The sequence below is a fragment of the Eleutherodactylus coqui genome, chromosome 7 (assembly GCF_035609145.1).
Source record: "Eleutherodactylus coqui strain aEleCoq1 chromosome 7, aEleCoq1.hap1, whole genome shotgun sequence".
NCBI lineage: Eukaryota > Metazoa > Chordata > Amphibia > Anura > Eleutherodactylidae > Eleutherodactylus > Eleutherodactylus coqui.
In genome coordinates, this window is record NC_089843.1 from 108,573,389 (window position 1) to 108,645,477 (window position 72,089).

At 43.3% G+C, this 72,089-nt stretch overlaps 1 protein-coding gene across 2 annotated transcripts; it reads right to left on the reverse strand.

Moving 5' to 3' along the window:
• Window positions 1-27,266: 27,266 nt before the first annotated feature.
• LOC136573376 (T-cell ecto-ADP-ribosyltransferase 2-like) lies at window positions 27,267-46,439 on the reverse strand. 2 transcript variants are annotated; one of them, XM_066574672.1, is made up of 4 exons: window positions 46,331-46,439; window positions 42,917-42,998; window positions 38,319-39,007; window positions 27,267-27,825 (listed from the first exon to the last, which is right to left on the reverse strand). In XM_066574672.1, the coding sequence occupies exons 2-4, from the start codon at window positions 42,980-42,982 to the stop codon at window positions 27,819-27,821; spliced, it is 762 nt and encodes a 253-aa protein (XP_066430769.1). In that variant the 5' UTR covers window positions 42,983-42,998; window positions 46,331-46,439; the 3' UTR covers window positions 27,267-27,818. The 2 variants fall into 2 exon arrangements, with proteins under 2 accessions (XP_066430769.1, XP_066430770.1); XM_066574673.1 differs by having other exon boundaries at window positions 27,267-27,884.
• Between the last annotated feature and the right edge of the window lie 25,650 nt (window positions 46,440-72,089).

A 72,089-nucleotide genomic window follows, 5' to 3' on the forward strand; every position in this document is an offset into this window, starting at 1 on the left:
GGAGGCATGCTTATGTTTAATATTATGTTTTAACATATATGATGATGATCTGCTTGTCACATTATCAAAATGGAAAAAATGTCTTCTGCAAGCAAATAGAGAAAGGGTAGATGTAATGTGTCTGGTGTTTCTGCAGCATCGGCCTGACAAATGTATGGCTTCGAGGTAAAAAAACTGGAAAGTGAAAATGTTTAAAAACAATGTCATGAAGGGTTTGCTTTCCTTTTATCTTGCCTACAATATGACTCACTGTATTATGTGACATTCGAGGAAGAACCCCTGGCTACTACAAAGTCACTTCACTTGGCATTAACCTTTCTTTTGCAAGTTAAGCAGAGCAGCAGGCCTTGGAGAAGAATGAGGCCTCTCCAGAAATGCAACACTACAGAACTCCTCCTGCATCACAACAGTCTTGCTGCCTATCACCATTACTTTGGTAGTGCCTCCGATCAAGGGGCCTCTTCTAGAAGTCTACATTCATGAATGGGTGTGAGTGAGGGCTGGCCTCTGATTGGTCAGGCTGTGACCAATCAGAGGCATCTTATTCAGCAGGCGGGGATTTTAAATCCCCGGCTGCTGAATACTACTCACAGCTGTTCAGAGCAGTTCAGGAGAACTGCAGCCTGCCGCGCTGAACTCCGTCTGCCGGCACCAGGTGAGTATATATATATTTTTTATTTTTACACATTTCTGGATGAATTGCAGGGAAGGGCTTATATATTTAACCCCTTTCCGACAATTCATCCCGCGATCGCTGGCAGCCCATTGCATTCAGTGGAGTCGGCTGTATTGACGGCTCCATTGAATTCAATGGGCTAACATCGTTCTTCTCTGCCACAGCTGTTACAGCTGTGGCAGAGGAGAACGATCGTTATGCTGACAGTGCGGGGGGGGAGGGGTCTCACTCTTGCCGCTATTGTGGCTTAATAGTGGGACCTGTGAACTTGAGATGCAGCCCAACACGTAGCCCCTCGCCTGCCCTATCCGTTGCTGTGTCGTTCCCATCATTTTCTTGAATTGCCAAGATTTTCACACATGAAAACCTTAGCGAGCATCGGCGAAATACAAAAATGTTCCGGTCGCCCATTGTCTTCAATGGGGTTCGGTATTCGAAACGAACACCCGAACATCGCGGAAAGTTCGTTTCGAATAACGCGAACCCGAACATTTTGGTGTTCGCTCATCTTTAATTCTTACTTTACAGCATTTTTTCCACACCTGCCTAAAACCTTTGCACAGTACTGTACATATATAATGAGGAATCAAAAATGAATAAGCAATGTCATTTAGAGAGGGCCCTGCATATGAGGGAATGCAGTGCACATTATATATAATAGGTTTAGGATGGCAGTTTCATAGAATAGTAGAGTTGGAAGGGACCTCCAGGGTCATCGGGTCCGGCCCCCTGCTCAGTGCAGGATTCACTAAATCATCTCAGACAGAAGTCTGTCCAGCTTTTGCTTGAAGACTTCCATTGAAGGAGAACTCACCACCTCCAATAGTATCTTGTTCCACTCATTGATTACCTCACTGTCAAAAAGATTTTCCTAATATCTAATCTGTATCTCCTCTCTTTCAGTTTCATCCCATTGCTTCTAGTCTTTCTTTGTGCAAATGAGAATAGGGCTGATCCCTCTGCACTGTGACAACCCTTGAGATATTTGCAGACAGCTATTAAGTCTGCTCTCAGCCTTTTTTTTGCAAGCTAAACATTTCAAGATCCTTTAACAGTTCCTCATAGGACATGATTTGCAGACCGCTAACCATCCTGGTAGCTCTTCTCTGAAAATGCTCCGGTTGGTCAATGTCTTTTCTAAATTGGGGTGCCCAGAACTGGACACAGTATTCCAGATGAGGTTCAACCAAGGAAGAGTAGAAGGGGATAATTACCTCTTTTGATCTAGACTCTATGCTTCTCTTAAAGGGGTTGTCTCGCGAAAGCAAGTGGGGTTAAGCACTTCTGTATGGCCATATTAATGCACTTTGTAATATACATCGTGCATTAAATATGAGCCATACAGAAGTTATTCACTTACCTGCTCCGTTGCTGGCGTCCCCGTTGCCATGGCTCCGTCTAACTTCGGTGTCTTCTTGCTTTTTTAGACGCGCTTGCGCAGATCTATCTTCTCCATTCGGCTCGTCTCGGCATCACCGGCATTTTGGCTCCGCCCCCTTGTACATGTCATCGCGAAGCTCCGCCCCCATCACATGTGCCGATTCCAGCCTCTGATTGGCTGGAATCGGCACATGTGACGGGGGCGGAGCTTCGCGATGACACGTACAAGGGGGCGGAGCCAAAATGCCGGTGATGCCGAGACGAGCCGAATGGAGAAGATAGATCTGCGCAAGCGCGTCTAAAAAAGCAAGAAGACACCGAAGTTAGACGGAACCATGGCAACGGGGACGCCAGCAACGGAGCAGGTAAGTGAATAACTTCTGTATGGCTCATATTTAATGCACGATGTATATTACAAAGTGCATTAATATGGCCATACAGAAGTACTTAACCCCACTTGCTGCCGCGAGACAACCCCTTTAATATATCCCAGAGTTGTGTTTGTCTTTTTGGCTGCTTCATCACATTGTTGACTCATGTTCAGTCTGTGATCTATTAGTATACATTTTTCCAGGGGACCAACCCCTTATGATGGCAAGGAGAAGATAACTAAAGCTACATGAAACCATAACCAGGCATTATCTGTGCCAAGACGAATATAAAGTGCAGAGTGATATGACAAGTGTAGCAAATTGAGGATATAGCAGAGTTGAGATATCTATAATCAAGTGAAGTTACAGTTGGGGCGTGCAGTATGGTTGTAGTCAAAATAAAATTATGTCAGAGGCCCCCTTGAGGAATGACGCATTCATAATGCTGGGAATGGTAGGAGCTAGTCTAACAGTCTAAGGCAGTGAGTTGTATAGAATGGTGGCAGCATCTTTGCCAATTTAATTGTGAAAGTATTGGAGTAATGTATAATGCAATTTATACCAGAACTTATGGAAAAATTTGCGACTTTTCTATATTGTATGCCATCCTTGCCAATTTGTATAAATTGGATGAATCTTGGCAGGAGATAGCTGGCCCAAGATGTGACATATATAATAAGAGGCTTGCACCTCTTATTACATTTAGTGCATCTCCACCATTACGTAAGACTAGCATGTAAAACGCTAGTCTTAGGGCTTGTTCCCACTAGCACTAGAGATTTCTGTTCTTATTTTCTGTTTTTGCGCAGAGAAACAGAAGTCAAACGGAATTAAACATTTTAGTTTTGTTCCCTATTGAATTCAATGCGTTTTTTACAAAAAATGAAATATTTCTGTATATTTCTGTTTAATCACTCAGCTGCACTATTTGTTCCATTTGGAAAACAGAAGTGAAAGGGAATGAAATTAAACGTAAATAAAAAGAAATATCTCAGTTTTTGTAAAAACAAACCCCATTGAAATCAAAGGGAAACAAAACAGAAACTTTTAATTCTGTTTGATTTTCATTTCTCTGCTGCAAAAACGGAACAGAGGAATGGAAATCTCTAGCGGTATTGGAACAAGCCCTTAGATAAATGTGCCCTGATGTGTTTTGCAGTGCAATCACTATATCTTTGTTCATTCATAATTACTCATTTCTTTAAGCTCTCCTACAATATTATTCTAAAATGCAGTTCAGTAACTAATATTCAGTAAAGTTTTCCAGTTTTCCCCTGTTTGTCTGTTTCTCCTCCATATTGAATGACTTTATAGCTCATATTCATCACTGTGTTTGTCGCAATGTGTCCACATGTTGTTGGATCAATAAAATTTGCAAAGTAAACAAAAACATGTGGCACATTAAAATAAAGTTGAATGTTTTTGATTCTTTCTTCTATTTGTTAAATGCAATTTGCTAATTGTATCTCAGTTTTTTTCCACATGATCCTTGAGGGTTCTTTAAGCATATGAAGTTCATAGAAAATAATGTGTTTAGCCAGATTATGCTTTTCTTCTGCAGGCAAGTAATTTAATTATATGTCTTCCAAATGAGGAACAAGTTGTTATTTTACCGGGAAACAGATGAAGCGTATATTTAATTTTTACTGTTATTTGGAAGTGAAGTCTGGAGATAGAATTGATACAGCGCTTACCTAATATAAAACAATTATTAGAATACCCTTATCAGTATTTGTGACAATACAAATACATCTATGCAGATATTGTATGTTTTTAGACTAATGTTGTCTTGTTTGTTAACGGTAACTTTTTCCCATACATAGGGCTTAGTCACATGGGCGCATCTGGGCGCCGATGCGCTCGTCTTCCTGCATGAAGAAGACGTCACACTGCAGGTGCGGACGACTCTCTGCAGCGCTGGAAGAAAGAACACATGACCGGCAATGGAGCCGGTCATGTGTTCTTTCTCCGCACCTGCAGTGTGGCCATCTTATCCTGCAGGAAGATGGGCGCATCGGCACCCGGATGCACCCGTGTGACTAAGCGCTTATGCAGGAAGACCGGCGCATCGGCATTCGGATGCACCCGTGTGACTAAGCCCATAGATTCAATTGCATGCTATGCAAATCTCAGATAAGAGAGAATTTGTTTTTTGTCACCATCTAAATAGTTTTTAGGTTCCAATAGGTGAAGTTCTTCAATTGTTATCAAAGAAGCACTGTCAAAAGTATGCATCACCTACTGGTTCAGAAATTTGGAATACACAACAGTACTTATGGTGGTTCAAGGTTTCCTTAGGCAGGCTAGGACTGGCCTATAGAGAAACAGGTTAATCGCCCATTAGCCCTGAGCCGGGAGTAGACCCCCCAGTTTTATACAAGTTTCACAGAGTACAGTACACTTGCTACACTACAGTACAAACAGAGAGGCAAAATAAAGTAGATCAACAAGACCTATATACTTAGCGGAATATTTGACCATAGATACATACAAAAAGCATATATCAAATCATAATGTAATATACAGACTGTGTCCCAGCCTTATGGCAATAGGAGTGCTGCTTCTGTGCATATACTTGTCCTAATATGCAGCCCAATGATGTGCCAAGTTTCATTTGTTTAAACTGTGTTAAAGTTGAGTGCATATGTGTTTCTGTGATTCTGGTCAGCAGCCCCTGCAATGGGAATGTGATGCTGAAGGGACACACCCCTATAAGGCCAACCTGCCTGTCTGCAGACCCAGTATGAGAAGGAAGCAGGATGTGACGACAGAGAGCAGCAGCCATCTTTGCAGAGAGAGAACCAAGTGTCCGTGCTGCATTGAGAGTGTGTGGAGATCTTAGAGGACCCAAATGTAAAGTTAGGGTCAGTTAGGGATAGTTTTGGGACTATTGTTCTTTCAGTGTCCGTGCTGTGGAGGTGGACATAGTAAACGTGGAATATATTGTGAAAGCTAACTTGAATTGTTCCAACTATACTGTGTATTTTGCTTGTCCTTATTCCTGTTCTTTTACCATTAACTTGCCTTTATTAACCTGTAGTAAATACATTTTTCTTAACTTGACCACCCCGTGTGCATCCTTTCTGGTTGCGGAGAGCAAACCACCTGCCTTGCTCTCGGTTCACAATAAAAAGAGTCAAATGTAAGCCCAATTACAAATGACCGCAGAAAAAAACCGAAACCAAAATAAATTGTCCCTGAGTCGGGAGTTGGCCCCCAGCCCCACACAAGTAGCACACAGAACAGAACATTTGTTGTACTACAGTACATACAGATAGGCAACATACAGCATCTCAGCCAGCCTATGTTTCCATATAATAGACTTGCTAGAATATCCATGTATAACGATGAGGTGCAGGCTGTCCAGCACCCTATCTTCTTGGACCCCACCTTCTGAGTGTGCCAGTGAGAGCCCCCATCACTGATTAGCTTGCTGCATGAGCCCATATTCCTATCTCACAGAGCTGATAGGACAAATAGTCCCAGACAAGGGGCAGGCATGAAAAAATAGTGTGTTCTCCCTCCTATTAGGAAACTAAAATAATTTAATTTTCAAGTTCCTGACATCCCTTTACTCTGCATAGAAAACTATAACTCCCAGCATGCCATGACAGTTGCAAAGCTTCAGGACCTGCTGGGAGTTGTGGTTTTCACCACAGATTGCTTTCCACAGGGAACCGTCTTCAGGGCACAGCTGTGGCAGAGGAGCGCAATGCTTTTCCATTGCTTTCAATGGGGCCGATGCTGCTGCACACCATTGAAAGCAATAGGATGAAGGCAACCCCTGCAGCAATGATTTTTTTGGGGGGGTGAGGGCTTGAAATATAAGCCCTACCATGAAAATCATCCCTGGCTGTAGAAAAAAAAAGTTCACTCACCTAGAAGGCCTGTCTGAATCTTTTCCCTGATCTCCGGCAGTCTTCTTTTGTATTTTGGTGGCCGGGGATTGAAAAATCCCCGCCTCCAGAAAGCGCTGCTTTTGATTGGCTGAGCGCTGTGACCAGCTGAGTGCTGCATCGGATTGCTCACAGAGCTAAGCCAATCAGAGGCAGCACTTTCTGGAGATGGGGATTTTTCAATCCCTGGCCACCAGAATACAGGAGAAGACTACTGGGGGTGGGGGGAGAAGAACCGGACAGCACTTCTAGGTGAGTTAACATTTTTTTTCCCTACAGCTAGGAATGATTTTTGGGGTAGGGCTTATATTTCAAGCCCCTTTCCCCCACTGCCCAAAAAAATATTACTGCAGGGGTTGCCTTCATCCCATTGCTTTTCATGGGGCGGCAGCAGTGCCAGCCCCATTCAAAGCAATGGGATGGCATCACGCTCCTCTGCCACAGCTGTCACAGTTGTGGCAGGGAAACACGATCTACTCCATATGTCTTCTCCCAGTGGCGGCCCTATTGACAAGAAAATGAAACCCCTGGATGTGACCGCATCCAGGGGTTTCACGTCCAAGGAATCCTCTGCTACAACTGTTACAGGACAGCAGCGGATACTGATCGCCCTATTATGTGCGATTTTGTTTTTGCTTTGGTCATGTGATTTTTAACACATGCGATGTTTTTATTGTTTATATGCATGCACTGAATAATCACTCGTGTGACTTCACCCTTAGGGCGCCCACCCACTGGCGATTTTTTTTCCCTGCGAAATTCGCAGTATTTTTTTCTCTGCAGGGGTCTATGGGACTTGTAATGTTAAAATCGCGATCGCGCAAAATCGCGATTTCGCGGTAAATTGCGATTTTGCGCGATCGCGATTTTAACATTACAAGTCCCATAGACCCCTGCAGAGAAAAAAATGCTGCGAATTTCGCAGGGAAAAAAATCGCCAGTGGGTGGGCGCCCTTAGCGTGAAGTCAAGAAAATCATACTGACATTTGGTTTTATTGCAAATCAGCACAGTTTTCAGATTAATTGTTAATGGGCCTGTGGTTTTGTTGCTAACTGCTCTTCATCTGCAAAAAAACCCACAGCCATTAAAAATTAATTTGAAAACCATGTTATTTTGCGATACATATGATCTCACAGGATTTGCCATAAATGCTACCTTTGGTATTCACACCTATTAGATAAATGGGAGTCCATCAAGTCCCACTTACCACCTTTTCCATATATTTCAGTGGAGAGTAGGCCACAGATAAACACAGCCACCTTTATGCTGAAGTATATGGAAAACACGGCAGACAGGAATTTGAGAATGTTGATCAGGTTATATGTGCATATATCTGTACAGCGGACCACCAGAATAAATTTTATTGGTGGGCCTTAGGAACCTTAGTCTGACACTGTCTGCAGGTCCCCCATATTAGCTCCTTTTGCAACAACCAAGGGCATATTTCTCATAAAGGCTGCATATCCAGATGATGTAGGACCATCAGAAGAAGGAACCCAACTCAGGCTAGCTGAATGTCCCCAGTATATAGGGGCTATAGGAACCTGTTATCACTCTTTTCACAATAACATTAACTTTAAAGGAGCACTAACTTTTCAGACTACTTATGCAGACAACTCTACTAGCTTGTGTTAGGTTCCTCATTTCTGTAATATACTTGCAGTAAAAATGTTGTTGCTTTACCACTGTAAATCATGTTTGAAGTAACTGCCACCAGGGGTTTCCCTTCCAGCTTCTCTGCAATTCGATCTTTGTTGTTAGGTACAAAGCTTCTATATTAACAAGGGCACAGGCATTTCCATAGCAAAATAGGGAGAGGCTATCTTCACAGGTGGTCCCTGTGCATTCAGGCTGACAGATCTGCAGCCACTGTGATAATGATCACCACAGTCTCTGCCTCTCCTGTTGCTACAGCATGTAGCTGTGTATACACACAACACACACACATTATAGTGGGTTTATTGACCATTTGGCTAGAATGTCTCTGAATGCCTGATTGTCTTGGGAAGTCAGAGGGGTGGGTATTCAGATAATGCCTGTACCAGAGACAGAGCAATGCAGCATGGGAAGTGAGGACAAGGAAATTAGGACAGTGAACTACAAAATGCTAGGCTTGTAACATGCCCCCTACCTGATAGTGAATAGCAAATAACAGAACAACAGAAAAAAGACCACCGGAACTTAGAGACATGAAACAGGGTGCAAATCGCAGAAAATGAGTGAGGTGAAGAGAACCTGGTATATTGTAAAAAACTTGTTGAAAGCTCAGGTACACTTTAACTACCACAAGGAAAGGGAAATAGCCAGGGTCATGCTACCCTCTTCTACAAGAGTAAAGGAATGAAGGGTCAACAAATTGTAAGTCCTCCTGTCCCAAGATGCTGGGTATGATGACATGAAGCAGCACCAATATGCAATTTACTATGAGGCTTTCTCTGCTCTATGTATGCCAATGGCTTCAATAATTTGCAAATGTAGAATATAGGCTGAGCTAAATTTTGACACCAATGCACTGAAACCACTTCCCAATGCATCCTGGATGTGTTTTGGAAAAAACCTTCTTATGCCTCGTTCACACCCTTTTATGTTAGCAAAAAATGGAATTTATCTTCAGAAATGCATATTATTACAATATGTATGGTACCTTTGAATATATTGCTTATATAGTGCATACAAATTTTGCAGCTATCGTTACTGTTCACATCAGACCATGGGGCTCACAATCTAATTTCTCTATCTCAGAGACACACACACTGCAGAAATTTCAGAGGTACCCAATTAACCTATCAGTATGTTTGGCAGCTTCTTCTGTATCTTCCATGTGATTTCACACTTAACGTCTGCAGTGTTATAAATTGGTAGAAAAAAAGAGCTTTCGGCTGCAGAAAGTGTAAATCCAGGTCATGACCATTTTTTTTATCAACTAAGTAAATTCATTCAACTGTAAAACCAGTCTGGATTCCGAGGAAATTCTTTCCTCTGAGACCCAGAATATCTTGTGTTTCTCCAAAAACCAGAGAAGCAGGATTATATGTATTACATAGATTACAGGCCTAAGTAGTTGACAAAAGCAAGATTTGTTAGAATTCAAAGCAAACTCTCTGTAAAATAAGAATGATACCGCAGGTCTACGGACAACTTTAACCCAGATAATCTTTAATAAAATAATGTATTTCCACATAAGCATGTAAGCTGTCTCTTTGTCTTATAGCATTGGCGAATACTTAAGGGATTTATTGCTATCCTGTCTGTCATTGCTACAAAGCAGCTATCTCTCTCACTTACGCTCACATGTACAAATAGCACTGTACTAGTTTATTGGCAAAGAGCAGGCACTCAACAGATGCAGTATCCAAAACTGTAGAATTTCGGATTGTTTTAAGTAATGTATTAATCTTATGGTCTTTATGGTTAATCTTTTTTAACATTTTTCACTCTCATCCCACAAATATATATACTACAGCACTTGTCATGTAAGCCACATCTCTCTTCATCTGGTCCAGTGTCAGAGCTACAGAACAGCCAAAACTACAGTGCTGCTTACAGAAGCATTGGAGAAGTTGCAGAAGGAAGAATGAAGCTCCAAAAAACAACGCTGAGATATAAGCCTTTCAAGGTTTGCGGAAAGCTAGTAGTCCAGCTCCAGAAAACCCCATCAATCACCAACAGAAGTGGCAACCAACCATACATTATCCCTGCAGGACAGGAGAATTGTAGTATTACATGATCATTTTCTTAAAGTGCTCCCAGTCCTATTTAGTTCTACTGGACAAGGGACTGGCAGCAGAAAAATACTGGTCCCAAATTAACAGCAAATACCTTGTTAAGTATGTGCGAAAACATGTTTCCATGGCTTATCATTGCATCCTCCACTGGATATATTGGGCAAGGCAATGATGGTCATGGTTTATTCAGAACGACTAAGACTAGATATGATCAGGACTTAAAAGGAATATTTCCCACAAGAGATTAAACATTTGTAGCAGATCCACAGAACCCAACTGTAGGAGCTGCAACGATTTGGAGAATGGGGGTCCCAAAGTATTTTTCTGCCTTCCATTCTGCTGGTGCATCTCTACAATATATATGAGAGGTAGTGATAGGAGAGCAGGATCTACTCCTATCTGTGTGCAGTGTATGGGAAATATTCATAGTAGTTAGTTTCCACCCCAGTCATTTGTTTTCAACTCAGTGGTGACAACCAACATGGCTGCACTTCCAGTTTTGGCCACAACACATAAAAACAGCCATAACTATAAATAAAAGAAATACTATATAATAATCAAACTTTAGTCTCTGCTCCTCTTTTTGTATGACTTTCTACTTGACTGGGGGCAGCCACATTGGTGATATACACTTTCTTCCTCTATTCAGTAACTAAGGGTACTTTTACACTCTCCGACAGTAACTGTCAGCCCATTCAAACACGGGACCCAACAGGGCACTTGAACGAGAAATGCTTACTTTTCAGGGGTTGCTCTCTTTTCAACTTACCTAAAAATTGAGTGACTGTTGGCCCACGTAAATAGGCAGTCATTCATCTATGAATGACTGCTTGTTTCCTCTGAATGGATGTGAACAGCTGTTAGAGATCTCTGGCATGCTCTGCTCTATTCAGTGAGTGATTGTTACTTTTGGTCAAAAGAGTAGCAATAATCACTATGACAATTGTCAAGCACTTAAGTGCTGGCCAGTCATCCCGTGTAAAAGTAAACTTATCTGTTTTAGTAGTGTTGCTATCCTGACTTACTAAAGCCTCTAGCCGTGCAACAGAACTGTCATCATAACACCCTTACTCAGCTCCAGTCTACACAGCAAAGCTAACAAATGGGTTCATTATATCAGCTTATTATGTGTGCTCCAGTGATCAGTATGGAAAACAGTCCCATAAAAAAACCAAACTTTTATATAAAAACTGCAATATTCTTCTCTGTTATTGAAAGCTATGACTCTCCTCTGGTTCCCATTTGAGTTTAGTTATCTTCCAAAAGCACAAGTAGTACCAATCATTTTAACTAGCTGCACTATTTTGCCGCTGGCGTCACTTCGCACCAAGGCTTCCATTTAATCTTTTTGTTTTGTATTATTTTTTAAATAAAGCCTCAGACGGTATGCGTTATTCTTATATGAGAACACACAGCAAGATCTGAGTTGTGACAAATAATCTTGTGCTTCTTGTCTTCACACGGCTGTCTACACTCTCATTACAGAGCAAAAATAAGTCAGAGAAGCAGAAATGTAATTACTTGTGTGAAACTGATTCATAATACTCTGTAAAACTAGGCCATGAGAATGTGTTGACTCAATGCATTTCAGCAGTTAGACTGTGTCAAGAAAACAAGTATAGCACAATAAAGCCACATAGGATGCTATTGATTTACCACCTAGGAGAAATGAAACTTCGTTGTGACATTAAGCTGTAAGACGTAATAGTCAAATGAAGAGGAAATGTCGTCTGTGAAATGATAATAAAAGGTAAACATTTTAAACGGCAATTGAATTTACGTCTAACAAGAGGGTAAATTATGACCCACTAAGTGTTTTTCTTCCTTCATTATATGCATTAAAGAGCAAACTATTTTCCTTAAGAGAGATGGAGAACTTTGATGCCATTTTTCTTGAGCACATAACGTTTATGGCTTTGATTAATTGCTCTCATGGGGACCATTTTCCAGGCCGCCCAGGCAGAAACATGGTGCTACTTCAGTATGGGGATCAGTGACAAGTTAAGGTGAGTCACAGCACAGACAATAGGCTCCCTTGCTTTTATTATGAATGGAAACTGCTGTTCCAAGGAATTAATCACTGTTGTTAGCATGTGGATAACTCATTAAAGCAAAAGAATGGCTCGGGTCAGTCAGTCAAAAACAAAAATTTTTTCATGCTTGCCCCTTCACCTGATTGCTTGTCATACTCTGAACATATCCTCTATGTATTCCAGCCACTTCCATGCAGTGCAGCCCCCTGTCAACCACCATCTTGAGAGTCAGATGTTTTACTTTCAGTTTTACATCTATACCATGATGCAAGGAACCCAGCATTAGCTATGGCTATACAAATCTACCTGCAGGGGGGCAGTTTATCATTACCTTCTGTATTCACCTAAATAAGAAACAGTCAGGAGGATGAGCTGTGATCTCCTTTATTATACCAGTGTGACAGGAGCTGTGTGATCATGATCAGTAACTGTGATAGGAGTGAAAATCTTCCCCCTCAACACAGTTGCTGGGATAGATCCATGCAACAGCATCACGCATGTTGTGAAATTGCCTGAAAAATAGATTCATAGCCCAAAGTAGATCTGAGCCAGTCAGAATTGATATCACATGATCATCTAAGGAAAAAGAGGCTGGTAGATTTAGGCAGAAAGAAATAACTAATCAAAGTGACACCAGTTTACTGATGTATACAGGGAGCATGGCTATAATAATGAATTAATAACAAATCACCAGAGTGGCCCTTTAAGCTTACATTTCCCTTATAAAATATTTTACATATAATACTGACAACAGAAAGAGACTATAGATCATACAGCAGCATCTTTGTATTAGATGTGGATAATAATTCATTGTGCTTTCAAAAAACTAGAGAAGAATGAAAAACCTTAGACCACTCACTTAAAAAAAAATGATGCGTCAGTAGGCCAGCCAACGAAGAAGATTTAAGGTAAGTTTACAGGCAGCAGATTTATATGGATGCGGTTTTCAGAAATTCATGCACGTGCAGCGGAAACAACTGTATTTCAGCAGTTCTCCTAGAAATGCTTGTGTTTTAGATAAAACCAAAGAGAGAATATTCATAGAAAACAAATAGACATGGAATCGGACAAAAATATCTTTTATATTCCTTTTTCCTCTCAATATTTCAATCAATATTTGAAGAACAATCAAACCCTTTTTGGAAAAAAAGGCCTGTTCTACAGAGTGATTATGTAAAGTAATGTACTTCATTTGCAACCCTCTTTCATCTGTAGAAAAGTTTAGTGTAAAAAATATCCTAAGTCTCAGTTTCAACCATAATGATTAGTATTGAGTGAACTTCTCCAAAAAGTTCGGTGAGTTTGCCAAATTTCGGCGGAAAGCTTGGTTTGGTCTGAGTTAGTTCGAACCAAACTAGAACTTCACCAGTACCTCTAGAACCAGTGTATAACACCTTCTAAGAACCTTAAAAGCCCTGTATAACAGTCGTAGGTCATCTAGGAGTGTACTTTTGAGCTGTTTTTAAGGCAAAGGGATTGATGAAGAAGAAGAGGAAGAATAAGGAGAGGAAGAAGTGGAAGAAAAAGAAAAAGAGGAGGAAAAGGAATAAGAACTGTTTGCAATCCATTATAGGCTATCCCGAGGTCATGTGACCTTTCTCCTTTTAGTCATGTGACAGGTGCCATTTTAGTGGTTTTGGCTGACACAAACTGCCCAAGGTTCGGGTTTGAGCTGAACCAAACTTTCAGCAAAGATCAACCTGCAGCATACAGTAGGTCATCTCAGGTATATGCAGGTTACAATATGAACGCTACATGGAGACTAAAAGATTGTTTTCCCGAACATTGTAGAAACATAAAAAGGATAAAAGAAAGGCATGCGGTGGCCTAACTCATTGCCTTCAAACGTCACAGAAACAATGCAGGGATGCTTCTCTACATAAGCTGGTCATGCACTTGAAATTTTGGATGGTTAGGTAATTGTTGGGTAGTGTATTTGAGAAGTTATTTATGCTGCATTAAAGGTCTACATCCCATCAATGGAAGCCCAGACCAGACTAAAACAAAAATACACAGGGCAAGAGGTTACACCCAACAATTTGGTCCATTTGGCAGCCATCCTAGGACTGGACAAGCCCACAATGCAGACTTACAATTAGCAATTCAGGACAGATACACTCCAATCTTACAGCCAATTGCTTATGGCTGCTTTACTGTGGTCAGTCTTATACTCACTTACACTACTGTACTCATTGCCATCACATCACAACATCCATCAGGCGCACAAAGCAGGCCTGATTATAATCTTGGACTACATCCTTGATGCAGCTCATGAAGTCCAGGCAGTGTTAAGCTGAGTATCTGCACTACTGACCTAGGACCACTCACATACATTATGTTTCATCTGTTTATTGAGTTTAAAGTATAAGCAGAAACAAAATAAAGAAATATAATAAACTATCAAGCATTACAATGGTGTTCGCTCCAATAAGTACACTAATTAAGGCCGCCTGCAGACGGACGGGTCGGATCCCGCTGTGAGAATTTTCACAGCGGGACCTGACCTGAGCCCCTGCAGTGACCAGCGGGGCACTCACCTCCCCCGCGGCTCCGGCTCTTTGATGTACCGGTTGCCGGCCAGCCGGCGCATGCGCAGAGTGAAGCCGGCGGCCGGGAAGTGACATCTCTGTGCTGGGCTCACAGAGGAAATAGAGAAATGCCGCGAAATAGAACATGACGCGATTTGTTTTCTGCACGTGATTTCGTGCGGACAAATCGCGGCCATCTGCCTAGGATTGCGTTTTCTAACGGGCGGGAAATCCCGCCTCGGAATTTCCGCCCGTGTGCAGGGGGCCTAAAGCTGTTGAAAAGTTAGAGTCACTCAAAATCCAATATAGTCTCATTAGGAAAGTAACCTCATGCACATACCATCAGGTATATGAATGGATTTGAGTTTGCAACTGAGCCATCATATAGTGGAGCGTATGTGAACGATCCCTTATAATAAGAGGACATATGAGGAAGCGAATCTTTATCATATATGTATTATTTTATCAATGAGCCAAAAGCCTGGAGATTTCACGGGGGACCGTAGTACACTGTTCTTAGTCACATGATCGCCATTATCTAATGGATAACGGCAATCATGTAAAACTAAAAAAAAAGTTAAAGTTTCACCTTCCGTCATGGATCCAATCCATGAGGGGAGGTGAAATTACTTACATAAGGCCTCCGGCAAGATCCCCTGAGGGGATCTTTATCCGCTGACTTTTCCCTGGCAAAATGGCGGACGCAAGCGCAGAAGCTGGGGAGGAACTGGGAAATTTAAAATCTCTTTCCTCCTGGGTACTAAAGGTTACCGAGAGCCTGGAGCAATGACCGAGGACCATGGTGAACAGTCCTCGGTCATGTGTTTGCCGTTATACAATGGAGCTTCCAGCATGGATGGAGGCTTTGCTGAACTCTTTTGTTATTTTCTTTGATTGTCCCTATGTTAGATTATTTGAGGTTTAGCATTAGCTTAGGTCATTCAACCAAATACAAAAAAGAGTTTAGGCACAGTAATATCCTATTCGAACTTAAAGTAGCGGCTAGGACTGTGGGGTATTATTGTACCTTGATGCCACCACTTGTAAGGGTGGAGACATGGGCTGGGCTGCCATAGCTAGAGGGAACGCTCAAAGCTCCGGATTGGCTGGCAGAGACACACACCTGGACAGAGCAAACCTCTGGCAAGTGCATTTTGTCAAACCCCTAGCTTTCGGTGGCATCAAGATACAATAATACCAGACTGTGGTCCTTTTGGCTACTCATTAGGGGATTTTTTCAAGTTCTAAGGTCCTTCACAGATAATATTTCCTGAGCGATTCTTACCGCTCTACTTACTCCTGTTTTGGCTATTGCCTTACATTATATTAGGAGCACCATCATCTAAAAGTTTGTTTTGATTACTTTAACTATAGGTTCCTGATGAGTTGTTTATTCAACAGAAACGCGCTGAACCAAAACATATAAACAAACTCGCCCAAACAAAATATCTTTAATTCACACAGATATATTGACAAACTTGATGTAGTTAGCGAACCAGGCGTAAGATTACACTATGAGGCCTTAGTCACACGCGTTTTTTCCCGTGATTTGCGGATCGCATGACGGATGCGCATCCGCAAATCGCGTGACCCGGGCCGAAAAATCGCCCGAAAATACTGCTCCTAGCCGCGTTTCAATAGAAACGGGCCGGAGCTGTCCAGCGCATTGAATTCAATGGAGCCGGCAATACAGCCGGCTCCATTAAAAGCAATGCGCTGCGGGCAATCGCGGGATGAATTTTTGGGAAGGGCTTAAATATATAAGCCCTTCCCTGAAATTCATCCAGAAATGTGTAAAAACAAAAAAAAAAAATATACTCACCTTGTCCCGGCAGACGGAGTTCAGCCGCGGCCAGCGGCAGTTCTCCTGAACTGCTCAGAGTAGTATTCAGCAGCCGGGGATTTAAAATCCCCGCCTGCTGAATGAGCTGCCTCTGATTGGTCACAGCCTGACCAATCAGAGGCAGCTCTCACTCACACCCATTCATTAATTCATGAATGGGTGTGAGTGAGAGCTGCCCCTGATTGGTCCCTGCGCTGAGCCAATCAGAGGCAGCTCTCACTCACCCATTCATGAATTCATGAATGGGTGTGAGTGAGAGCTGCCTCTGATTGGTCAGGCTGTGACCAATCAGAGGCAGCTCATTCAGCAGGTGGGGATTTTAAATCCCTGGCTGCTGAATACTACTCTGAGCAGTTCAGGAGAACTGCTGCCGGCCGCGGCTGAACTCCGTCTGCCGGGACAAGGTGAGTATATATATTTTTTTTGTTTTTACACATTTCTGGATGAATTTCAGGAAGGGCTTATATATTTAAGCCCTTCCCGAAAATTCATCCCGCGATCGCCCGCAGCGCATTGCTTTCAATGGAGCCGGCTGTATTGCCGGCTCCATTGAATTCAATGGGAAAACATCATTCTTCTCTGCCACAGCTGTTACAGCTGTGGCAGAGGAGAATGATTTGTCTACTATATGTTCTCAATGGGGTCGGCGCTGCTGCCGCCGGCCCCATTGAGCGCATATAGAGAAGAGAACAGGAATCGCAGATCACAGATAGGTGCGATCTGCGATTTCTGTTCTATAATTTATCAGATGAGCACATAAAAAGCGCTCATGTGTCCGATACCATTGCAAAGCAATGGTTTTATAAAATTGCCGGACGCATGCGCAAATCACGCGAAAAAACACCCGTCTGACTGAGCCCTTAGTCTTTATGCACGCCTGGGCGAATGCCGCTTTTTTATGTAGGTAACTAACCTACTCCATTAGATATTGGAATTGTCCTGACCCCGGACACTATCAATATCATTCTTATATACCTCAGCAGTAGTCTCCCTGGATAACATGTTATATTAATCCTATCTATGTTATCATCAGTTAACTGAGGACTTACTGCTGAACCAACAAGTTACTAAGATCTTGTGTTCTACACTGTGCTCTGAAACAACCTCATAAATTCCCCACAGAATCACACCACTATATGTACATATGAATAATTGTTGGGCTACAATCTCATTAAGGGAGCATTATACTATTGAGGATGGCCTTTGGATGGGGGCTATTAAACATCATTTGCCACTATCCCTATAGAGACTAATCCTTAATATTATTGCTTTCTATACACTATCTATATATTTTTTTTTTTCATGCAGGTGCATGTATATTTGTACATCTGAGATAGGCCTAACAATAATTTAAATCCGCTGAGGATAATGCACTATCCAGATCATATATATCTTGGGTGGTGTAGTGACGGGTGACTTTGGTGGTGGTTTTTCAAGTTTGTTTTGTGGTCAATCTGGCCTGGAAATTTTTATTCCCATTTTTACATTATGCAGAGCCACGGTCGGGCTCACAGTAAGCGGATTCCACATACAGCCTTGTTAACCCTGGCATTATTCAGATCGCTACCTGTAATACGTAATTTACAAGAAGTCCCTGGGCACGCTCGCCTTCCTACAGTCCTAGGAGCAGCTTGTTGAGAGCTTTTTGCTTGAGAACGTCGCACCTCAGCAAGCTTACGAATCCTCCATAATTTCCCCTATTTTTAGATATACCGCACAGTTTTACATTAGGCCGGCTTCACACGAGCGTGACGGGCTCCGCCGCGGAATATTCCGCTGCGAAGCCCGTCACGGCGCCTCCCAGAGACCCCATACTTACCAGCGGAAGATAGCGTGAAGACGCTTCCCTGCCCACCGCCGCCGTGTCACGTGACGCGCCGGCCGCGTCATATGACGCGGCGGCGGTAGGCGGGAAAGCATTTTCACGCTATCTTCTGCTGTGTTACAGCGGGAGATAGCGTGAACGGACGGCTTCCATTGACTGCAATGGAAGCCGTCAGCGCGTACACCAGCGGCAAATAGAGCATGCCGCGGGTGAGGACGGGAGATTTCACGGTGCGGAATTCCGCGGTGGAATTCTGCATCGTGAGCATTGTGCTATTAGGTTCAATAGAACCTAATAGCTGCGGGCAACGCAACGGATTTTCGCCGCGAATTACGCGGCGTAAATCCGTTCGTGGGAAGGAGGCCTTATTACTTTTATCTAAGATTTAGGGAATGCCAAAAAAGAAGGGAGGAGGGGATTATTTTTAGGGAGTGAATTTTGTGCCCTGAAATCCAATACCTGTTCCCTCCATTATGTCCCTTAGGCCTAGCCATGTGTCCAGTAAGGAGATTAGCGCCACAATGGGTATGTTTCTGAACACGGGACAAATGGGCGTATCGATTTTGGGGTGAAAGTCTTCATTCATATGTGTGCTGTACAAAAAAAAATATTTTTAAAATGACACAATTGCCAAAAAATGAAAATCGCAATTTTTTTCCTTCTGCTTTGCTTAGATTGATTCACAAACTGTGGGGTCAAAATACGCAGTACATAACTAGATGACTTTGTTAAGGGATCTAGTTTTTAAAATGGGTTCACTTGTGGGGGTTCTTCATTGTTTTGGCAGCTCAAGGGCTCTACCAATGTGCTATGGGGCCTAAAACACCATCAAGCAAAATTTCTGTTTTTAAAGCCACCGGCTTCTCCTTTCATTTTGAGCCCCGTTGTGCATACAGACATAAGATTAGGGCCACAATGGGTATGTTTCTGAACAAAGGACAAACAGGGGGATGCATTTTGGGGTGTAAATCCTCATTTTCATGTGCACTATAAAAAATTTTTTTACAAAAACATGAAATTTTATTTTTTCTCCTCTAAACTGCATTAACCCCTGAAAAGAAACTCTGGGGTCAAAATACTCCTGAACCCCCCCCCCCCTCCTCAGTGAATATATTAAGATTAGAGATGAGCGAACCCATAGGCGTAGCGTCAGGGGGTGCTGGGGTCGCCATGGCGACCCGGCCCGTGAGCTCAGGGGGCCCCGGGGCTGCCCTCCCCATACCCCATGCACATTCAGTGCATTAATGGCTGACCGTTCTTTCCCCCGCATGATGCGGCAGTCAGAACAGCCAGCCTGAGAGGAAAAGCAGGGAGGTACTTACATGGGCCGGCAGGGGAGGAGGGAGGAGGTCACATGGGACGGCAGGGGAGGAAGTCACATGAGACGGCAGGGCACAGGGATCATGTGCTGCTCCCCCTGCTTCCTGCTGAACTGGGGAAGCTTCTGAGTTTACCCCTCCTGCTGCTGCTGTCACATGGAGGAGAAGTGGACCGAGCCCTGGGGTAAGTGTATATTTGTGTGTGTATCTGTCTGTCTCCCTCCTCTATCTATCTATGTATCTATCTATCTCATATCTGCTATCTATCTATCTATCTATCTCATATCTATCTAATATCTATCTATCTCCTATCTATCTACCTATCTATCTATCTCCTATCTATCTATCTCCTATCTATCTATCTATCTATCTATCTATCTATCTATCTATCTATCTATCTATCCCATATCTATTTATCTTCTATCTATCCCATATCTATCTATCTTCTATCTATCTCCTATCTATCTATCTTCTATCTATCTCCTATCTATCTATCTATCTATCTATCTATCTATCTCCTATCTATCTATCTCATATCTATCTCTCATATCTATCTATCTATCTATCTATCTATCTATCTATCTATCTATCTATCTATCCCATATCTATCTATGTATCTATCTCATATCTATCTCTCATATCTATCTATCTATCCCATATCTATCTATCTTCTATCTATCCCATATCTATCTATCTTCTATCTATCCCATATCTATCTATCTTCTATCTATCTCCTATCTATCTATCTATCTATCTATCTATCTATCTATCTATCTATCTATCTATCTCATATCTATCTATCTATCTCATATCTATCTATCTATCTATCTATCTATCTATCTATCTATCTATCTCATATCTATCTCTCCTATCTATCTATCTATCTATCTATCTATCTATCTATCTATCTATCTATCTATCTATCTATCTATCTATCTATCTCTCATATCTATCTATCTATCTATCTATCTATCTATCTATCTCTCATATCTATCTATCTCTCATATCTATCTATCTCTCTCACATATCTATCTATCTATCTATCTATCTATCTATCTATCTATCTCATATCTATCTATCTATCTATCTCATATCTATCTATCTCATATCTATCTTTCTATCTATCTATCTCATGTATCTATCTCATATCTATCTATCTCATATCTATCTATCTCATATCTATCTGTCTATCTATCTCATATCTATCTACCTATCTGTCTATCTATCTCATATCTATCTATCTATCTATCTATCTATCTATCTATCTATCTATCTATCTATCTATCTACCTACCTATCTCATATCTATCTATCTAGCTCTCTTTCTCTCTGGTATAAGTTATACATCTCCCTGGATTTACTGGATTTATTTGCACCCTTTACACGGAATTAAAAAACGCATCAAAACCGCATGCGGTTATTAATAGTGTCTGCTGCTCCTTTACGGTGACTACCCACTACATTTTTTTTCACGGTGAAATTTGCAGCGTTTTTTTTTTTCTGTAGGGGTCTATGGGACTTGTAATGCTAAAATAGCGATCGCGCAAAATCGCAATTTACCGCGAAATCGCGATTTTGTGTGATCGTGATTTTAACATTACAAGTCCCATAGACCCCTACAGAAAAAAAAACCGCTGCGAATTTCGCCGTGAAAAAAACCTTTAGTGGGTAGTCACCCTAATACCGTACGCGGTCTTTAAATACTGCATGCAGGTTTTTTATGTGTCTTAATTGTGGTTCTAAAGTGCAACAAAAACATGACCCCCCCTGAGGCCGCTCTCACACGTGTTCAGAAAACGCAGCTCAAAATCGTGGCATTTTTACCGTAATTTCGAGCAGCGTTTTCGAACACAGGTTACAGCTTTTGACAGCACTCTTCAATGCACCCCATCATTGTGATGGGTGATGAGATGTGTTAAAAAACACAAAAATGCAGGAACAGAACAGACAGCTCTCGAAAATCACAGCGTTAGAAACACCGCGTTCGAGCACAAATTTGAGTAACTTCATTAAAATCTCTGGGAGTGTTGTACCGCGGTTAGTATGGCACTCGGGGCGCTGTGCTAATAGCGGTAAAAAGCAGTGTGTGTGAGAGAGAGTGGCCTGCGGGGCTACAAACAAATCTTCATGTAGTGCAGGAAATGCATCATGTTTGGAAAGATTACGCCAGGGACAGATCATGTATGCAGCACGATCTAGGTATGGGTGTGGAGGCCCGGGGTGGGGGGGCCCCGAGCTGAACTTTTGCACCCGGGCCCCTGAGCCTTTAGGTACGCCCCTGAGCGAACCTACTCGTTTCGAGTAATTACTCGATCGAGCACCGCGATTTTCGAGTACTTCCGTACTCGGGTGAAAAGATTTGGGGGGTGTCGGGGGGCGGGGGAGGCGTGGCGGAGTGGAGGGTAGCAGCGGGGAACAGGGGGGAGCTTTCTCTCTCTTTCCCCTCCCCCCCACTCCCCGCTGCAACCCCCCACTCACCCACGGCGCCCCCCGAATCTTTTTGCCCAAGTACGGAAGTACTCGAAAATCGCGGCGCTCGGGCGTGGCCGAGTACGCTTGCTCATCTCTAATTAAGATGTATATTTTTTTTAAAATAGGGTCATTTGTGGGGGTTTCTATCATTTTGACACATATGAGCCTTTGCAATCTTGGCTTGGTGCAGGAAAACAAAATGTTTCTCAAAATGTTAATAACTAATGTTAAATTTGTACGTCTCCTAAATGGTTAAAAAAAACTAACATTTTTCAAATGTATTTCCAGAATAAAGTAAACAGATGGAAATATATATCTAATCAAAAATTTGTACAGCATGTTTGTACATATTTGAGATATTGCAGTTGAAAATGTGAACAAATAGCACTTTTTTCAAAAGTTTCCCATTTTTGGCACTTTAAAAAAAAATATACACAAATTCTATTAGTCTAATTTACCACCTAAATAAAGTACAATATGTGGTGAAAAAAACAATGTCAGAATCACTTGAATATGCAAAACCTTTATGGAGTTATTCTATGTTAAAGTGACACATGTCAGATTTCCAAAATGTGGCTTGGTCATTAACCCCTTAAGGGCATGGCCTATTTTGGCGTTGAGGACCAAGCGATTTTTGGTATTTTTCCATCTCCATTTTTCAAAAGCCATAACTTTTTTATTTTTCGGTCGACGCGGCCTTATAAGGGCTTGTTTTTTTGCGTGGCGAGCTGTAGTTTTTATCGGTGCCACTTTTGGGTACATAGACTATATCGTAAAACTTGTATTATTTTTTTTATGATAACAAGAAGAGAAAACGCATCAATTCTGCCATAGATTTTTTTTTTTTTTTTTTTACAGCGTTAATCATGCAGCATAAATGACACACTAAATTTTTTCTGTGGGTCGGTATGGTTACAACGATACCAAAATACTTATATTTTCTTTAGGTTTTTACTAGAGATGAGCGAGCGTACTCGGAAAAGCACTACTCGCTCGAGTAATTTGCTTTATCCGAGTATCGCTGTGCTCGGGTCTGAAGATTCGGGTGCCGGCACGGAGCGGGGAGCTGCAGGGGAGAGCGGGGAGGAACGGAGGTAAGATCTTTCTCTCCCTCTCTCCCGCCCGCTCTCCCCTGCTCCCCGCTGCGACTCACCTGTCAGCTGCAGCGGCACCCGAATCTTCAGGGACGAGCACAGCGATACTCGGATAAAGCACATTACTCGAGCGAGTAGTGCTTTTCCGAGTACGCTCGCTCATCTCTAGTTTTTACACTTTTTTGCAATAAAAACCCTTTTTTTTGGAAATCTTATTTTTTTCTCTATAGCTGCATTCAACGTCCTGTAACTTTTTTATTTTTCTATGTACGGAGCTCTGTGAGGGCTTATTTTTTTGTGAGACGAGCTGTAGTTTTTAATGGTATCATTTTGGGGAATGTATGGCTTTTTTGATCACTTTTTTTTGCATTTTTGGGGAGGCAAAATGCTAAAAATTAGCATTTTGCCTCTGTTTTTTAGCGGGTTTTCTTACGCTTTTTGCCGTACAAAATAAAAAGCGTGCTCAACTTTTTGTACACTTTGTTACGGATGCGTCAATACGAAATATGTGGGGTTTTAATTTTTTTTTACCTTTTTTTATGCTAATATAAAAAAAAAGCACAAAAAAAGGGTTTTTTTAAACCTTTTTTTTACATTTTTCTTTTTTTTACATTTTTCTTTTCTTTTTTTACACAATTTGAGTCCCTCTGAGGGACTTACAACACTGTACCTATGATCGCTGTGATAAGGCATGGCAGAGTTACTGCTCTGCCATGCCTTATCACTTATACAGCGATCATAGGCATTGGCAATACAGGACGTCAGTGTCTCGCGTCTTGTTGCCATGGTGACAGGCCGGGCTCTCGCGATAACATCGCGGGAGCCAGCTGGAGATGCAGAGGGAGCGCGCTCCCTCTGTGAACTCTTTCCCTGCCACGATCTACTTAGATCGCGGCAGGGAAGGGGTTAACAGCTGGGGGGGGGGCGCTTCTCCGATGCCCCCCCGCTGTTGCAGCGGGACGCCGGCTGTGACTGACAGACGGCTCCCGCTGCGGGATAGCGCGAGGTTAGTCATGATCTCGCGCTATCCCGATGACGTACCGGTACGTCATTTTGCGCGAAGTACTCGCCTTCCATGACGTACCGGTACGTCATGGAGCGGGAAGGGGTTAAAGGGGTTCTGACATGAAAAAAACAATTACTTACCTTGCCTGGCCAGGACCAATCATCAGTAATGTCCCCTTCATCTTGCAGCTTCTGGAAGCAGAGCTAGAGCCGTCAAAATGACCGCTTCCGGCTCTGCTCCATACGTCAGCCACTTCCCTGTTCACTGGACGGGCCCCACATCACAAGCAGTGCTTGCTGTGGGCAGCCTGTCCATCCTGGCTGAACTCCAAATGCATGGGGTCTCCTCCTCTCTGGAGTTCTGATTGGGGGATGAGGGATCCCCTATTCACCAGATAGTTGGGAGTTCTGGGGTTGGAATTGGTACCTATCAGACATTTTTCGATATTACTTTCATTATGTTATAAGTGTCTCAAATTCGAATACTTCATTGAGTTTTACTGCAGCAATTGAGGTTGTTTCAATCTGACAATCGGGCCCTTCGGCCAGAAAAGATTGTGCCACATGCTATTTCACTTATTGCATATCAGAGATTTGATCAAGAAATGTTTCTCATGCAATAATGAAGGTCTACACTAGGGGGAGACAAACATCATATTTTAAACTGAGACTAAAAACTAAGGTAAAGAAGTCACAAAACAGAAAAGTACTCAAAAATGTACTCTGTTTTGAGGGCGTTTTAATCCCAAGTGTCTAATCACAAAATACCATAATGGAAAAATACAAATACAGTAAGTAAAGGTGGGTTAAGTTTTATTTTACTATTGCTTGATATGACTGATTGTGCAGCATTTCCAAGAGCTCTTAGGCTATTTCCACATAGCCTTTTATACTACGCTGGCCATACAATGTTATGTGTACCTATACTGAACCCTATTTACCCAGCATGCAATGGTATACCTTTTATAACTGTATGTGAGAGCATAAATAGCTGCTCTTTCTTATATAGAGGCATCCTGTGGCATATGTCTTTTCTTTCTAAAATGGAAACCTATGGACAATGTATACGTCTGCAAACAGTGACATACAATAAATGGACGAAAGTATTTGGTCACTGCAGAAAATCAGCAAATATGCAAATACTGAGTTTGCCAAATGGTATGCTGGGAAGGGCATGGGTAAAATAAAAAGCTGCTCATTTTGTAATAACTATTCATTCATCCGATCAAGTACTTGTGGGACGAACTGGAGCGACGGGTACGACACCGCCACCCATGCCCATCTTCACAGCAATCTCTTCTCACAGCATTTGCACGAGGAATGGCGAGCTATTCCTGTCCAGACTTACAGAGAACTTGTGGAAAGTACGCCTCAATGTGTTACCGCTGTAATACAAGCAAAAGGAGGGCCGACACATTACTAAATAGAAGAATAAAGCACTTGTTCTGAAAAACATGCAAATGCTTTGTCCACAGTGTATATTCTAGCCTTTCACAGGAAGTTCCTGATAATCTGCAGCAGGCTGTATTTGAGGCTGACTCCCCCGGCATGAGTTGCAGAATTCGATCACTGCTCCACAATGATAACTGTAGGACACTCTGCTTTTACTCTTAACTGTAACTTTTTCCTATACATAGATTGCATTGCATGCTTTGTAAATCTAGTATGAGCAGCAGATATCCTGATGGGAGACCCCCTGTATAGATGGGACCGCTTTAATGCTTAACCTTTGTATCAGTGTTTGAGCAGAACGGCATCTGTAGTGATTCTCACGTATAGACCAGTTGGCCCACATATTGCTTACCAATACTAAGATTTCTAGAATCATTCTTATCAATGACACAATGTCCTTTTCCTTGTTACTTAGTGTACTTCTTTCTGCTCCAAAGTAGATGCTAGAAACGAGTTGCAAACTTGAGATTTTATTGTATAATTTGCCATTTCAAAGAAAATTAAAGATTCTGCAAAGCGCTAAAAAGCTTGGCAAATACATGACGTTTTCATTAGTTTTCTGGTTTTATGTAAATAAAGCTTAGTAATGTGCTAATGAGATGTACTTCAACTTTCTAATCTACTTTAAGATTTCATCACTCATCAATTTAAGAGCTGCACTTTGCTGACGAAGAATCCTTATTTTTAGGCTGGCTTTAGATGAGTGAATGACAGCTGCAATAATATGAACATTTGTCCCCACCCGACCGGGGGGGTTTACTGACTCGAACTCAGAGCATGACAGGGACCTGTGTGGACGTAATGCGCTCGTCTGAAACCGGCCTTATCCAGGGGATGAAAATCCATGCAGGCCTAATACTTCTCACAGCTAAGTCTACTAGAAATATCTCCAGTCTAGGAAATCTCTTGAGAGGTAAATTGGACAAAATGTAGACATACCGTGTGGCTGATGTGGCTGATGTGGCCAACTAGCAGCTGTGTGAAGTAGAAGGTTTGTACCACATATCATTAAGAATGGTCCCATTCACTGACAAATATAGTAAGGAATGGAAACGCATACAATTTTACTAAGACCGGCATTTCATAAAGCAGTCTTGGACTTGTATTACACAAACGTATTTGCGCAGCGTTTTGTATATGCAATACGCAGTGAACAGAACACATTGATTTCAATGGGTTCATTTAAATGCATGTATTTTGCAGGCACATTTCGGTCATGCCAAAAAATATTAAAATATTAAACTAATGACACTAATTGCCAATTGCAATGAATGGGAGCTTGGTTGCGTGATATTTTGCACATGATTTGCACATGCAAAAATTACAGTAAAAAGTGCACATGTGCACAAATATGCAACAAATGTACGTGTAATTGCGCTTAGGGCTTATTTACACGAGCCTATATCGCTGGCAATTTCACAGCCGGCCGATATACACTTCCATCTGAGCAGTTCCCCCCTTCCCTCCCCCTCACCGGCTCTCTGCCTCTCTCCTCCCCTCCGGCTGTTTGCAATGGGAGGAGGCGGGACAGAGCGGAGTTTAGCTCAGCCCCCTCCCGCCCCCTTCCAATGCAAACGCTGGAGTGGAAGAGAGTAACATAGAGCCGGTGAGGGGGAGGGAAGGGAGGACTGCTTAGATAGAAGCGTATATCGGTCGGACATGAAAACGCCGGCTGATATACACTCGTGTAAATAAGTCCTTACACCTATGTGACTCTGGTCTTAATCTTAAGTGTTCTGCAGCAAGAAGCACATGCCCCTTAATAAATGTGATGCATCTATGACTCTGTGTGCCAGAAAATAGAGTCAATGTCAGCCATGAGCTGGAGGAGATATGTGCTATACGTTATACCACATTTTAGTAAATCTGTTGGGCTGGAGAGACTACTAAATCCTGATCCTGAGTGAAAAACGCAGCACAAAATAGAAAAAGGTCACATGTTTTTGTGCAACAAAAGTTGTACACTAAAATTTGGGACTATTTTTCCACCAGAAAGCTAACACTAATGCTTTGATAAATTCCCCTCATAGTACACTATATTTAAAAGCTATGTACTGTACTTGTACCCAGAAAACCCTATGAATGCACATTACAACATAACATAGTGACATGTAAGCAAGTGTGCAGGCAGGTGAGCGGTGCACCAAATGATTGCTTGGCTTCTTCTTACACTTTCCTCCTCATCCGTCTTCTAAGCATTCAGCTTCTGAGCAGAGACAGAATATTGCATTAGAGATGTGAGCAACATGATTCATCTCCTAACGTCTGTAGATTAAGAACACAGTATGTTATTAGTTAACATGTTAAGGTTCATATATCTTTAATTTGAAAATGCAATATTTACCTGGTACCAAATGCATGATGATACTTTAATTACTATGTACCAATGTCACAATTCGACAGGATCCTTTGAATGCCAAGGATATTTATTATATGGCGCTGCAGATTTGCCCCATAACATCTAATATAATCCCTTAGGGTGTGTTCACACGAGCGTGTTTTTGTGCGTACATACGCACGCACAAAAACACGCTTCTATTTGCAACATTGCATTCCCTATGGTGTGTGCACATGTCCGTACTTTGCAGGTGCGTGCCTGCAAAGGTAGGAAATGCGTGCACCATAGGGAATGCACGCATTGTTTTCAATCAAGCCGCTGCTGCTCCCTGCATTTTTTTTCAGGGAAGGGCTTTACATATAAGCCCTTCCCTGAAAAATAAAAATTTTATTGTAAAAAAAAAAATGCAGGCATTCCCTTCAATGTAGCCGTTTCTGCTGCCGGCGGCTCCATTGAAGACAACGGTCTGCTGGCACACCTGAATTGTTTTTCATGGAAGAGCTGTACATATAAGATGTTTCCTTCATCCCCACTAGTTAAAAGAATTCCCTGCTGCTACATCTGCCACATCTGTGGTAGATGCAGCAGAGGAATTCTTCAATTCTCTACCGCAGCTGTCACACTTGACAGCTGTGGTAGAGGATTCTGCTGTCGGCAATTGATTTCAGGTAAGGGCTTTAAATATAAGCCCTTCCCTTAAAAATCAAGTAAAAGTGGTTTAAAAAATAAAGAAAATAGATACTCACCTCCCTTCAGCTGCAGGGGCTCAGCCGTGTCTTCTCCTGCTGTCCCCTCCACTGTGGTGCTGATCTATCAGCAGGCGGGGATTTAAATTCCCCACCTGCTGAAAGAGCTGAATGCGATTGGCTGAGGTGCTCAGCCAATCACAGGCAGCTCTCCCCAAATGAATGACGGGCGAGAGCTGCCTGTGATTGGCTGAGCACCTCAGCCAATCACATTCAGCTCTTTCAGCAGGCGATTTGAAATCCCCACCTGCTTATAGATCAGCACTAAAGTGCAGGGGACAGCAGGAGAAGACGCAGCCGAGCCCCTGCAGCTGAAGGGAGGTGAGTATCTATTTTTTTTGTTTTTTTAAACCACTTTTACTTGATTTTCAGGGAAGGGCTTATATTCAAAGCCCTTTCCTGAAATCAATTGCCGGCAGCAGAATCCTCTACCGCAGCTGACATGTGTGACAGCTGCGGTAGAGAATTAAAGAAGTCCTCTGCTGTATCTTCCACAGATGTGGCAGATGTATCAGCAGGGAATTCTTTTAACTAGCGGGGATGAAGGAAACATCTGCCGCATGCAGATGTGTTCTTCATCCCCGCGGGGACACAGCAGCGGCCGACAGGTAAGTAAAATTTTTTTCTTTACACTACCTTTAATTGCTTTTTTCAGGGAAGGGCTTATGAAGCCCTTCCCTGAAAGCCATTGGCAGCTGCCAGGGCTCAGCTTCCCTGGCTCTGTAGCGCTCCTAAGCTATCAGCAGCCGGGAATTTAAAATCCCCACCTGCTGGTAGCTGAGAGCTACAGAGCCGGGGACAGCGGTAGAAGTCGCCGCTGAGCCTCGGCAGGTGAGTATTTTTTAAATTTTTTTTCACTATTTTAAAAGGCTTTTCAGGGAAGGGCTTATGAAGGCTTTCCCTGAAAAGCCATTGACGGCTGCCGAGGCTCAGTGACGACTTCTGCCGCTGTCCACGGCTCTGCACTGCTGTTTTGAGCTATCAGCAGCCGGGGATTTAAAATCCCCACCTGTTGGAAGCTCTGATTGTGATTGGCTGAAATACTGGGGACAGCGCTAGAGCCGGGGACAACGCCAGAAGTCGTGGCTGAGCCCCGGCAGCTGAAGGGAGGTGAGTATTGTTTTTTTTTTTAATACACTTTTTTAAATGGCTATTCATGGAAGGGCTTATGAAACCCTTCCCTGAAAAGCTATTGACGGGATGCCGGCTGCAGAATTCTCTACCGCAGCTGTCGTGTGACTGTTGCGGTTGAGAATTGAAGAATTCCCTTTGCAGCATTTGCCACAGATGTGGCAGATGTAGCAGCAGGGAATTCTTTTAACTAGCGGGGGTGAAGGAAACATCTGCCGCATGCGGCAGATGTGTTCTTCATGCCCGCGTGGGTCATGGCAGCGGCGGAGAGGTAAGTTTTTGTTTTGCACTAAAATGTTTCTTTTTCAGGGAAGGGCTTATATGTAAATCCCTTCCCTGAAAAAGAATGCAGAGGGCTGGCAGAGCATTGTTTTCAATGGAGCCGTCGGCAGCAGCTGCGGCTCCATTGACAACAAGCATGCAGCTGTGTTCACGCGTATTTTTGCTCGTACCTAGGTGCAGACGTATGTACGCACCTAAGTACGTACAGAAACACGCTCGTGTGAACGCACCCTTAAGTGATGCAGCTTTTTTGCTTTTTTTTATTTTTGTTTTTAAAAAATCATAGCTCCTTTATTTACCCATCAACGTCGCTGTATGAGGGCTTGTTTTTTGCAGGATGAGTTGTGTTTTTCAATATTTATAGTACCATATGGTACTATTTATAGTACCATATAATGTACTGAAAAACTTTTTAAAAATTCTAAGCGGAGAGAAATGGAAAAAAAACCGACATTCCAGCCTCTTTCGGTGCGTCCTGTTTTTACGGTGCATAAACTGCAACAAAAATGACCTGATAACTTTATTCTATGGGTCAGTACAATTACTACGATACCAAACTTATATCGTTTTTTTTTTCTTGCTGTACTACTAAAATTATTTTCTGTGTCCATTTTCTGCGCACAATAACTTTTTTATTTTCTGTTGACATAGTTATCTGTGGGCTCATTTTGTGCGGTATGTGCTGTCGTTTCCGTTGGTACGATTGTTGCATACATTTGACTTTTTGATCGCTTTTTATTACATTTTTTTTCTGAGATAGGGTGACCAAAATCTTTATTTTTTTTTCAGACCATGTTCACCATGCACAGTAAATAATACATTATTTGATAGATAGGACTTTTACGGACGCAGCGTTACCAAACACGTATTTTTGGTTTATTATTTTGATTTTTTTATTGCAAATATAGCAAAAGGGTTTTTTCTTGAACTTTTATTACTTTTTTTTTTAAGAATTACTGAAGCTTTATTGATTTTATTTTTACACTTTCTTTTAGTCCTCCTAGAGGACCACAACCAGCAATGCTTTGATTGCGCCTGGAGTATGACATAATGCTATAGCATTATGTCATACTGTTTTTTGACAGGCAGTCTATCAAGCCACCCCACGGGGATGGCTTGATAGGCAGTCTGCCAAGGCAGCCCTGTGGGTCTTTCAGAAGGCCCTTGGCTGCCATGACACCTGCACGGTTCCCCCGATCTCACCGCAGGGGGGCCGTACGGGACCCCCGAACATCATTCGGGGAATTTAAATGCCGCTGTCAGAATTGACAGAGGCATTTAAAGGGATAATAGCTGCGATCGGCCGAAAGTGCGATTGCGGCTATTGCCCGTGGGTGTCAGCTGTAATAAACTCTATCTCCCTCCATACACCTCTTGCAACAGCAGGACGTAAAAACACTATTGGGCCGTCACTAAGGGGATAAATAAGCCTACAGGCTTTTTCCTGCACCGCTCTTTGACCCCTTTGCAAGACCTCTGGTGGCTGCTATTATCTCTCTATATGTTTTCACCTTTTTTCTTGATACTTATTTACATTATGGAGATATCTATGATGTTTAGATATGTGTTTGGATATGTTTATACCTCCCAATTATTATTGTTCACCTTTAGCGCTGTATGCACTAGGTATTATACTGTTTTTCTATTTTCTTATTTGTTTCTTTGTTATTTTTGATTTTGTTTTCATTATATTTTTGAGAGGTTCTTTCCTAAACTATGTGTCCACCAATCTCTGTCAGCCATGAAGACAGCATAGCTTTTTTGTTTATTTATCGTGCCTATTACTATTTTTTCCTTAAATGTTAAAGATTTGAACAGCCCATTCAAGGGCAGTTGACTTTGGCATGAGGCCCTCAAACCATATGCTGACGTACTTTTTGCTAAGGAAACATGGTTTATAAAAGACAAACACCCTAAGTCCTCGCATCCTAAATTCCAACATATTTTTTTAGCTTCTAATCCCAACAAGAATAAAAAAAGGAGTACTAATTGCAATCAGCAATTAGGTATCGTTCTCCCAACAGAACCTTTATACAGACCCTTTAGGTTGTTTCATGATACATGTGAGATGAATAATACCTTTTTATCTTTGCCTCAGTCTTCTTAACGCCCATTTAGACGCAATGATTATCGCTCAAAACCATCTTTTGAGTGATAATAGTTGTGTGTAACTGCACTGACATTGTGCAGTTTTAGTTAAGCCATCACTCCTCTTTGTCTTTCAGCATCCTGAAAGAGAACGATCAGCCTTATCCGGAATTCACAGCAGGATACAGCTGATACTATTGTTTCAGCTGCATCCTGCTCCCTGATGACAGGCTGGGTATGAAGAACGCAGCTGTCCCACTGTGCTCTCCAAACCTTGCACGGAGCGCTCGGCTGTATAACAGCCGGGCGCTCCGTGCAGAAAACAGCTGGATGCACAAGACAAGTGGGGACACCCCGCTTGTCTTCTGCATCTTCCACTTTGAGCGTTCGGTTGTATGACAGCCGGGTGCTCCCAGCAATCACCTTGCGTTTTAATGGTACAATGATTATCGCTCAAAAGACACTCAAAAGACATCTTTTGAGCGATAATCATTGTGTTTAAATGGGCCTTTACTCAAGGATTGATTTGTTTTTCTTGGATGCCAGAGCATTGTGGAAGGTTATACAGAACATCGGGACCATAATCTGGTCAGATCATGCCCCAGTGTCTCTGTCTTTACATGAGAAGTATTCTTAATCCCCCTCCTTTCCCTGGAAACTTAATGAATACATGCTTTCTCACCCAGAATATGAATCAAATGTGAAAATTAGAGATGAGCGAGCACCAAAATGCTCGGGTGCTCGTTACTCGGGACGAAAATTTCGCGATGCTCGAGGGTTCGTTTCGAATAACAAACCCTATTGAAGTGAAAGGGCGACCCGAGCATTTTTGTATATCGCCGATGCTCGCTAAGGTTTTCGTTTGTGAAAATCTGGGCAATTCAAGAAAGTGATGGGAACGACACAGCAACGGATAGGGCAGGCGAGGGGCTACATGTTGGGCTGCATCTCAAGTTCCCAGGTCCCACTATTAAGCCACAATAGCGGCAAGAGTGGGCCCCCCCCTCCCAACAATTTTTACTTCTGAAAAGCCCTCATTAGCAATGCATACCTTAGCTAAGCACCACACTACCTCCAACAAAGCACAATCACTGCCTGCATGACACTCCGCTGCCACTTCTCCTGGGTTACATGCTGCCCAACCCCCCCACCCCCCGCACGACCCAGTGTCCACAGCGCACACCAAAGTGTCCCTACGCAGCCATCAGCGCCCTCATGCCACACCACCCTCATGTCTATTTATAAGTGCGTATGCCATGAGGAGGAACCGCAGGCACACACTGCAGAGGGTTGGCACGGCTAGGCAGCGACCCTCTTTAAAGGGGGCGGGGCGATAGCCCACAATGCTGTACAGAAGCAATGAGAAATATAATCCTGTGCCACCACCATCAGGAGCTGCACACGTGGGCATAGCAATGGGGAACCTATGTGCCACACACTATTCATTCTGTCAAGGTGTCTGCATACCCCAGTCAGACCGCGTTTTTTATTATAAATAGTCACAGGCAGGTACAACTCCGCAATGGGAATTCTGTGTGCACCCACAGCATGGGTGGCTCCCTGGAACCCACCGGCTGTACATAAATGTATCCCATTGCAGTGCCCTAGACAGCAGAGCTAACGTCAGATTAAATGCAGGTGGGCTTGGGCCCACACTGCATGCCCCAGTCAGACTGGGGTTCTTTAGAAGTGGACACATGCAGTTACAACTCCGTGTGGACCGACAGCATGGGTGGGTCCCAGGAAGCCACCGGCGGTACATAAATATATCCCATTGCAGTGCCCAGCACAGCTGAGGTAATGTGATATTTAATTCAGGTGGGCTTGGGCCCACACTGCATGCCCCAGTCAGACTGGGGTTCTTTAGAAGTGGAAACATGCAGTTACTACTCCGTGTGGACCGACAGCATGGGTGGCTCCCTGGAACCCACCGGCGGTACATAAATATATCCCATTGCAGTGCCCAGCACAGCTGAGGTAGTGTCAGGTTTAATGCAGGTGGGCTAAAAATTACTAGGATTACACTGTAGGCGAGGGCCCAAAAAAATTGGTGTACCAACAGTACTAATGTACCTCAGAAAAATTGCCCATGCCCAACCAAGAGGGCAGGTGAAACCCATTAATCGCTTTGGTTAATGTGGCTTAATTTGTAACTAGGCCTGTAGGCAGCCCAGTTAAAATAAAAATTGGTTCAGGTGCAAGTTTCAACGCTTTAATGAGCATTGAAACGTATAAACATTGTTTACAAGAGTTATATGACTGAGCCTTGTGGGCCTAAGAAAAATTGCCCGTTCGGCGTGATTACGTGAGGTTTCAGGAGGAGGAGCAGGAGGAGGAGGATAAATATAATACACAGATTGATGAAGCTAAAAGGTCCCCGCTTTTGATGGTGATAGAGAACGATGCTTCCATCCGCGGGTGCAGCCTACGTATTGTTTAGGTATCGCTGCTGTCTGCTGGTGGAGAAGAGAAGTCTGGGGAAATCCAGGCTTTGTTCATCTTGATGAGTGTAAGCCTGTCGGCACTGTCGGTTGACAGGTGGGTACGCTTATTCGTGATGATTCCCCCAGCCGCACTAAACACCCTCTCTGACAAGACGCTAGCCGCAGGACAAGCAAGCACCTCCAGGGCATACAGCGCGAGTTCAGGCCACATGTCCAGCTTTGACACCCAGTAGTTGTAGGGGGCAGAGGCGTCACGGAGGACGGTCGTGCGATCAGCTACGTACTCCCTCACCATCCTTTTACAGTGCTCCCGCGAACTCAGCCTTGACTGGGGAGCGGTGACACAGTCTTGCTGGGGAGCCATAAAGCTGGCAAAGGCCTTGGAGAGTGTTCCCCTGCCTGCGCTGTACATGCTGCCTGATCTCCGCGTCTCCCCTGCTACCTGGCCCTCGGAACTGCGCCTTCTGCCACTAGCGCTGTCGGATGGGAATTTTACCATCAGTTTGTCCGCCAGGGTCCTGTGGTATAGCATCACTCTCGAACCCCTTTCCTCTTCGGGTATGAGAGTGGAAAGGTTCTCCTTATACCGTGGGTCGAGCAGTGTGTACACCCAGTAATCCGTAGTGGCCAGAATGCGTGTAACGCGAGGGTCACGAGAAAGGCATCCTAACATGAAGTCAGCCATGTATGCCAGGGTACCTGTACGCAACACATGGCTGTCCTCACTAGGAAGATCACTTTCAGGATCCTCCTCCTCCTCCTCCTCCGCCTCCTCAGGCCATACACGCTGAAAGGATGACAGGCAAGCAGCATGGGTACCCTCAGCAGTGGGCCAAGCTGTCTCTTCCCCCTCCTCCTCATGCTCCTCCCCCCCTCCTCCTCCTCCTCCTCAACGCGCTGAGATATAGACATGAGGGTGCTCTGACTATCCAGCAACATACTGTCTTCACCCGCCTCCGTTTCCGAGCGCAAAGCGTCTGCCTTTATGCTTTGCAGGGAACTTCTCAAGAGGCATAGCAGAGGAATGGTGACGCTAATGATTGCAGCATCCCTGCTCACCATCTGGGTAGACTCCTCAAAGTTTCCAAGGACCTGGCAAATGTCTGCCAACCAGCCCCACTCTTCTGTAAAGAATTGAGGAGGCTGACTCCCACTACGCCGCCCATGTTGGAGTTGGTATTCCACTATAGCTCTACACTGCTCATAGAGTCTGGCCAACATGTGGAGCGTAGAGTTCCACCATGTGGGCACGTCGCACAGCAGTCAGTACACTGGCAGATTAAACCGATGTTGCAGGGTGGCAGCATCCGTGTTGGACTTGCGGAAATGTGCGCTGAGCCGGCGCACCTTTCCGAGCAGGTCTGACAAGTGTGGGTAGCTTTTCAGAAAGCGCTGAACCACCAAATTAAAGACGTGGGCCAGGCATGGCACGTGCGTGAGGCTGCCGAGCTGCAGAGCCGCCACCAGGTTACGGCCGTTGTCACACACGACCATGCCCGGTTGGAGGCTCAGCGGCGCAAGCCAGCGGTCGGTCTGCTCTGTCAGACCCTGCAGCAGTTCGTGGGCTGTGTGCCTCTTCTCTCCTAAGCTGAGTAGTTTCAGCACGGCCTGCTGACGCTTGCCCACTGCTGTGCTGCCACGCCGCGCGACACCGACTGCTGGCGACGTGCTGCTGCTGACACATCTTGATTGTGAGACAGAGGTTGCGTTGGAGGAGGAGGAGGAGGGTGGTTTAGTGGAGGAAGCATACACCGCCGCAGATACCAGCACCGAGCTGGGGCCCGCAATTCTGGGGGTGGGTAGAACGTGAGCGGTCCCAGGCTCTGACTCGGTCCCAGCCTCCACTAAATTCACCCAATGTGCCGTCAGGGAGATATAGTGGCCCTGCCCGCCTGTGCTTGTCCACGTGTCCGTTGTTAAGTGGACTTTGGCAGTAACCGCGTTGGTGAGGGCGCTTACAATGTTGCGGGAGACGTGGTCGTGCAGGGCTGGGAGGGCACATCGAGAAAAGTAGTGGCGACTGGGAACCGAGTATCGCGGGGCCGCCGCCGCCATCATGCTTTTGAAAGCCTCAGTTTCCACAAGCCTATACGGCAGCATCTCCAGGCTGATCAATTTGGCTATCGGATTTATGCTAAAATTCTCAGCAATTGACTTTTCTCTGTTCTACCAACGCTGGTTGCTGCAGATCAAGTAGGATTTATTCTGCAGAGACAGGCCCCCAATGGAACTCATAGGTTCTTAAATGTTAAAAGAGCTGCTGAATTTGGCCGTGTACACTCTTTATTCCTAGCCTTAGAAGGCGTTTGACTGGATCCAGTAGCGATACCTGAAGGCTACTTTGCAAAAATTTGGTTTCTCATGCCCCATTAAATCTGCGATTCTGTTATTCTATTCGGCGTTATCTGCATAGGTCTTTACATCTGGGTGCATTTAGCCCTATTTACAATTTCCAATGGCCCCTTATCTTTGCTTTACTTATGGAGTCCCTAGCTGAACATATTAGAAGTAATAAAGATATTAAAGACATTAAATTAAAATATCAGAACCAAAAAAATTGGGCTCTACGCCGATGATGTTATTTTGGGTTTAACAAACCCTATCTCCTCTTTAAAACAGACCCAATTTGTAATCCTTAATTTCATGATAATTTTATGTTATAACTAAATAATACACAATTTCAATTATCAAGTGCCGGGATTGCTAACAAAACCAAGCAATATATAACTAATTACGTTCTATATGTCTGGAATGATCATTCTATACCATAGTTAGGTATACAATTGACAAGCAATGTAGTTCCCTTACATTTACTAAAAATTTTTTACCCATGCTTAATTATATTCCAGAGCTTTTAAACAATTTTGATAAACCCTTTATTTCCAGGGCAGGAAGGATAGCTTTATTAAAATGATAATTTTATCATGCATTCCTTATACCTTTAGATCTGTAGCGATCCAAATCCCAAATTTCTTTCACTAAGCTAACAAGGCCTGTTAAAAGGTCAGTGTAGCATTTCAGGCAAGCTGAGATTGGTACACAGAGATGTTGATGTAGCACAGAGGGCTAAGCAGAGATGTGGTAAGGAGACAAGCCAGGGGTTAATACATGGAGATGTTGATGCAGCACAGAGGGTTAAGCAGAGATGTGGTCAGGAGACAAGTCAGGGGTCGATACACAGAGATCAATCTTCTTATTGTAGGCAACAAAGAGGAAGAGCTTGGTTAAAGACTGGTAGGCTTATATAGGGAGCTAGTGGGGGAAGGTACAAGAAGTGGGATGGACCTAGACAGGGAAACACAGAGCCAGGAACATGGAACAGGAAACAAGCTGAGAAACAAGCTACTAGGAATCAGGGGAGCAATCAGCAGTAGCATCACTTGGAGCACACAAGGTCATAGGATTGAGTCCTGACAGTTGAAAATTGACTTATAGGAAAGTTACCTTCTAGGTGATACTGCTAAGACATTGCACCATCTCCCATTTGCATACAGATTTTATGTGAAACTGCCATTGATGTTGTCAAGTCTTCATGAATGGTAATCTTTCACAGAAGCCTCTTTGATAACTTTATAGTAATGACTTTTTAGTATAGAAGTTATTTAGTTGATTTGATTGCATTTATTATTATAATCTCTGTATTTCTTGCTTACCACCATGTGAATCTTACCTTTTAAAATAGGCACAGTTAAAGCGACTTTTGGCACGTCCTTTACTGAATAACTTGAAGCTGTGAGTTTTTCTATTAAAGGATAGTACTTTGAATATCTCATATCCAGGAATTAATACCTCTTTTTCTGAGGGATACTGTGAAAATCTCTGTATTTCAACCCCCAAACGTGTTTGTATTTCGAAGAATGATGAAGTGCCAAATTTTATAGCTATTGCTCGATCTTCACTAGCAGAAGTAAACTGGCCAAAACGGATGACACCTCGTGAATGATTAGAAGGTTTGAAGTGAATATTCCTCACTCCTCTATAGACCAGCTTTTTGCTCTTCTTGGATAACATCCGCACCGCCATAGTCAAGTAATAGTGCATTGCTTTAAAACGGAATTTATTCCTGTAATTTTCTATTGAATTGCCCACATCTCTTGTTGCTTTATTGAAAGCCTGATACAGATTACTTGTGTAAGCAACCAGCGCAATCCCATGTTCATCTCTAAAACCTTGTGGAAGATTATTTATGTTTGATTTGATTGTGCTCCAATATTTTGAGGCCATTTCCCAATCAATTCTAAACAGATCATTGGAATTATTTTCAGATTTTAATACTTTTGGGATGATCTTATCCATCTTCAATCTGCAACCTTTATATTGATCATCAAATATCTCAGGATTGTCACTCAGTTGTATTTCCTAGACAGAATAAAAAGATCAGTTTGTAGGCTTTTTAATTTGTCAGTGGGAATCACTACTTCTAACTGAGATATGTCAGCTATAATATACTGTAAAGTCCCCTGGTGCAAGCACTGAGTCATGACTGACTCCTAGGGTGACATCACATTGTGATGTTTTCTTGGCAGACTGTTTTTGTGGGGTGGTTTGCCATTGCCTTCCCCAGTCATCTTGTTACCCCCAGCAAGCTAGATACTCATTTTACTGACCTCAGAAGGATGGAAGGCTGAGTCAACCTTGAGCTGGCTACCTGAACCAAGTGGGGATTGAACCTGCAACCTTCAGGTCGTGAGTGAGAGCTTAGGACTGCATTTCTGCTGCCTTAACATACTGCGCTACACAAGGCTATAATATGCTATAATACATAGTAATAAAAGAATAATAAGTTAGAAAAGAAAGGAAAAATTCTATACTTGTGCTAGTTCACAACACCACACTTTCTGCAGACGTACCAACAGGTCATGTGCAGATCCAGACCACTCAAGACCAATCAAACTGGGACACCCCTTTCAAGAGCCACAAATTTTTAACAGCTTACCATCTTCTTTGTGCACTGTAAGGGCGAGCACCCACTGGCGTTTTTTTACCTGCGTTTTGCATTTTGCGTTTTGCGTTTTTCCTGCACAGGCATAGAGATAACATGTGTTCCTGTCCACTGGCGTTTTTTTTGCGTTGCGTTTGCGTTTTTAACATAGGAACTGTCAGTTGCATATGTGTCCTTATTTTTCTCCTAATGCACCCATGAATGTCAATGGAAATTAACGGAAAAGCCGCGAAAACGCCGCGAAAAACGTGCGGAAAAATCGCGGGAAACGCGGCGAAAACGCTGCGTTTTTTTCCCGCGGAAAACGCAATCGCCAGTGGGTGCTCGCCCTTAAGCTAGATATCATGGAAATTTGTTCAATACAATTTTTGTAGATTGTAAGCCCTCACAGGCAGGGTTCTATGTATATTGCCCTGTAATTAAAAAGGTTGTCCAGTTGTAAACTATGATGGTGATCGTTAGGACAGGCCATCAATAGTAAATCAGTTGGGGTCCTCTACCCAAGACCCCACCAACCAACTATTTGCTGGGCCTGTTAAACTGATTTCTGCAGGAAGCAGATGGCTCTCTTCTCACAGTGGTGGCCAGGCTTGCTATTGCAGACCCAGTTCCCATTGAAGTATAATACCAATCCTGGCCACTGCAGTGGAAACAAAGCTGTCTGCTTACTGTGGAAATCAGCCTCGTACTCAAACATACTGGTCCAGAGAACAGCTGATTATTGGCGTCCCAGGTGGTAGACCCTCTCCAATTCACTATTGATGGACTATTCTAAGGATGGGCTATCAATAGTTTACAACTGTACAACCGCTTTAATGGCACTTTTAAGTAAATAATAAGAATCATTTATCTCATGACTCTTAATTAAATTACTAATACAACATTTGGCTGAAGGAGTGCATCATTTATGTTGCTTTTTTTATTCCACAGCGATTCTGTTTTCTTTCAGATTTGGCATCCCATGTATACATTAAACATGGCTTAGAGACAATGTTAAAGGGGCAGAATTTTGTTCTATTGATATCCTGCCCTCAGGATAGGTCATCAATAGATGATCGTGGGGGGCTTCCACTCTGGATCCCTGCGGATCAGCTGATTCCTATTGAATTCAATGAAAGTCGCATTTGCAATACCAACTTGGGCCACTGTGCTATGCTCAGTGAGATCTGCTTCCTGCACTACCTGTAGTGACAATGGCACCAGGAATAAGCTGATCAGTGGGGATCCTGAGTGATGGACTAGACCCTGCTAATCAACTATTGCTGACCTGTGCTGAGGACAAGTCATCAACTGAAAAAATCCAAAAAGTCCTAGAGCACCCCTTTATTTGATTGACATATATTTGTGCCTTAAAGGGGTTGTCTCGCAAAATCAAGTGGGGTTATACACGTCTGTATGGCCATATTAATGCACTTTGTAATATACATCGTGCATTAAATATGAGCCATACAGAAGTTATTCACTTACCTGCTCCGTTGCTAGCGTCCTCGTCTCCATGGTTCTGTCCAAATTCGCTGGCAGCTTGCTTTTTTAGACGCACTTGCGCAGTCCGGTCTTCTGCTCTCAGCACGAGCCGCTTCAGCCTGCTAGCCGCTACAACTCTTCTGCGCATGCGCAGAAGAGCTGTCACTTCTCGGGAGCGCGCTGGAGCGGCCATTCTGTACCATCCTCTCTTAGAGAGGGGTGCAGAAACTTGAGCCGCCCAGCTGTCCCGAGAAGCCGCCCAGCTGTCCCGAGAAGCCGCCCAGCTGTCCCGAGAAGCCGCCCTGCCGCCCAGGTAAGTGATGGGTCGGGGGTGATGCGTCACTAACAGGCGTGGGCCCCTCCGGGTGTCCTAGCGCTGGGCTCCGGAACCTAGCGCTGGGCTCCGGAACCTAGCGCTGGGCTTCGGAGCCTAGCGCTGGGCTCCGGAGCCTAGCGCTGGGGCCCGGGACCTTCACCTGTCTTGAGGGGACTGCCGCTGGGCCGAGGGGCCTTCGTCTGTTGTCAGGGTCTAGCGCGGGGGAGCCGGGTGTAGCGCGGGGGGGCCGGGGCCTAGCGCCGGTTACCTGCTGCCTGGCGGTGGGTGACTGTGTGCCGTGGTCGGCCGCGTTCAATCCCGGGGTCTGGTCGGCGGCTGCGGGGCGTCTGGTTGTCAGGGAGACACAGCTGGTAGCGTCTCGGGAGTGCGCACGTCGGGCTACAGCAAGCGACGGGAAAAGAGCCGGCGGCCATCTTGGGAAACTTTTTATAAGTTGCTGAAACGCTGGAACTGTAAGTACAAACCAGCTAGAAAAGTCATTTACAGGGGGGGCTTAGTAATGTATGCTTAATTAGGGGGACTGGGCAAAAAAAAAAATTCACTGCTTCCTCGAGACAACCCCTTTAAGATTGCATTCAGAGTAGTTAGTTGAACACTAAATTGAAGCTTTGTAATGTACTATATCTAGTGATTAATGTATGATGGTTTTGCGGATGTGTGTATCTGTATGAGTGTGTAAGTAAATGCAGTGAAGTCCTATAGTGGCAGGAAAACAATTATGCGTGCAGTTTAAGGCTTGTTCGCATTGGCACTTTTGGGTTCCTTTTACCTGCTATGGAACAGTCATATGACAGAACCATACAGCACTAAATGAATCACATTGACTGTAATGGGGTCCATTCAGTTTCAGGCTGGGCTATTTCATCCTGTTTTTTAATTAAATTCAGAGATGACGCGAATGTGAATAAGCCCTTATAGAACCACTTTAAAGGCTCGAACAATTGAAAGATTGACAGTTTTAGCGATCATTTTGCATGAACTGCCATTTCAATGAATGGGAGCATGGTTGTGTATTTTTTTGCAGGTGTAAATGGGCAATACAAAAGATTTGCGCGTGCAAAAAGTACAGTAAAGCACACAGAGACGTGTGAAAAAATGCAATCCCAATTGCACAAATATGTGGCGCAAATGCACATGTAACACTGTCCTAAGCAAACTTCAAAAAAACAGTAGCTCATGCTGAATGATAGATTTGGTGCATCTTGGACACTTGTCTAAGGCCAGTTTCAGATGAGCGTATTGTAACACATCCGTAATATGAATCAGTAACTCAGACTTTGAACAGATGACATCACAACAGTATATCATCAGCATTTGATCTTTTTTGTCTTCATATTAGTTTTATTTTCTAATGGACAAATACTGATCCATATGTATCAATTATAATATAATAGCAATATGGAAGCAAAAACTGAAAAAATAGGTTCCGCTGTGTATTTAAAAAAAAAATGCCTGACATATCCATCATTCACCTTGTTTATATTACTCTATTTTACAGATCAGATAAGTCATAAAGATACTGTACCTGTGCCAGATGCGTCTTCATATGAGACGTAAGAAAGATGAGCAGAAAAATATTCAACTGATTCATTTTATATTCTTTACGCCTGTAAAAGATTTTTACGATCAGCAACTCATTTTCAGGTTCAGAGTAAAATTTGTGCAGTCATGTCAAAGATTTTGTGCAAAAACTTGAGGATGTGTGGGATGCTAGGGATATGAAGAGTAATATGAATCCCACCCAACTCCACATCACCACCACTCAATATACTCCGACCCCTCTCTAATATATCTACCCCTTTCTTTTCTGTATTGTCCTGCCCCCTCATCCCTAATTTAAATACTCTTGCACTTGTATTTTCTCCCAAGCACAGAACACTCCATCCATTCTTTCCGTCTTTTGATTACAGAATCCCCTATAACCACTAACTGGCTAGGCCTAGCTGCATTAAAATCTCCCCAACTACTTGCTGGACTGTTATTCTCGTTGTTAGGCTTCTTTCCCACGACCGTATATCAGCCGGCCGTTTTCACATACGCTGTGATCTGATGTATTGGATTTCAATGCATCAGATCACATGGCTGTATTCTCGTGACGTAAAAGCGCCCAGCCGGCCAATATAGCACCGGGTGTTTTTATGTCAGGCCCAAAAATAGTACTGGAACTATCTTTTGGGCCGGAATACGCCGCTCTGCCCCCTGTCGGGGCTCATACCGTGTGAACGGGCGCACAAACGTTACATTTTTGCGCCCATTCAGGATCTTTAATGCCACAGATGGTGGCGTATATCGGCCAACTGTGAAAACAGCGGCCAATTTACGCTCGTGGGAGAAAAGCCTAAGGCTGGCTGCCCAGGGGTGATGCGGTATCCCGCGGCGAAGCTCCGTTGTGTGAACCGCCCGGCGCGAGCGGAAAATTGCAATGATTCTCTGCTCGTGTACAGGTGCCGGTGCTTTCCATAGCAATGCTATGGGAAGCGTTGGCCGGCGTGATTCGCCAGTGGTTTACACGTCCGTGGACAGGGGGCCTTAGGGTGAGCAGTGTCCACAAGGATTGCTATTTCTGAGACTAACACCCTTTGTCAATTTTTCTTGGAAGCTTAGAAATAGGAATGTCCTTTATTTTCTGGGAACCTTTTCTACTCTCATCAACTACATTGATCCAATTACATGCCTGTTCTTTCTGACCAATTTCTCCAAATGCTATATCTACCCCACTAACTGCTTGTTCAGGGAGCAGCATGATCCTGTCAAGATTGTCACATGCCCTCAGGATTGCCTTTTGTTCCTTTAGATCTCTAAGACAAGTTTCTAGGTAGGTAGTCTGTTTAGATCTGCCACATAGTTGGAACTCCTACCTCGGTCATACAGTGTTCAGTGATAAGGAGAATCCCCACGAGGATGAAGAATTCCCCTACCACAGCTGTGGCACAGGAGCGCAATGTTCTGCCATTGCTTTCAGCACTGTCACAGTGTTTAGTGACAAGGGGACTCACCACGAGGATGAAGAATTCCCCTGCTACAGCTGTCACAGCTGTGGCACAGGAGCGCGATGTTCTCCCATTGCTTTTAATGGGGCCGGTACTTCTGCAGCCCCATTGAAAGCAATGGGATGACGGCAACCCCTGCAGGGATTTTCAGAGAAGGGCTTTAAATATAAGCCTAGTGGGAAAAATGTTTCCTGAAACATAAAGGCCCATTTACACATAACGATTATCGCTCAAAATTCATTCAAATGACCAAAATTGAGCGATAATCATTACATGTAAACATAGGCATCATGCAGTTTTCATTTGAACAATGATTTTAAGGTGAACTTAAAATCCATCATTCATCTACTGAGACAGCCACAAGCAGAACAATGCAGTTGTGTGCACAGCTGGACATGTGATTAATTACAGGCTGATCTCTGCAAACAGCTCCTGGGGGCCCTTTTACATGCAAATGAAGAAGATAAAGCGTTACTGGCCATTAACACTTTATGCAAATAGATTGCAAAATCTTTCAATCTTTCAGTCTTTTGAAAGATTATCTTTGCCTGTAAATGGGCTTTAAGACACATTCAATGATACAATTCAAACGTATGTATAAATAGTAAAAACAAAGCTAGAGAAGTCAATTCCTTTGGTCAAAAATCATGTTATTGTATGTAGATGATAGGAATCACCAGCTATCACTAAAAACTGATTTCACAACAAAGAATATGCATAAGTCTAACCAGCGGTGCACCAGCCACGAGGCAAGGTAAGCAGAGCCTTCTTCAGTCTGCAAAGGGCATTTTTTTTTAAAGAAAAACTTTCCATGTCTGCACTTCCTATCTCTAATTTGGAAAGCCATTTTTTTGTCTCTGGCAGCAAAAGGGCTAATAGCAACTTTGCATCAAACTAAGAATCCAGGTTGATAAGGAGAAGGTGGTATAATACAGATCAGTGTAATACAATACATAGGGTGTATATGGAATATTAGCAATTATATTAATACTTGTAGAATAATACTAGTCATGTGAAATGTATACGCATAGCGATGATTGTGTATAAGTAGTCCTTATATAGTTTATGTTTAGTAAAGGGGTATTTCTACAATCACTGTGTTTCTACCAATGAAGCAAAGTTCAACCTGTGTGTGATACTGCTCTGCAACAAGTAATATTACCTTAGGCCTAGTGATGAGTGATCTTATGAAAAGTTCAGTTTGGCCAGTTTGCCAAACCTTTACAAAAACTTAAGTTCACTCCTAATTAGTTAGAACCGAACCAGAAGGTCACCAAAACACGTAAAACTGGTGTATAACACCGTCTAACAGACATGCAATCCCTGTACAGCAATCTCAGAGTGTTAAAGGGCTTTTTATGGCTCTTAGGCAGCGTTATACACCAGTGTTTTGTGCGAACCGAACCAGTAGAACCCTGTTTTGGGTTGAACTTTGCCTTTTTATGGTGCACTTCGGATTCGTGCCAAACTGAACTTTCAGTTAAGTTCGACCCAAAACTGGATTCTACTGATTTGGTTTGTTCAACAATGCTTAAACCATTATAAAGCTCTAGTTATAATGAAAGCAAAGATCTGGTACCGTGTTAGCCAGTAGAGCAAAATGTGATTGCTCCCAGCAAGAGAAACCAAGTAATCTTGTAGATATGATACCTTTTAATGGCTAACAAAAATACATGATGTTACAGCTAGCTTCCGAACCAACGCAAAGAAGAACCCTGCGTTAGTTCGGAAGCTTGCTGTAACATCATGTATTTTTGTTAGCCATTAAAAGGTATCATATCTACAAGATTACTTGGTTTCTCTTGCTGGGAACAATCACATAAAGCTCTAGTTCTTTTATCTGAACACAACAAGACCCATTGTAGGGTAAACAGACTGTTATAGTACTGTACATTAAATCTCAAGGTAAATTCTGCTACATCTATAGGTGACTAGATAAGCCATCTTACCTGTTGAGATTTCTGGTGAAGTTCCTTTGTCTGAAACTTTACTTCAGTCCACCTTTTAAGTAGTTTTACTTCCACATTCAGACGTGATCTCACAACACAAATTTATATTAGTTTCTGAAGAACTGTGATGAAATCTTGAACACAACTGACCAAGTGCCACGGTTTCCGTTTGAGATATGATGTGCACTACTGATATCTGCTATTTGTTTTGCAATTTAAGATTAGAGATGAAATAATTTTTCCACAAATTAACGAATTACTAACTGAAAATAATAAAAGCACAATATACTCTTATACTAGTATGTGAGAGTAAAGCTGCAGTACGCCCATGGGGTACCCTGCATATATCTATAACAAAGCTTTGCATGCTGTAAGTAGTTAATATCATTGCTGTTGTCTGCTATTTGCTTCTACCCAGTAGAGTGAATGATAAGACTCTTTGAAAAGCTGGAGTTGCTAGCAGACCTAACTTGTTTATAGAGTCAGGAGATTCTGAAGATCAACCACAACCACCCGTCAGGAAGCCTGTTCCAGAGTATGGGTACATTAGTGGTCATACAGTACCAGCCTAAGCTAACCTTTATCATCAACATTAGTACCCATCGTAAGAGGAGGCAGTCTTAATTGCCCTTAACGGTGTCGCAGGGGATGGGTGACTAGTTAAGACATGGCAGGGGATGAATAGCCACTGTGTAGTAAGAGGTAGTAGTACCAGCTATCTTCAAAACTGCCACAAACTGACTGACATACAAGGGGGTACTCTTAAGAAACATGAATTCATTTATTAAAATTAATCTATTTATTGGTACATTTTGCAACCTCAGTCTCCTTCAAAGTCCTCTTCATGTGAAGCAATACATTTGTCCACCTTTTTTTTCCACTGCTCAAAGCATTTTTTAAACTCATCAATATTATTATTGTCTTTTAGTACTTTTTTGTCTCAGCTCTTCAACATCAGCAAAATCTTTTCCTTTGAGGTCTCTTTAACTCAAGGAAATAAAAAAAGTTGCACATAGCAAGATAGGTTGAATATGATGGGTGAAACAAGTGTTCCCACTCCATTTTTCGCCAAAAATTGCTTAACACTCAGGACTGTGTGGCCAGGTGTGTTGTCATGATGGTAGAACCAGTCCCCTGTTTGCCACAAATAAGGACCTGTTCTCCGTACGTCGTGATGCAACCTTTTCAAATCTTTCAAATAAAAACTTTTGTTGACTGTTTGACCCTGTTTTACAAATTCTGAGTGCACTATCCCTCTCACATCAAAGAAAGAAATAAGCATTATTTTCACCTTTGACTTCTCTTGTATGACTCGGCCATCACAAAATAGCCAAGAAACTAAACAGCTTGAAAAAAAAAATCACTGGAGCTGAACGCAACCTTTCCCAAGAACATCAGCTGACATACCACCTTAGAAGGGTTCTGCAGACATTCACTTAGCAACAGAAGCTGGTTCTAGTAACATCGCGCCCACTAGAAGAAGATTCCTGTTTCTTTTGGGTACCCCCTTGTAGTTGCAGTTTCAAAGTTTGAAGTCTGGAATGCTGAGGATGATGCTTGTTAAAGCCAGAAGAACGGTACTGGAGTTAGGCAAGTTTTTACACCTTAAGGGCTCATGTCCACGGGGAAAATAGGATTTAGGATCCGCAGCGGATTTCCTACATGCGGATCCGCACCCCATAGGGATGCATTGACCACCCGCGGGTAGATAAATACCCGCGGATCGTCAATAAAAGTGATTTAAAAAAAAATGGAGCATGAAAAAATCTGGACCATGCTCCATTTTCATGCGGGTCTCCCGCGGGGACGGCTCCCGCGGGCTTCTATTGAAGCCTATGGAAGCCGTCCGGATCCGCGGGACACAAAAATCATATTTTACTTACCCGCTCCGTTTCTTCTCTTCGGCGCCGCGCCATCTTCTCTCAGCCGCGGCCGGATAATTTTGCTTCGGCCCGGCGCATGCGCGGGGCACGTCACCGACGTCATCGTGCACATCCGCCGGGCCGAAGAATGAAGATCCGGCCGCGACGAGAGAAGATGACGCCGCCGCGAAGAGCAGAAACGGAGCGGATCGGAGGTAAGTTTATTCTCATTTATTCTCCTTTTCGGCGCTCATGTCCGCGGGGCAGGAGGGACCCGCTGCAGATTCTCCATGGAGAATCCGTAGCGGGCCCGATTTTCCCCGTGGACATGAGGCCTTACAGAGACTAACTACATGCTTTTCTTTAAAAGACGTACTGCTACATTAACACAGAAGCAAGACTCTATTCTGAAAACGGAATTATCTTTTAGGCTCCCTGCACACAGGCGGAAATTCTGCAGCGGGATTTCCTGCAGAATTTTCGCCTGTGCCCGCTGCCATAGGATTGCATTAGATAACGCAATCCTAGGTAGACGGGTGTGATTTGTCCGCGTGAAAACACAAGCGGAAAACAAATCGCGGCATGTTCTATTTCTGTGCGGGTCTCGCAGAGGCCCGCATAGAAATGTAAGTGATGACGGTCCGGCTCCTCTCTGCATATGCGCGGGCCGGCACACAGCACAGAGAGAAGACGCCGGGAGTGGGTGAGCCGCAGGGCTGTGCAGGGGATCCGCCCCGGCCGTCTGCAAGCGGCCTTACACTGACTCTGAGAAGATGCAAATCTATTTATGCGGAAACGTGCATTACATAAGCATCACTGTAAATAAAGACATTATTACTAGTCTAAATAAACTACTGGTTAAACTTAGATAGGTATCTTATCTTGCTGAGGTTCCAGAGGACGAGAAGCAAGAAACAAAATAGCTACAAGATAATGCTAACAGAAGTTGCAAATGCCTATGTGGGCAAGAATTTTCTTTTGTCATATCTTTACTGTTATATTTGCAAGATACGAAAGACACTGTGGTAAAGTTACAAAATCTTTCTTTGGCCGAATGCACACGGCCGGGTGGGATTCTGACTGCAAAATCTCGCAGCAGAATCATAACCTGTGCCCTGGCATTGACCCCCACTTATCTGTCAGCTTGTCTTCTTTCTGCTCTACGGATGTGCTGGCTAGCATGCCGCCACACATACGTAGCGCAGTAAGTTGAACCAGAGAGGACGCAGTTCCGCTGCGACTCGCCGCGGGATAGACCGCTTCCATTGACTGCAATGGAAGCCATCCGTACAAGGCCCGCACTAGAATTGGACATGCTGCGATTTTCTCCCTGCAAGCGGGAAATCGCAGTTGATTTCCGCTCGTGGGGAGGAAAAAGCGTTTTCCATTGCATGTCCTATGGGCAGTATTTGCTCTAAGATTAAGAGGTGAACACGCGCTCCGGATCCCACAGTGCAAATACGGCCATGGGCATTCGGCCTTTCTCACCATTCTTTACTTGGAAGCTTAGATATCAAAATGTTGTAGAGTGGTATTCAACATAAACTGCATATGCATGCTGTTGCTACTGATTTACCAACATATAGTAATCACCTTAGGGAACATAATAAGTTATGCCCCTTTTGGATGAGCTGATTATCGTTTGAATGAGCGAACACGTGAGTGACATCACCGCTAACTTGTTCGCACTCGTCCGTGCTTATTTACACAGACAGATCATCATTGAGAATTGTTCACTTCTTGTTCAGTGTTCCACATTCTTATGTGAGCGGAAAGTGTTTAGAGCCTAAAGAAGTGAACGAGCCATCAATGATTTTTAATCCTGCTGAAACTGAATAACGAACGAAAGGTGAACGATTCTCGTTTGTTGTTTAGTCATTAGTCCAATTGTTTACTTTCAATCATTTTAACGATATTTTGAAAAATAATCGTTACATCTAAATACAGTTCTAGTTCTTAACCTCCTTCAGTTTGTTTTCGAACAAAGGTTTGTTTTTGTCTAACAACCACTTTTTCCACCAGCAAAAAGGGACTGCAATAGGGAAAATAAGTGCTCCATCATATGTGAAGCTCTTCCTGGGTGGATAGGAAGACCGGCCTGTCTTTTGTATAACTTTAGACATCTACCGTTAGCATACTATTTTGGGGCATGTTATATTGATGACATCATGATCTCGTGGGAGGGCAAAAAATCTCAATTTCTTAATTTTGTCTATGCACTAAGTCAAAAAGGTTAAGTCCAAAATGCATATCAGAAATCAATGATGTCAGCGCAATGGAGCATTACAGGTATGTTCTTATGTTCCAAATTAAGGGTTAAAATACAGATTGATCACAGAATGATTGACTGGTCACACAGAACTTGTGTACTTAAGATAATTTCTACCTTTATTTGATAACAAGCAGAAATATTTATACGGTTTTAAAACAAAGACATTGAAAATGAGGCTTAGAAGACGCCTATATTGTAAATATGCATAGTTTATTAAAATTCCTTTATTACCATTGGTTATTAAAACTCAGTAAATGCAGTGACGTCAGCCTACAAGCAGATCCAAGCAGAACTTTCCTCGGGTCATGCACATTTGTTATATTAACTATTTCTAGGCTTGTTAATTAGTTAATGTATTTCTATTTCTAGTTACATACTACATACATTTGTTATCTATCTCTAAAATCTTGTGTTAATTAATGCATAGGCATTACCGGTAGTATTTAGTAATCATTAATTAGTTAAGATTCACAAGCCCAAATTCATATTTATATGAAGTACATTCATCTTAAGGATTATATAGAGAGATATACATACATACACACATATATACAAGAGAGACAGGTGTACATATCAAATAGAAAGAACTACGGTATGTATTATCTGTTTTACTATCCAGGCTCAATTTAGCAGGTGCATATATGTTTTTCAGCTCTTAATCACTTGTTCTCTTTTCCCCAGGGGCTCCGTGTAGTTTGATCTAGTTTGGAGAAAATTAATTGCTACAAAGCAGATTTTTCCCAGTGACTTTGCATTCATTTGACTGTTCTTTTTTTTGCTTGCCAGAATCTGGATACATGCTAAGGAAATACCGAGAAATGGAGAAGCACAGAGTAGGATAAAAGACAAAATGAAGCATAGAAGACATTATGGCTTCCTTCACAATGATAAACAAATTAATTTTTTGACCCCTTGATTTGAATTGATGATGAATGTAATATTCAAACAAAGATCTATAGAAAATTAACAGCCACTGACGACTTCCTTTGATGGGATACCTTTCATCAACTTCCACTCAAATGTGTTACGTTCATGTGCAGATCTTATTCACCTTGCCTGCACAGAAGTAATATTTTTAGGGCTGGAAGGGAAGCAGGAACTGTAAAAGGGAAAGCTATAGGCTCACATGAACAGACACCATACACACCAAGGCATAAACCAAACGTGCAAACAACAACCACAAAAACAACACCAACTGGTGATCATCTCGACACCCACCAGGTGGCGAAATTCTTACCAAATGTACTAATACACAAGCAGATAGGAATATAAATAAGTATAACATATTAGTCAGTATTTTGGCCAAAGCACCCCAGCTCACAAGTCAATGTCAAATGACCCCGTTCTCTTGTGAGCCTCTATTCTAGCAAGACAACTAAATCACAAAAAGGGAACTCTGTGTACAAGCAGAGTGATCATCCCAATAAGGACGGCCCCACACTGGAACCTAGGGGACACCTATTTTGCCCTAGATGGTAATAGACAAGAACACCAGATAAGGACATAACACACAACAGACATCTGCTCACCTTCGGATGGAGGGGGATTCAGGCATCTGCACACCTATGGATGGAGGGGAATTTGGGTATCCGCATACCTACGGACGGAGGGGGATTTGGCTTAGGACAACAACAGACACTGGGATCACCACACAGAAAATTAAATAATGCATACAGACACAGAACAAGATATTGTTCACACCAGATGTCTGCACACCTACAAACACAGGGGAATCCGACCCAGAACCTCATGCATGCATACATACACCAAAACAGAACATGCATGACTCTAAACACAAGAGTTCTGAGAGGGAAATGAGGGAGATGGAAAATAACCAGCACCCTCTAGCAAGAGGAGCTGGTACTTATATCTACAGACGCATAGTGATTGGCTGGCTGGAGAGCTCCACACCATCAGATAGCCAAACCATACCTGCAGCAGTGTGCTCCTGGAAACCCACAGAACCACAGATCTCAGGGCACAACGTGACCATAGGCCAATATCTATGAACCCGAGGACATTGTTTTTTGGAGAATGCTTTTGAATAGAAAGTCATGACTTTTACAGACAATTCAGAGATATTATTCTTTGCGCATGTTATATAAATGATGTCTTGATCTTGTGGGAGTGTACTAAATCTCTGTTTCTATGTTCTAAACCAATAAATATTTACACAGAAAATTTTGAGAAAGGGGATATCCTCCTAAATCTTTAAAATGCATTTCATTGGGCTCAAAATACTTAAACATAATGAACGATAGCTGCCTTGGCACTTTTGATGCACGTGCAACAGATATTTGGCAAATAATATCCAAACACTGTGCAATTCTAATGGTGGATGCTGAATTGAAAGGCATTCTACTAGCATGTCTTGCTATTACATATCACAGGGATAACAAGTTACACAATAGACTAGCACATAGTCATCTCAATAAACTTAAATTTACTACATTGTGTTGGTCGACACATAAAGCTCTCACATATCTCAACATTGCAAAGTATGTAATTGCATGCCTGCAATTAAAGAATTCATGAATCTGGTGGATCAAAAAAAATTAACATTATTATTTTTTATAATTATTGTTATTATTTTTAATTCCACCACAGTAAGAGTCATATATGTGGCTATCTGACCCTGTTCCCTTCCATACGTGGGAAAAGTCATCCAACAGCTGAGAAAGTGTATCTTACATGTCAATTCAATTATTTCCAAACAGGATATTCCAGTTTCTTGCTATATATGGTTCCATTATAGCACAAGTCCATTGGACCTCAAATTTTGGAGACATTAATAGTGTAAAGTAGGACCAATAAAGCAGACTTGTTGAGAGAGGAAGCCAAATGAATTTTTCAATTTAGACACAACGATTATTGCTCAAAATTCACTCAAAAGCCATCTTTTGAGCAATATTTGCTGTGTCTAAACTCGCACCCATCGTGCACTTTTCGTGCACTATTCATTCATCGCTGACTTCAAGCCTGCTTGAAGGCAGTGATGTGTCTTAGCAGTATGGCACACTGAGGTTTCAGCGGGATAGCACTAATAGAATTCTTTCAGCTGCTATCCCACTCAAGAACAAAAGAGATGAATGCAGATAACAGACCTCCAGCTGTTATCTGCATTCAGCGAAAGGCTTCATTTGCAGGCTGAGTAGGCTCTTAAGAGTTTTTGCTAAATGATCACTCAAAGCTGTCACTCAGACTGACATTTGAGCAAATTTTGAGCGATCATCGTTGTGTCCAAATTGGCCTTTAATCTGAAAGCTATTAATGAGGGTTTTAACTTTAGTGCGCTTATATAAACTTTGGGATTTATTATTATCTTTAACTCATTAAGGACCAAGCACCGTGAATTTACAGTGATTTGCCCTGGACTTTAATCCCAGCAGATGGTAAAAATACAGTATGGGATTAAAGCTCCTGTAATCTAGTAGGTGCAGGTTGAGGACTTGGCTGACAGCCAAGGACCCGGAGGAGAAGACCGAAGCAGTTTTTAACCACTTTTTCCATCTTTTGTACAGGCTACATAGCACTCAGTGAGCACTATGAAGAGAATGCAGGAAGCAGTAGCATCATTTCCTGTGCAAAACCCGGCTATCATGTGATTGCCGCCAACCCCTGGCATGTCAGAGCTACACGATCTGTCCAGCACTGACAGTGACTGTCACACTAGGGGGATGTTTTCCCCTGTAACTGGGGCTCCTATGGATGTTCCAGGTACAGTGGAAAAGTGTGAAATAAAAAAAACAAATACACTGTGCAACGGCCAAGCTGAGCACACCAAAGTAGGGGAGACCATGGGGATTGAAAGATGGTTGTCACTGGTGGCTCTGCAATCTCTCCTGACAATGACGGAAATGGTGCTCTGCTCAGTGGTCACACAGTGGCACAAATAATGTATAAAAATATGGTTAAACTGATCGGTGGTTTTGTCACAGGTGACACCAGTAGTCCAATCTGAACTCTAAGTTTAACGATGATGAAATAACTTGACTCGAGTCCAGTTAGCTTGTCTTAGTAAACTGGGGGCACGCAGTTTTACCTAAGCTTTGAAATAAACAGTTGTAATACACTCAGATTTGCAGCATTTCAAGGGTTTAGCAGAGCTGGCAATGATGCAATTAATTAACATGTTGAAAACAGTAGAATTGCAATTGACCAACACATTTCTTCAACACACTTTCTCTCTATTTCTATAGAGGTTACTCAGTAATGATTCCCCCCCAGTTTTGACTATCTGATGGGCTTACTGGAAGTGTAGGATGCAAGTGTTGGATAAGAGTTTTAATGACCTCTGAACTAATCCTGGCTTTGAATTCACTGGGTAGTTTAACTCACTGTTTTAGTAGAATGATGACCTCCAACTCTTTCCTCCTCATTGCTGGTAGAACAAGGGAGCAGAAAGGACCTCGCTAGCCTGGAAGGCTTGCTGAATCACTGCACGCTCGGCTGCACTCTTAGGACACACCTCCTTCTCTGACCATGCTCACTCCTCATCCACTTTCTCTCTCTTCCCGCCCTTTCTTGCTCTTCTTCCCCTCTGCATAGAGACCCATACTAATGCTTTCCCGCTGTGGACTCTCCCACCAATCAGTGGAGGCATGACATATAGCCAATAGGCAACCAGCTATTGCCAGCACTAAGCTTCTAGCTTAGGAAGGGGGAAACAAGGTTTGTCTAATGTACGGCATCTTCAGTAGCTTAGAGGGTTGCGCCTCCATACCAGTTTTTTTCACATCCTTTTCGCTACAGGAAGCACATTGACAGGTGTGACAGGACAAATGTTAGTGTGACTATTCTAGAGGACCCTCCGGGCCACTACAAATATAAATGTCCCACAGAGGTCTTATTTATATACAAAATATATACAGAATAAAATAAAAAAATATATATGAAAAATAGAAAACGACCCACCGTGGATGCCAATGTAAACTGTTGCCATATCTACCCTGTAATCTGAGAATATGTATCAAAATGTCTGAAAAAGAAAGATGAAACCCATTCTTGTACTTTATTTTGATGTAAATATTATCATTTTAAAAAAAATTAATTATTTTTTGTTACTTTTTGTACATATTACCCCTTACAAAATTAAAAAAAACAATTAAAAAAGGTACTAAAAATAGCCCTGTGTGTGACGTTAAAAAAAAACACCAAAAATAATTTTGGCAGGCCAGGGAAAAAAATAGGGCCATAAAACCACCACATGGGTAAAATCACTAAAAAAGTATCTGGTCCTTTAGGATCAAAACACCTTGGTGTTTAAGGGGTTAAAGGGACTAGATCACCATTTTTTTTATTAATTAAAATTAAAATATATTAATTTTTCTAATCTTTTTTTATTTTATGATTGTAGAAATTTCAATTCGGTTGTCTATATGTTACTATGGGGGTGTCCATCTTGCCTGAGCTACATTGGTTTTACAGCATCTAGAAGATATGCTTTAAGCAGCTTCATGGGCCATTTGCAAAGTGGATAGGAGTTGTATGTCAATTGTTACCATTCTAGACTTGCTCTGTGACCTGAGTATAGGTCATTGTGAAAGGAGGGGCAGTAGATAGTCAAAAGTAATCACCTATTGTGAATTGTGGTGTTATCTGCCTATAGGTGTTACCTTTCAGTGTACTGCTGTCTGTGATGTTCCTGGGATGAGCTCTGAAAAGAAGGTCCTGACACTGAATGCTTTCTAGTCATGAGGGCCTTCTGCGTGGAGCATATCTCAGAGCTGACTTGTCTTATCTATCCTTCTCTATCCATTGCTGCCTTTGGTGTCCAGTTTGGCAACTGCACTATGAGCAATCGGAGGTCGGTTTTTGGTTGCATTGATTGCAATTTGTGTCGATGATATATGTGCCTGTACTTACATTGCCTGTAATGAAGAAAAATGACTGTGTTAACAATGCATAAGATTGTGTTAAAATAAAGTGCACCAGTGTTTTGATGGTTAAATTCTCTGCCAGTTTGATATATCACACATCTACCTTCCCACTGGAAAAATTAGAGTTGAATCCAAGATGGTGGCATTCAAAATGGCTGTCATGTTGGTGACATGGCCTAACAGGTTTTTCTCTTCCCCCACAGCTTGTATGCAAAATTAGATCACTGTCTGTGAAACAGTTTTCATTCGATATGGGCGATTCCACACTTTTGAGCCACCCTCTATAAAATGAGATTGCTAGACATTTAAATAAATGCTTACCTTACTGCTCTTCACCTCCCTTTCAGGCATCACTCACTTGTAGATATCCAGCTATATTCCCTTCTTCAACATCAATGTATTCTGCATCATTCAGCTTTAGGATGGTCCTCCATTGCTTGTATTAACTGGGCTGGGCAACGATAAAGAATACACAGTGTGTCCGAAACGCGTCTGCAAGATGTCCTGATGTTTGTATTTTATTCATCTTTCTAATAAAGTGCTGTTTTACATCTGTGGAAGCTGAAATGTGTTCTGCTGCACTTTTCAGTGCCTGCTCTATGTGGGATCCGTGCTTTGGACAAAACAAAGGCTAATTCAAGACAGTGATCTGGAAAACCTTTTTCTCTGTTAACTTATATTAACTACCCTACTATGTCTTAAGATTCAGCAAGCCAAAGCAGAAGTCTACAACAACAAAAAAATAGTATAAAGACAAAGAAAAATACATGGCATGCACATCCCCATTTTATACATTGATCTATTGCAACTAAACATGAATTTTGATCAAACCGTATAAGCCAAATTGCCACTTCACAGCAACCTCTTTAAAGTGAGTCCCTGCTGTAAAGCTTGTTTGGAGGGGTGAGATGGATTTTGAATTTTAAGAACCTTATGGTAATATTTGAAAAATGATGCTGAGCAGGAATAGATCACTATAGATGGTGTAGATGCACATACTGTGCCTTTTTTCCTTTTTTATACAGTCTAAAATCACAGAGGTGAGAGAAAAAATAAGGACATTATTCACTGAAAAGGAAGCCAGTAATTCAACACCTAATAGACTGCAGGCCATGCACAATCGCCGTAGACCCTAGTAGAATGCAGTGGGCCATACGATATTTTGGAGGAGCTACTTGTTCAATGCAGACTAATAATGCAAGCCACTCACTCAACCCAGCCCAGATTGGGGAGGAGTGACTGCAAACAAACGTAGTCCGCACATGTGAACGGATACCAAAGACACAAACCACAGATAGGTGCACCACACTATACAGGAGTGCGACCCCTACTGGCAAAGCAGTGGATCGCCCTGTATCTTCACAGTGGGTCACACTGGCTGACATCTTGGGCTCCACTAAATGTATAGCAAACTGCATGCAAAAAATACCGATAAATGCGGGTGTTAGTTCTGCATTTTGGCCAAGACACATAAGCTGAAGGGCCAACGGCAAGGCCACCACACATCCGTCACAACCTACACTATCTCACTGTTAAATACAATAAAATCACAGAGGTGAGAGAAAAAATAAGGACATTATTCACTGAGAAGGAAGCCAGTAATGCAACACCTGATAGACCGCAGGCTACTAGAAGTAGGCATTAATGTCCATCCAGAGCAGAAGTGTGCTAAATCCAGAATCAATCAGAAAAGCTCTGAGTACTTTCATGGTGAAGCAACATAAACTCCTCATCCTTTGTGTATGGACTTAAATGTATTAAAATATGTTCACACGGTGAAATCAAATTGGAGTTTATCATGGTGATTACCGCAAAATTGTGGGAAAACGCAATGGCTTTTGAAAATTTGCTGCAAAATTGTCACACTTTTGTTGCGATTTTGTGGTAATCACATCAATAAACTACGAGTTGACCACAACTTATGACTATATACCAAGAACTTTAAATCTGCATGTGATAGTGATTACAGCAATGGACCAAAGGTTGCTGTCAAATTATTTTTAGAATGAATAGATGCCAGTTATCAGTAAGGACGCAGTGAAATACCTGTATGGACCTTTATGGTGGTACTGGATGTGAGCTGAAATGTATGACAGTGCATGCACCAGAAGGCAGCCCTCTCTAAAAGCATTGTAAACAAGTTCTGGAAAATGGGTCAAGGGTAATGCTACCCCATTATCTAATAATAATAATCTTGGAACAAAAGTGGTTGGTTGGTTTTGTCTAGTTAAACCTCATTTTGATTTCTGCTTGAGACCTTAATTTACTCTATGCACACTCCTGGCTCATAGCATCAATATTTTTGGTATATAGTTTGCTAACATTTTGGTATATGGTTTTTCTTGGCAAATATATCTATTATTTTAGCATTTTTAAAACTAACTATGGCATAATGCTAGAATATCACTTGTATAAATGCTTTATTTATGAAATTTCAATTGGGTATAGAAAGGAAAAAGGGGAAAATATGGTACAAGTGTAACAGCACACCAAAATTCTTTTATCAACAGACTTGTACATAGCAGTTGTGATATCAGTGAATCAGAGTACAAAAAATGAGAGAGAATAAACAAAGGTGGGGAAGGAGGGACAAGGAACAAAGGGGAATTCGAAACTCTGCTTATTAGTCCGATTACTGAATTTTACCGTAAATGTATTACCCTGAGGGGGTATGCCAGTTGGCGGAAGCATCATTTATTTCTGTAAGAAATCCATTTAGACCATGTTTTCTCCACCTTTCCTTCTTGAAGAAGTTTGGTGTCTTCGAAACTGCTTGGAGTACAGATCTCATTGAAGCATTCCTGGACAATAGAAGGGTCAGTTTCTTTACAGTGTCTTGGGATTAGTATTTTGGCTGCGTCTATAAGGAATGGGAGCAAGGAGTTTCTTTTTCCCGAAACGGTCGGGGGTTATGTTTAGCAGGAAATGTTTTGGTGAGAATTCTACTTCATGCTCAAGAATAAGACTTGATATCTTTTGCACTTCACTCAGGAAAGGCTGTAAAGATGAGCATGAAAACAAAATATCTGAGTGTGTACTTTACTAGGTCTTCAAATGTGTGGATGTTTTTCAGTGAGAGCGCGGACGACCGACAAACAGTGGTGTGCAACCTGTGTCGCGCCAAGATCAGCCGGGGAGCCACCAGTACCAGCCTCACCACCACCAGCATGCGCAGGCATATGATGGCCAAGCACCCCACAAGGTGGGACGAAGACCGTTCACCGCCTCAGGTTTGCACCACTGCCTCTTCCCTTGTGCCCCAACCTGCCACTCAGATCCAACCCCCCTCTTAGGACTCAGGCACGAGCGCCTCCCGGCCTGCACCCACACCCTCACCTCCGCTGTCCTCGGCCCCATCAAGCAATGTCTCTCAGCGCAGCATCCAGCTGTCGCTAGTGCAAGCGCAAATACGCCGCTGCGCACCCGCACGCTCAAGCTTTAAACGTGCACATTGCGAAATTGATCAGCCTGGAGTTGCTGCCATACAGGCTTGTGCAAACGGAGGCTTTCAAAAACATGATGGCGGTGGCGGTCCCACGCTACTCGGTCCCAGTCGCCACTATTTTTCCCGGTGTGCCGTCCCAGCCCTACACCAGCACGTCTCCCGCAACATCAATCGTGCCCTCACCAACGCGGTTACTGGGAAGGTCGACTTAACCATGGACACGTGGACAAGTACTGGCGGGCAGGGCCACTATATCTCCCTGACGGCACATTGGCGAATTTGGTGGAGGCTGAGACCGAGTCAGAGCCTGGGACCGCACACGTCCTACCCACACCCAGTCCTTCCTTGGTTGTGGTATCTGCGACGGTCTATGCCACCTCCTCTAAACCCTCCCCCTCCTCCTCCTCCTACGCAACCTCTACCTCATAATTAAGAAATGTGAGCAGCACGTCGCCAGCAGTCGGTGTGGCGCGCCACGGCAGCACAGCGGTGGGCAAGCTTCAGCAGGCCATGCTGAAACTACTCAGCCTAGGTGACAAGAGGCACATGGCCCCCGAGCTGTTGCAGGGTCTGACTGAGCAGACCGACATCTGGCTTTCACCGCTGAGCCTCCAACCGGACATGGTCGTGTGTGACAACGGCCGTAACCTGGTGGTGGCTCTGCAGCTCGGCAGCCTTACACACGTGCCATGCCTGGCCCACATCTTCAATCTGGTGGTTCAGCGGTTTCAGAAAAACTACCCGCACTTGCAAGACCTGCTCGGCAAGGTGCGCTGCGTCTGCGCACATTTCCGCAAGTCCACCACGGACGCTGCCACCCTGCGGACCCTGCTACATCGCTTTAATCTGCCAGAGCACCGGCTGCTGTGCGACGTGCCCACACAGTGGAATTCTACGCTGCACATGTTGGTCAGGCTGTATGAGCAGCGTAGAGCAATAGTGGAATACCAACTCCAACATGGGCGGCGTAGTGGGAGTCAGCCTCCCCAATTCTTTACCGAGGAGTGGGCCTGGATGGCAGACATCTGTCAGGTCCTCGGAAACCTTGAGGAGTCTACCCAGACGGTGAGCGGCGATGCTGCAATCATTAGCATCACCATTCCTCTGCTATGCCTGCTGAGAAGTTCGCTGCAAAGCATAAAGGCTGACGCTTTGCGCTCGGAACAGAAGATGGGGGAAGAGAGTATGTCGCTTGATAGTCAGAGCACCCTCATGTCTATATCTCAGCGAGTTTTGGAGGAAGAGGAGGAGAAGGAGGGGGAGGAGCAGGAGGAGGAGGGGGAAGAGACAGCTGGGCACACTGCTGAGGGTACCCATGCTGCTTGCCTGCCATCTGTTCAGCGTGTATGGCCTGTGGACGAGGAGGAGTTGGATCCTAAAAGTGATCTTCCTAGTGAGGACAGCCATGTCTTGCGTACTGGCACCCTGGTACACATGGCTGACTTCATGTTAGGCTGCCTTTCTCGTGACCCTCGCGTTAGACGCATTCTGGCCACTACGGATTACTGGGTGTACACCCTTCTCGACCCCCTGTATAAGGAGAACCTTTCCACTCTCATTCCCGAAGAAGAAAGAGGTTCGAGAGTGATGCAATACCACAGGGCCCTGGTGGACAAACTGATGGTAAACTTCCCATCTGACAGCACTAGCGGCAGAAGGCGCAGTTCCGAGGGCCAATTAGCAGGGGAGGCGCAGAGATCAGGCAGCATGCTCAGTGCAGGCAGGGGAACACTCTCCAAGGCCTTTGCCAGCTTTATGGCTCCCCAGCAAGACTGGGTCACCACTCCCCAGTCAAGGCTGAGTTGGAGGGAGTACTGTAAAAGGATGGTGAGGGAGTACGTAGCCGATCATACCACCGTCCTCCGTGATGCCTCAGCTCCATACAACTATTGGGTGTCAAAGCTGGACACGTGGCACGAACTTCCGCTGTATGCCCTGGAGGTGCTTGCTTGCCCTGCCGCTAGCGTCTTGTCAGAGACAGTGTTTAGTGCAGCTGGGGGAATCATCACGGACAAGCGTACCCGCCTGTCAACTGACAGTGCCGACAGGCTTACACTCATAAAGATGAACAAAGCCTGGATTTCCTCAGACTTCTCTTCTCCACCAGCGGAGAGCAGCAGAACCTAAACAATACGTAGGCTGCACCCGCGGATGGAAGCATCGTTCTCTATCACCATAAAAAACGGGGACCTTTTAGCTTCATCAATCTGTGTATTATATTCATCCTCCTCCTCCTGCTCCTCTCCCTGAAACCTCACGTAATCACGCCGAACGGGCAATTTTTCATAGGCCCACAAGGCTCAGTCATATTACTTTTGTAAACAATGTTTTTACGTTTCAATTCTCATTAAAGCGTTGAAACTTGCACCTGAACCAATTTTTATTTTAACTGGGCTGCCTCCAGGCCTAGTTATAAATTAAGCCACAGTAACCAAAGCGATTAATGGGTTTCACCTGCCCTCTTGGTTGGGCATGGGCAATTTTTCTGAGGTACATTTGTACTGTTGGTAGATTCTTTTAGCTGCAACCGCAGATAAAAGCACTCTTCTCTGTCACCGGTAAAACGGGGCATTTAGCTTTGTCAATCTGTCTCTGACATTAGTCCTCCTCCTGCTACTCCTCCTCCAGAAACAACATGTCATTGCGCTGAACGGCCAATTTTTCTGCGGCCCAAAAGGCTCATCTACATCTACGAATTGTTTAAACAAAGTTTCAAAAGTATTGAGCACTGTAAGTATTGAGTACTGTAACATGAACCAATTTTTTCAACAGCGCTGCCACCAGGCTTTGTTACAAATTAAGCAACAGTGAGCTGTATTTAAAAAAAAATGTTTATGGGTTTCACCTGCCCTCTCGGTTGATAAATTTCGCAGAGGTACACTTGTACTCTTGGCACACTAATTTTTGGGGCCCACGCCTACACTCTTATTCAACTAATTTTTCCGGCCTTCGCCTACGCTCATGGTATCCCAATGTTTCAGAGGTTGGCCTATACTATTACTACAGAAATTTTACTGGGGTCTGCCTGCCTATACTTCTGCTACAAGAAAGTTACAGGGGTCTTCCTATACTGCTGCAACAAGGATGTTACTGGGGTCTGCCTATACTGCTGCCACGTTAATTTTACAGGGGTTTGCCTATACTGATGCTACAAGGATGTTACTGTAGTCTGCCAATACTGCTGCCATGTTAATGTTACAGGGGTCTGCCTATACTTCTGCTACAGAAATGTTACTGGGATCTGCCTATACTGTTACTACAGAAATGTTACTCGGCTCTGTCTATACCGTTACCACAGACATGTTAGTGGGGTCTGTCTATACTTCCGCCACGTTAATGTTACTGGGATCTGCGTATACTTCTGCTACAAAAATGGTACTGGGGTCTGCCTATGCTTCTGCTACATAAATGTTACAGGGGTCTGCTTATACTGCGGTGACAGACATGTTACTGGGGTCTGCCTTTACTTCTACACAAATGGTACTGGGGTCTGCCTTTACTGCTGCTACAAAAATGTTACAGGGGTCTGCATATAGTGCTACTACACAAATGTTACAGGGGTCTGCCAATACTGCTGCTACATAAATGTTACAGGGGTCTGCCTATACTTCTGCTAATTAAATGTTACTGGGGTCTGTCTATACTGTTACTACAGAAATGTTACTGGGGTCTCCCTAGACTTCTGCCACATAACTGTTACTGGGCTCAGCTTATACCTTTGCTACAGGAATATTGCAGGGGTCTGTGTATACTATGGGAGCACTAAGTCTTCCCATCGTGGTGTTCTACCTATCTGGCCCCCCAAAAAACCCCGACTGACTAGGGCATGGATTGGGGGCCGAGGCCAACATGTATTTCCTCTCACGTAACCTCAGCTATCCGGGGCACTGCAATGGGATTTTTTTATGTACCGTCTGTGTGTTCCTGCTAGCCACCCATGCTGTGGGTGCACACAGACTTGCCATAGCGGAGTTGTACCTGCCTGTCACTTTAAAAAACCATGAATGTCTAGGGCATGGCCTGTGGGCCGCAGCCAACACGTATTTCCTCTCACGTAACCTCAGCTATGGAAATAGACATGAGGGTGGTGTGGCTATGAGGCCAGTGTGTGGCATGAGGGCAGCTGAAGGCTGCACAGGGACACTTTTGTGTGCGCTGCGGACGCAGGGTCATGCGGGGGGGTTGGGCAGCATGTAACCCAGGAGAAGAGGCAGCGGTGTGTCTCGCAGGCAGTGATTGTGCTTGGTTGGAGGTAGTGTGGTGCTTAGCTAAGGTGTGCCGCGTAATGAGGGTTTGCCCGAAGTAAAAATTGTTGGGGGGGGGGGGCACTCTTGCCTCTATTGTGGCTTAATAGTGAGACCTGGGAACCTGAGATGCAGCCCTGCATGTTGCCCCTTGCCTGCCCTATCCATATCTGTGTCGTTTCCATCACTTTCGTAAGTTTTTAATAAGTGTGAATAAGGTAAAAGGGGTCCCCTGTTGTCCTGATAGGTCAGCGTCCCAGAGGTACAACTGGCAACTATCAAACATTCATTTAAGGCATATACTTTAATTACGCCATATAAGTCTCAGATAAAAATGTTTTATCATTACTAGAGATGAGCGAGTATACTCGCTAAGGCACTACTCGCTTGAGTAATGTGCCTTAGCCGAGTATCTCCCCGCTCGTCCCTAAAGATTCGGGAGCCGCCGCAGCTGACAGGTGAGTTGCGGCGGGGAGCAGGGGAGAGCGGGCGGGAGAGAGGGAGAGAGAGAGATCTCCCCTCCATTCCTCCCCGCTCTCCCCGCAGCTTCCCGCCCCCCGCTGGCCCCGAATCTTTAGGGACGAAAAATAGGATTAGTTCTATTAGATAATCTGGCCCTCAGACCAGAAAAGATTGTTCACCCCTGTACTACATAATTCAGACAAAATAGTGTTAGTATATATAGGTTATTTTTATAGATTGTTTTTTACAGAAGTCACATGTAATATGTCAGTTGAATTGAGTACTGAGCTTCACTGTTATCTGAAATTACATTTCCTACTGATCATGTGCTATATGTGCTAGACATTTATAGTAACTGCTCAGGAAAGAGGGGCTACATATAAATATGAGCAATAGTTATGGCCCATTTTTTACATTTTATGAAAAATAGACCTGACAATATATATATATATATATAAATATATATATATATATATATATATATATATATATATATATATATATATATATATATAGCAAGACAAGGGTTGATGCAAAGGAAGGATTAATTTATACAGGGATGGTACTTACCCAACTAGTAAGTAGGATATTTATGGATGTAGTTAAAAGGTGGGGGTAGGTGGAGTCATCCCTCACTCTGGAGCCGGCTATTTAATTTTCAAAGGCTACATTCTTGAGTGTAGATCTTGCATAGTAATTTTTGTGCTAAAAAATGGTAATAGTACTTTTCAAAACATTGTTTACCTTTCATTGCAACAAATTAGTTAACAAGACTTTGCTTTGCACCACAGCTCTTGTATTGCAGGGTATTCTTGTATCTTGTCACCACCAGGCTAATAGGTGGAGAGGGGCTGAGGTGAAGCAGGGGAGAGCCATCACAGCGGGGATGAGCAGCACAGCCAGCCTGGAAACAGCAGGGGTGAGCAATGGAGCCGAGCTGCTGCTATCAGCGGGGAAAACAGTGGGGGTGAGCAGTGGACCGGGCTGCTGCTATTAGCAGGGCCAAACAGCGACCATGAGCAGTGGAGCCGGGCTGCTGCTATGAGCAGGGACAAACAGAGGAGCAGCGGAGCCAGACTGCGGCTTTCAGCGGGGAGTGAATCGCCAGGTTGTCATGGCAACAGGATACCAGATACAAGCGTGCTGCTGCAGTGAATTGGGGGCTATCACGGCGGAGGTGAACAGCGCAGCCCGCTGGAAAACAGCGGGGGTGAGCAGTGGAGGCGGGCTGCTGCTATAAGCGTGGGAAACAGCGAGGGTGAACACTGTGAGTCAGGCTGCTGCTATCAGCGGGACCAAACAGCGGCTGTGAGTAGTGGAGCTGGGCTGGGTTGTCATAGCAATAGGATGCCAGATACAGGTTTCTTGCTTTGCCAGTAACTAAATCAATAGTGTACAAAAAAGAAAAACACATTTTTTTTTTTAAACCCTCTTTTACTCTTTTTTCCACTATTTTCATGAAGCACATTAAACATTTCAGTTAAACCCCACATATGTGATATCGCCGCTGGTCCCCTTCATAAAGGGATTTCTGCAGCAGTACCCACGGCGGAATGATGCTATCGCAGATTTACGCTGCCAGAAAAGTATCACGGCATGCTCTATGTTAGTGTGCTTTTTCGCGGCGTGAGGTCTCCATTAAAATAGTATTGATGGAGACCTCCCGGACACCGCAGAAAAATACGCGTTTTTCCGCAATCGCGAGCAGGGACTTTTTGGTTATCTCCGCGAGATTCCCGTGGCATTAAACCGTGGGCGTCTCACGCTCCATCCATGGGCAGGACGCCCTAGGCCTCATGCCCACGGCCGTGGTGGACTCCACCAGCGGAATATTGCAGCGGAGTTCGACACAGCACCACACAAGACCCCATACTCACCTCTCCAAATTGCATGACGCGTTGGCGGTGGGCGATGACGTGTAATCATGCAATCCTTTCGCTGTGCTTGCAGTGGAAGTATCGGGTGACGGATGGCTTCAATTGGCTACAATGGGAGCCGGCCGCGCGTTTTTCCGCGGCAATAAGAACATGCCACGGTTTCTTTCATGCTGCGGAACATTGAGCTATTAGGCCAGATGCCCACGGCCGGAGCAGGATTCTGCCACGATATTATGCCATGATCGCCAGCGGGGATAAACAAAAAAATCCCCGCTGGCCATTACTGAATAACGCGCGTTATTCCACAGTCACAGGGAGGTCTCCATTAATAATGTATTAATGGAGACCTCACACCAGCAAATAACGCAGTAGAATAGAACACACATTGATTTCCGCAGCAGAATCCCACTTGTGGGCACTGAGCTATTAGGTTCAATATAACCTAATAGCAGTGTGAACTGTGGCAAAAATCTGGCCATGGGTATTAGCCCTTAGGTTCAATAGAAACTAACAGCTGTCGGATAACGCCGCGGATTTCCGCAGTGTAAAACGCGGTAGAATTTCGTCCGTGGGCATTTTAATGCCCCCTGTCCACGGGAGCAGGTGTGAGAACTGAGAGGCTTACCACAGAGAATCGCGGCAAATCGCAGCACGCTGCAATTTGAATCCCGTGAGCAGAGAATCGCTCTGATTGTCTGCTCATGGACAGTGGCCTGCGCTTTCCATAGTTAAGTCTATTGAAAGCGTTCACTGCATTACCCGCGGCCGGATTATTGTCGCGGATAACGCAGTGACATATCGCCCATGGACAGGAGCTAAAGGGCTCACACCCAATTGCGTTTTTTTAACATTGCGATATCCCTGCGTTTTTTTTTATGCAGATGTCAATGGGACTTTCTAATGTTAAAAATGCATTGCACAAAAATTGCAAAGCAAAAACTTGCATTTTTAACATTAAAAAGTCCCAGCGACATTTGCGTAAAAAAAAACGCAGCGATATCACAGCGTTAAAAAAACGCAAGTGGGTGTGAGCCCACTGCAGGATTAGATGGCCGCACTGCAGGTGCGGACGACTCTCCACACCGCCGGAAGAAAGAACACATGATCGGCTCTATTGCCGGTCATGTGTTCTTTCTTCCAGCTATCCGGAGAGTCGTCCGCACCTGCAGTGCAGCCGTCTTCTTCGTGCGGTAACACGGGCGCATCGGCACCCGGATGCACCTGTGTGACTGAGCCCTAAGTGTGCAAAAAAACCCCACAAGAAACAGAGAACAAAATATATGTGTGTGTGTGTGTGTGTGTAAAGATAATTTTTTTTAACTTTTTCCCCTATTTGTATGTAACACATTGACCATTTCCGCAAAACCCCACAAATGTGGTATCGCTGCGCCCGTAATGACCAGTGCAAGAATTTTAGCCCACTAATAATCCTGCGCATAAAAAAAACAAGAAAAAAAGAGGCAAAGTGCTTATTGTAATAATTTTACCCCTAAACAGCGCAATAACAGCAAGCAAGAAAGCCATATATAATCAAAAATAACAAAAATATCATCTACAGCTCAATGTGCTTCATGAAAATAGGGCAAAAAGGAGTAAAAAAGGGTTTTTGAAAAACAAACAAACTGTTTTTTAAATTTTTTGTACACTATTGATTTAGTCACCCCGCTCATAGCAGCAGTCCGGCTCCACTGCTCACAGCATCTGTTTGGCCCCGCTGGTAGCAGCAGCCCAGCTCCCGGTGTTCACCCCCACTGTTTTGCCTGCTCATAGCAGCACCTCGGCTCCACTGCTCAACCCCGCTGTTTCCTGGCCGGCTGCGCTGTTCACTCCCGCTGGGATAGCCCTCGATTCACCGCAGCAAGACACCTGTAGCTGGCGTCCTGTTGCCATGACAACCCAGCGACACAGAAGGAGCTCCCTCCCTCTTTGAAGCGTTTCCTGCTGCTCTCGGCAGCTCGCTGAAGGTGTGTATAAAAGCAGCCAATCAGTGGCTAGTCTTTCAGAAATGCATAAAGTGTCTCACCTCTGCTCCTGCCCGTTGATCCGTCTGTTTTGTACGTAAAGATGTTATACTCACATTTCATATGCCACTCGGTCCGGTGGCCTCTTTACATGATAAATAGTAGACGCAGGGAAGTCTGGAATCTCAGAGTATAATCTTCACTTTATTTAGTACATGCTTAAAACAATCAGGCACGCAAACAGCGAAGAACGCGTTTCAGCCTTACGGCCTTGTTCACCTCCAGCAGCTAGCACAGAGCTCTGGGCACAGCAATGAGGATGTGTATGTGGCTACCAATAAGAAGCACTGGGAGTTCCCTTCACCTCAGCCCGTCTTCATCCATCAGCCTGGTGGTGACAAGATACAAGAATGCCGTGTTGCAGTACTTGAAACAGCTGTATGTACCTGGATAGTCTTGTGTCACTTTTTCAAATAAATGCATTTGTGCTGCATATTATGCATGCAAAATTTGTGCATTTTATAACACAAAATGAAAATGAATTATCTAGTTTTCAATTTAACATTTGCCTCCCATTACCCTCATTGATATTGACATCATAATTAGTTTTGAGCAATTATTGGTATATTCAGGTTGGGAGTGACCAACCCAATTTTCAAAAAAGAATTGTGAATCGGAACAGCCCAATTCCAACTGCCATTAAAGTCAATGGAAGTAAAAATCAGGTTCACTAGTTTTGCCCTCTAGAAGGTCCCTAAGGTGGTGGTAGCTCTTTAATTAAAGTGGCTCAATGGTTAGCACTGTTGGAGGTTCTAGGTTCAAATTCTATCAAGGTTGCTCTTGGTCAGATTTGAACCTAAAACTCCAGCACTGCAAAAGCAGTCACGCTAGAAAGGGAGCCCCCACACCTGTCCTTTTTGCTCTGCGGAAGAAGAAGAACAAGAAGAAAATACAAAAAGGGAAAATAAAAACTCTGTACAGATGTACCCTTAGGCAAATTTGTACTTAGGCAACAGCGCTAACAACTGAGCCATCACACTTCTTCCTGCTCCCTGTTCCAGAGGAGGAGAAGATAAACAAGAAACCCCACAAAGAGAGCATACAAACTCCATACAAATATTGTCCATAGTCAGCCGTAAACCTAGAACCCCAGTGCTACAAGGCAACAGCGCTAGCCATGGAGCCACCAAGCTTCTCCCTTCTTCCTCCTTCTGCTTCTTCTTTGGAAAAGGAGAGAAGAAGATCTTCTTATTCTCTCTGTCCCCTTTCTCCTCCTCCTTTTTAAAGTTCTTCCTCTCCTTCACCCCATGGTTCTTTTTCTTCTCCTTCTATTCTGGAGGAGGAGGATGAAGAAGAAAAAGAAAGAGGATAGCAAAGACCAAGCACCGTGGATATTATGGTTGCCTTACTGTACTGGGGTCCCAGGTTCACATCTCACCATGGGCAACATCTGCATGGAATTTGTATTTCTCTGTCTCCTCCAGAAAAGGAACGCCAATTGTGGCCACTCAGTCTTTAAGGCTTCTAGGAGTTGTAGGTTGATATTTGACCAAGGGCAACATTTGTATAAGGTTTTTCAAAGTCCATACAGATCTTTTCCTTGATGAGATTTGAACCTAGGACCTCACAACTGCAAGTTGACAGTACTAACCACTGAGCCACATGCATTGCACATACATATTTTCCTTCTTCGAAAAAAAAAACTATTTGCCCACGATTTTTGTTTAAAAACTTACCCGATCTAATTTTGCTAAATTTGACCAGCTCGTATCGCCTGGCCAATCAGTCGAGAAAAACAAATAATTTTTTTTACCTGCTGGAAAAAAAGAATATGTGAACCTCAGTTTCCTGCTGCTTAACGACAGGTCCCTGTGTTTAAGCAGCAGTGTAAAATATATTTAAAATGACATCATGCAACAGAAAGTATTTCTTGATGCTAAAGACCTGAAATGTTTCTGACAAGTTATCTGGCTTACTGCCACCTTTAAATATATTGGTTGTTGAAAATGAGGATGGAAGCAGACTGACATTTCTGGCAAGATGTTATGGGCCCAAACGTGTAATTTAAACTACATGCCGGGTTTTTTAATTTATAGTGCTGTGAAATAAACAAGTAGCAGGTTAAAATCATAGGCTGACATGCTGAACACTTCCTAATTATTGCAGCCCATTTCAAAGTACACCTTTACTAGTATTACCATAAAATAAATATGCATTATGAGACATTTACTGACTTTTTTACATTTTTTGGCTGCCAATATAAATATAAACTCTGAATTATTAGTCAGCCCGTACATTGCATGAAGAAGGGAAGAGAGAAATTGGCAGATTACCACAAGAAATAAGAAGTGAAACTTCTGTAATTAGCTGTTACTTGAAAAATATCCTTCATAAGAACTTGATAACTTGCGGCAGCAATTGTTTAACACATGACACATACAACTTTTTAACACCTAGCAAACCACTCTCAGACAGACAAGGTTTTTGAGGGACCACAGACTGGATGTTGGCACAGAAATTAGAGTATTTTACTCTATTTGCTCTTCGTTTTGAGATTTGGTCTTAATAATTGGATTGAAAGTACAGATCTATACAAACCCTTATCTGTATGTGTTACTGTCCTGTTTTACCTAGGCTTCTAGCAGTATAATAGAGCTGTCATTAACCCTTTGCCATCCAAATTTGGATTCAGAGTTTCCTAGGGGTTTTTCTCTTTCTGCCATTATACAACGGCACTCTCTGCTGGCTAGAGCCAGTACTGTGGTATGGGACATGCTGGAGAGGCCCCCGACAACAGAGTGGCCAGTAATCTACAGTAAGAATACCCTGCCAGACGTCTTCCGACATCGGAGCTGTACAGCCTTCAATCAGAATGTCTGAAGACGTCAGACAGTGGATTGGAAAGGGTTGATTCCCTCGCCTACTAATGATAATAAGATGACTCTGCTGACCCTGGTCCGGTCTATTCAGAAAGGTTGGTAAATGAGCTGTCTATTGTGACTAGGTAGCAAGTATGAAAATTGGAATATTTCAAGAATTTTTAATGTGGATAGTCACATAAAAATAAAATAACATCACCAAAGTATTTAAAAAGATGTTTATAATAAAAGGTTGATTCAAAGGGAATGTCCTATGAGCACTATAAACTAAGTTTATGGGCACATAAAGCAGGGACCGCTGAATCCAGGAGTGTACTTTTTTTATACTCACCTGCTTTCTCGTTTTCTTGTAGTCCAACCATGAAGCCAGCACTTGGCTGATCTCTTCTACAGACCGTGCACACACACACTGTCCTCCATGTATGTATACACACATTGAATGTAGAAATGACTCTGATGCATGAAACGGGCCGCCTTACTGGGTGAACAGGGAAGCACACCCCTGGACTCAACAGCCCCCGTGCTATGAGCCCATGAAGTTAGTTTATGATGCTCATAGGATCTGTCATGTTCCTTTTAACTCCTTAAGGACAGGGTGTTTTGGTCCAAAAGGACCAGACATTTTTTATGAATTTTACCCATGTGGCGGTTTTACAGCCTGTTTTTTATTTCTTCAGCTACCAAAATTATTTTTACTGTGTTTTTTTTTTCCATGAAAATTTTTTATATCTTTTCTCACTGAATTTCTTTTCGGTTTTCTTTAGTTTTATTAGGGATAAAAAGCTAAAAGAAAAATGTGTAGTTGTTCATTTTTTTAATTAGTATATTTACACTATAATAAAGTTCAGGAATAGGTTTCTCATTCATTTTGTTTCAGA

Excerpts from the sequence above, each read along its gene's own strand:
- LOC136573376 (XM_066574672.1), bottom strand. The coding sequence starts at position 42,982 with ATGAATCAGTTGAATATTTTTCTGCTCATCTTTCTTACGTCTCATATG. Across the intron at positions 39,008-42,916 it reads TGAAGACGCATCTGGCACAG|GAAATACAACTGAGTGACAA; the intron begins GTACAGTATCTT and ends TATTCTGTCTAG.